General features: G+C 44.3%; 1 protein-coding gene across 2 annotated transcripts; it reads left to right on the top strand.

Moving 5' to 3' along the window:
• Window positions 1-15,404: 15,404 nt before the first annotated feature.
• Window positions 15,405-45,365, top strand: LOC141050966 (uncharacterized). Of its 2 annotated transcripts, none has more exons than XM_073547724.1 (7): window positions 15,405-15,535; window positions 32,467-32,616; window positions 32,746-32,925; window positions 33,008-33,131; window positions 33,215-33,312; window positions 35,595-35,685; window positions 43,450-45,365. In XM_073547724.1, exons 1-7 carry the CDS (start codon window positions 15,509-15,511, stop codon window positions 44,880-44,882), a joined length of 2,103 nt encoding a protein of 700 aa, XP_073403825.1. In that variant the 5' UTR covers window positions 15,405-15,508; the 3' UTR covers window positions 44,883-45,365. The 2 variants fall into 2 exon arrangements, with proteins under 2 accessions (XP_073403825.1, XP_073403826.1); XM_073547725.1 differs by lacking the exon at window positions 15,405-15,535 and adding an exon at window positions 15,559-15,849.
• The last annotated feature ends 21,747 nt before the right edge of the window (window positions 45,366-67,112 follow it).

Raw genomic sequence — 67,112 nt, 5'->3', positions numbered from 1 at the left:
GCGTTTTGATTTTTTTTCTCACTATGCCGTTTAGTGATCGGTTTAATACTTTTTTTTATTGATAGATTGAGCAATTAACGCGGCAATACCAAATATGTGTAGGTTTGATTTTTTTTTTATTGTTTTATTTTGATTGGAGCGAAAGGGGAGTGATTTAAACTTTTATTTTTTATATTTTTTTTAATTTTTAAACACTTTTTTTTACTTCTGGCATGCTTCAGTAGCCTCCATAGGGGGCTGGAAGCATGCCATTCTTGATCGGCTCTGCTACCTATAGGTGATGCTCAGATCGCCTATACGTAGCAGATTTACTGCATTGCTATGAGCGCCGACCACAGGGTGGCACTCATAGCAATCTGCCGGTAACAACCATAGAGCTCTATGAGACCTCTGGTTGTCATGGCAACACGTCGCTGATCCCTGATCACGTGACGGGGGTCGGTGATGCGCTCCTTTCTGGCCAGGCGCCGGAAGCGCTAGTTAAATGCTCGCTGTCATCATTTGAGCCGGAGCCCACCTCAAAGCAGGGGACACAGACCGCTGACGTACTATCCCATCAGCGGTCGGAAAGGGGTTAAACTTAGAAATCGATATATCCATTAAGGATCATAAAGCTAGATCCATTGAGGGTCAGATCTTAAGGACGGATAATCTGTTGTACAGTTCAAAAATTGCTAACCATAATTTCTTTATGGGCGGACAAGCCCACCAAATATGAGCATATGTACCTTTTTCCTTTTAAGCATCTCCAACAGGTGTCTGGAGTCGTTGGGAACATGGAGTGGATAGAGGAGTGGCACCTATACCACCTTGATAAGATCTTATGACTCCTCTTCGGTGACACCAAGCATAAAGTCAACCGAAATGTAAATAAAAGGATCTTTGATCGATCCTCGGGTGATAGAAGTCTCCCCAAGTCATTCTCCCACTTTGAGAAAATTGCTGGAAAGTTGTGTAAGGGAGTTTGTCCCTCTTGGTAAAGCTTGTATAAAAGGGAGCCAGTGTGGACTGGAGGGCTCATTGATATGCAAAGTGCTTCGAAGGGAGTAAGCGGTCTACTAATATCAGTTTTCTTGGCTATGGTAGTGATAAAGCTTTTCAGTTGTTCGTAGAAGAACCAAGTATCTGCGGGTGGTTCCTCACCTTCCTGGAGAGACTTTATTCTGGCTTGATTTAAATAGTCATATGTTATGAATGAGTCACCGAAGGAGGAAAAAACAAAAATACAAGCTAAGTCCAGAAAACCGGAGAGGTTGGTAGCTATCGGATTGCAGACCCCTGATCCTATCCACAACAACTAACAGTAGCCGTGGGGGGGTTCCTACGATGCCCTAGACCCCTCAATCACAGCCGAGAACTAAATAGGCCCAAAGAAAGAAAGGGGAAATCTAAACTGCCCCAGAGCAGACCCCAAAGCAATAGGCAGCCCCCAACATATAATGACGATGAAGCAAGATGAAAACACAAACACAGATAGAAAGATAGGTTGAGCAAACGATGGGACCCAAGCCAACTAAAAAGGACAGGACAGAAAAGCTGCTGTCTGCAATCCGCAAAAAACTGTACCAAAAAATGTCCCAACCGTCTGATAGGAAAAACTGGCCCTGAAGTCGCTAGGACTTAAAAATGACTATATCAGCACACAGGTAAATTCTGAAGACAGAGCAAAGAGACAAACTGATCAGAGACAAAAATGGAACTCAGCACACCCCCGACCGGGGATGGCTGAACTCCAAAAAACAAGGTAAACAAAGCAAAACTAATAAGTTCAATAGCAGAGCAAAAACTTATTTTTGGGAAGCAGGAATCAGACTGGTCTCCAAGAATCCAGCAGAGAAATCACCAGCAACTCAGAAGGGCGTCGGCTGCCTTATATCCAGTCAGCAGTTCCTGTTACCCAGTCATCATCTACCAGATCAGGTGTTTGGTAATCAGCCTCACTACCTTCCTTCACCAGAAGAGGGAGTTCATCAGACATCGACGGTGAAGGGGAAAATGAACTCACAACAGTCATATATAATGGGTCGTGAACTTCTGTGTTTGTTTAAATAATTCACCTTGCCTATCCCTGCAGGGAATAATAATAATAATCTTTATTTTTATAAAGCTGGGTTGTCGTATACTGGAGTCAAACTGGAGTGAAATTTTAAGACCCCTATTTCCTTGATTGAAGACTAATATAATGTTTCTACTAAGGAAGGGTAATGAAGCGCTTCTTCCTTCTCCTTTTGAAGACCAAAGGACTACTTGAGAATCACGACCGTTAAGGTCATTTTCTAGATTGACCACTTCTTATTATTCTTGTTATGGAATAAGTCTAGAATGCATGTGCTGAGTGAGGCATAGCTATATAAGGCTAAATCCAGAAGGCCAACTCCACCAGTTTGTTTGGGTCTACTAAATAAATATGAGATGCGTGCTCAATTGTGTGCCCAAACAAATCGAGTGATCGCTTTTTTGAGGTGAGAGAAGGAGGCAGGTAAATATAAAGGAATTGTTTGAAAACAATATAGAAGACGTGGAAGTAAATCCATTTTAATTACATTTACCCTGCCAAACCACAATAGCTGTAATTTGTGCCATTTCTGTAGGTCCAATTCAGTTTCATGTAAGGCCATCTTAAAATTCGCTTCTTATAACTGGGACACTTTAGCTCTTATTTTGACTCCAAGATAGGTGATTGAATAGAAGTGCCATTTGAAGGGGAAAGAGGTGGCTAGCTGGTCTGCCATGGTTGGCTGTAATTATATGTTTAACATCTTGGACTTATGAGAATTCATTTTGAAATTAATTTAAAGACCAAATTTATGCAACTCCGAGATGATATTTGGTAAACTAGTTGTAGGGGAGGTGATCTACAAGAGAATGTCATCTGCAAATAGTGCCAATTTGTGCTCCTCTGGAGTTTTATACCTTTAATGGAATGGGATTGACAGTGAGCCGTTGACCTTAACTTGAGTGCTAGAGGAGCTGTACAGGGCAGATATCCTGTGGAGCAAGCTTTCTTTTAAACCAATTCCTTCCAATGCCTGGAAAATGAATTCCCAGTGAAACCTGTTGAAGGCCTTTTCAGCATCGATCAACATAATACACATGGAGCCCCCCTCCCTACCTGCTCTGTCTATTAGTGAAATAGTCCTTATAGTATTATCTCTTGCCTCCCGTCCTAGAACGAAACCAACTTGATTTATCAGATTCGGAAGGAGAGGGCACAATCTTTGCAATTTGCAATCATCATTGCATATATTTTGATATCTAAATTTATCAGGGAGATTGAACGATAGCTACTGCATGTGGAAAGGTCCTTACCATGTTTAGGGAGCACAGCAATGTGGTCAGTTAAAGCCTGGGGGTAAGGAACCCCCGGATGATATGAAGTTACACACCTTTAGAAATAGTGGGCTTATTAGTGTAGGGAATTGCTTATAAGAGCCTGCTGAATACCCATCTGGGCCAGGGCTTTTTTCTTATTTAAGTCATGTATGTTTTCAGAGACTTCCTCCAGTGAGAACTCCCTTTCCATATCTAGCAATTTATCTTCTGGGAGTGTGGGTATTTTGTTCTGCTGTAGATATGTTTTAATTTTGTTGCAAAGTGACTGGATTGGCAAATCTTTATAGTGACCTGCTATGTTATATAGGGCACTGTAATAATCACTAAAACATGAAAGAATGTCTCTTGTGTTGTAAACTTTCTTCCCTTTATTTTTTGTAAGAAAAAGGATATATGTGTTTGGATTACGTGGAGGGATAGCTCTTGCCAATAATTTGCCGCTTTTGTTTCCATATTGATAAAAGCGGTTTCTGAGTTGTCTAAAGCATCGTGATTTCTGATCTATTATGGCGAGTAACTTTTGCCTTGCTGTAGAAAGGTGTGCGAAAGTATTAGCAGCGAGATCTTGCTTGTGTTGGCCTTCCAATGTATGAATTTGGTTTGATAATTTAGCTATTTCAGCCACTCTCTTTTTTCAAACGTGCTCCATGGGAAATGAGTACACCCCTCAAAACGCCTTTTAAAGCTTCCAATTAGATAGAGGGAGACATAGGGTCCCCTTCATGGTCCACCATAAAATTAGTTATTGTTTGTTCTACCTTGGACTTACGCAAGGAGTCCTGAAGTAAATTCTCGTTCAGGTGCCATGAGAAGCCTGATTTTACATTTGGGTTTAGTAAGATTGAGAAGTGTATGGGGGCGTGGTCTGACCATAATATTGACCCAACCTCAGCCTCTACTGGCAAATCTAGTAAATTATGTGAGATGAAGAAATCAATTCTGCTGTAGATGTTGGGAGTCCATGAGAAGAAATTGTAAAGCCTTAGTGTTGAGCTGGAGAACCCTCCAGACATCCAAGCCAAACATCTGCTTTCCTATTTGACTAATGGAAGATGAAGAATATGAGGACTTACCCAAGGAGACATCAATGGAGGGGTTCATGGGTATGTTGAAGTTACCCCCGAGTACCATAGGAGAGGAGCCAGCGAATTCCCCAAGGCGCCTTTTGCACTCTGCTCCAAATTTATGTTGTCCTTGGTTTTGAAAATATACGTTAGCTATAACAAGTGTACGAGCTGTCCACAAAATTTGCAGGAAGATATATCTGTGATCTGTGATGTGGACAGATTAGCGATCTGTCACATGACAGGTATGTCCCCCCTGGGACAATGTAATAAAGTTAAAAAAAAGTGTAAAAGTAATTTAAAAAAAAAATCGCTAAATAAATTAAAAAAAAAATATTCCCTAATTCATTTTTTGGAAATAAAAAAAACCAAAAACAATAAAAGTGCACATATTTGGCATCGCCGCGTCTGTAACGACCCGCCCTATAAAACTGTCCCATTAGTTAACCCCTTTAGCGAACCCCTTAAAAAATAAAAATAAAAAACTAAGCAAAAAATAATAATTTATTATCATACCGCCGAACAAAAAATGCAATAACGCGCGATCAAAAAGACGCATATAAATATCCATGGTACCGCTGAAAACGTCATCTTGTCCCACAAAAAACGAGCTGCCATACAGCATCATCAGCAAAAAAATAAAAAAGTTATAGCTCGCAGAATAAAGCGATGCAAAAATAATTATTTTTTATATAAAATTGTTTTCATTGCATAAAAGTGCCAAAACATAAAAAAAGACATAAATGAGGTATCGCTGTAACCATACCGCCCCGAAGAATAAAACCGTCTTATCAATTTCACCGCACGCGGAACGGTGTAAACGCACCCCCCAAAAGAAATTCATGAAACGCTGGTTTTTGTTCATTCTGCGTCCCAAAAATCAGAATAAAAAGCGATCAAAAGATGTCACGTGCCCAAAAATGATACCAATAGAAACGTCAACTTGTCCCGCAAAAAATAAGACCTCACATGACTCGGTGGGTCAAAATATGGAAAAATTATAGCTCTCAATATGTGGTGATGCAAAAACTATTTTTACAATAAAAAGCATCTTTTAGCGTGCGACAGCTGCCAAAAATAAAAACCGCCATAAATAGTAAATCAAACCCCTCATTATCACCCCCTTAGTTAGGGAAAAATAATAAAATTAAAAGAAAATGTATTTATTTCCATTTTCCCATTAGGATTAGGGCTAGGGTTAGGGTTAGGGCTGAGATTAGGGTTAGGGGTGTTTTGGGGTTAGGGTTGGAGTTATAATTGGGGGGTTTCCACTGTTTGGGCACATCATTTTCTCCTGATACCCTTGGGAAATTAAAAAAATTGGGGACTAAATGATCATGTTTGTGGAAAAAATGCAATTTATTTTCATGCCCGGGCATTATAAACTTCTGTGAAGCCCTTGGGGGTTCAAAGTGCTCACCACACATCTAGATAAGTTCCTTAGGGGCTCTAGTTTCCAAAATGGTGTCATTTGTGGGGGGGGGTTTCCACTGTTTAGGTACATTAGGGGCTCTCCAAAAGCAACATGACACCCGCAGAGCATTCCATCAAAGTCTGCATTCCAAAACGTCACTATTTCCCCTCCGAGCCCTGACGTGTGCCCATACAGTAGTTTTCTCCCACATATGGGGTATCAGCGTACTCAGGACAAATTGGACAACAACTTTTGGGGTCCAGTTTCTCCTGGTACCCTTGGGAAAATAAAAAAATTGGTGACTAAAAGATCATGTTTGTTGAAAAAACACGATTTTTTTATTTTCATGCCCGGGCGATATAAACTTCTGTGAAGCATTGAGGGTTCAAAGTGCTCACTACACATCTAGATAAGTTCCTTATGGGGTCTAGTTTCCAAAATGGGGTCACTTGTGGGGGGTTTCCACTGTTTAGGTACATCAGGGGCTCTTCAAAAGCAACATGACACCCGCAGACCATTCCATCAAAGTCTGCATTCCAAAACGTCACTACTTCCCTTCCGAGCCCTGACGTGTGCCCATACAGTAGTTTTCTCCCACATATGGGGTATCAGCGTACTCAGGACAAATTGGACAACAACTTTTGGGGTCCAGTTTCTCCTGGTACCCTTGGGAAAATAAAAAAATTGGTGACTAAAAGATCATGTTTGTTGAAAAAACACGATTTTTTTATTTTCATGCCCGGGCGATATAAACTTCTGTGAAGCATTGGGGGTTCAAAGTGCTCACTACACATCTAGATAAGTTCCTTGGGGGGTCTAGTTTCCAAAATGGTCATTTGTGGGGGGTTTCCACTGTTTTGGTACATCAGGGTTTTTCCAATCGCGACATGGTGTCCGATCTCAATTCCAGCAAAAAAAGTCAAATGGCGCTGCTTCCCTTCTAAGCTCTGCCATGCCCCCAAATAGTGGTTTACCCCCACATATGGGGTATCAGCGTACTCAGGACAAATTGCACAATAACTTTTAGGGTCCTGTTACCCTTGGGAAAGTAAAAATTGGGGGTGAAAAGATCATTTTTGTGGAACAAATATGATTTTTTTAATTGTACCGCTGTACGTTATAAACTTCTGTGAAGCCCTAGTGGGTTCAAAGTTCTCACTACATATCTAGATAAGTTCCTTGGGGGGTCTAGTTTCCAAAATGGGGTCACTTGTGGGGGGTTTCCACTGTTTAGGTACATCAGGGGATCTCCAAACGTGACATAACGTCCGATCTGAATTCCAGCCAATTTTGCATTGAAATAGTCAAACGGAAATACTTATGAGATAGTATCATTACCCTTCTAAACTACATGCAATATATCCAGCAGTTTCAGGGGTTTGTTGGAGGTGCGAGAGGGAGGTGGGCTCTATGATTCACATTTGCTGGGAATGCTCTAAGATCAAGCCATTCTGGGAGAAGGTTTTCTACAATTATCAACGAATCACGGGAAACCGTGTAGCAAGGTCCCCTCAAATAGCTCTTCTGTCAATTTTACCTTCTTCAATAGGGACTCAGAAGAGAGATATTCTTCGGTTTTGTCTAACAGCAGCACGAATGATAATCCCGCGGTTTTGGAAACTTACAAACCCCCCTGACATATTAGACTGGTATAAGGAAATGGTCAATCTGTGTAGAATGGAGGAGCTGTCTGCAGACTGCAATGGTACAAACAATAAATTTAGAAGGATTTGGAGTGGATGAATTTTGTTTCAGGAGTCACCTGATTTCCATAATTTGTTCTACTGAATTTTTCAGTTACATAGGAATTTGCACATTAATATATATATATATATATATATATGATTTTAAGGACCTCTTTATCCATAAACTTGTTTTTTTTTTTTTTCTCCTTTTTCCCCCTCTTCCCGTGTCTGTCTTTCCCGCTTTTTTTTATCCTATGTCATTCCTCTGCATAATATAGAGGATACTTCCTCTCTTGAATACCTGTTGGCGTTCGCCATATGGCTACTGTTATTGTCTACCATGGTATGATTGACTTACTGTTAGAAGGTTGTATTCTCATTTTTGAATACTAGATATTTTCTATGATTCTATATATTATCTGTTTGCATATAATATATTCTTTGTTTGTAAAATGCTCAATAAAATAGATTGAACATGAAAAAGTCAAGCGGCGCTCCTTCCCTTCTGAGCACTGCCATGCGCCGAAACAGTGGTTCCCCCCCACAAATCAGGTATCAGCGTACTCAGGACAAATTGCACAATAACTTTTCCAGTCCATTTTCTCCTATTACCCTTGGTAAAATAAAAAAAAATTGAACCTGAAGTATTTTTTTTGTGAAAAAAAAGTTAAATGCTCATTTTTTTTTAAATATTCAAAAAATTCCTGTGACGCACCTAAAGGGTTAATAAACTTCTTTAAAGTGGTTTTGAGCACCTTAAGGGGTGCAGATTTTAGAATGGTGTCACTTTTGGGTGTTTTCTATCATATAGACCCCTCAAAGTGGCTTCAAAGGTGATGTGGTCAGTAAAAATAAAATGGTGTTGCAAAAATGAGAAATCACTGGTCAACTTTTAACCCTTATAAGTTCCTAACAAAAAAATTTTGGTTCCAAAATTGTGCTGATGTAAAGTAAACATGTGAGAAATGTTACTTAAGTTTTTTGTGTACCGTATCTCTGTGATTTAAGGGCATAAAAATTCAAAGTTGGAAAATTGCAAAATTTTTAAAATTTTCGCCAAATTTCCCTTTTTTCACAAATAAATGCAAGTTATTTGAATGAAATTTTACCAAAACATGAAGTACAATATGTCACGAGAAAGCAATGTCAGAATCACCAGGATCCATGGAAGCGTTTCAGAGTTATTACCTCATAAAGGGACAATGGTCAGAATTGTAAAAATTGGCCCAGTCATGAACGTGCAAACCACCCTTGGTGGTTAAGGGGTTAATGGATGGTACTAGGGAGGCGATTTTGGTGTCATCAGATCCGGCTGAGTTCCTGCTATGTGTTGAGGCCAAACAAGGGTTTGCTACCTGGCTCCTTTCTACATACCTACCCAACCTGGGGTGCTAGAATAGATCCAGACCCTTTAAGGCATTTGCCCTGTTCTGGGAATCTTGGAAATATACCCAATATACAGCTAGGACATATAGTATCTTCATTACTCCTTATGGAATTGGGTTTCTAGAATGTTCTAGAAGGTTTATTTTGGTAGCTTCGATTCAGCATGACTCTATTACGAGCAAGCCCTTGTCCTGAGCCTAGCTGGCAAAAGGTGTGAGATCTGTCACTCTTAGCCTTTTGAGTCTTGACCACCAGCTGAGCTATGTGCCAGCTTTCTCTTTGAGAATGCTGGATAACTGACTGAAACTGCACTCCTCAAAGTAACCAACGACCTTCTGACAGCAAAATGTAACGGTGACCACTCTCTGCTAATTCTTCTCGACCTTTCTGCAGCTTTCGACACTGTTGTCCACTGTCTCCTACTCCCTAGGCTCCAGTCACTAGGCATTAAGGACACCGCTCTCTCCTGGTTCTCTTCCTATCTTTTTGACCATTCCTTCAGTGTTTTGTTCGCTGGCTCCACATCATCTCCTCTTCCTCTCACTGTCGGGGTACCTCAGGGCTCAGTCCTTGGCCCCCTTCTCTTCTCTCTCTACACGGCCCCAATTGGACAGACCATCAGCAGATTTGGCTTTCAGTGCCATCTTTATGCTGATGACACACGACTATACACGTCATCCCCCAACCTTACCCCCGCGGTACTACAGAACGCCAATGACTGTCTGTCTGCAGTCTCCAACATCATGTCCGCTCTCTATCTGAAACTCAACCTCTCCAAAACTGAACTTCTGCTCCCGCCGTCTACTAACCTCCCTAAATCTGATATTTCCCTCTCTGTGGGTGGCCCTATAATAACACCCTGGCAGCAGGCGCGCTGTCTGGGTGTTATGTTTGACACCAATCTCTCCTTCACATCCCATATACAATCTTTTGCCCGCTCTTGCCGCTTACACCTAAAGAACATCTCTAGAATCCACCCTTTTCTCATCATGGAAACAACAAAAACCCTGTCACATAGATTCACTCCCACCTGGACTACTGCAACGCTCTATTAATTGGCCTCCCCGTTACTCAACTTTTCCCTCTTCATTCCATACTTAATGCAGCGGCCAGGGTCGTCCATCTGGCTAATTGGTACGTGGACGCGTCCGCTGTTCGCCAATCGTTACACTGCCTGCCCATTCATTATAGGATCCAATTCAAAGTACTTGTTCTCACCCACAAAGGTCTCCACAGTGCGGCACCCCCCTACATAACCTCCCCTCATTTCTGTCTATTGGCCCAACCAACCGCTGCGCTCTGCAAACGACTTTCGACTAACCTCTGCACTAATCCGCACCTCCCACTCCCGACTCCATGATTTCTCCCGCGCTGCGCCAGTCCTCTGGAATGCTCTACCCCAGGAAATTAGGACTATCCACAATTTGCACAGTTTTAGGTGCTCTCTCAAAATGCATTTGTTCAGAGCGGCCTATCACGTTCAGTAATCAAAGTCATTTTATGTGTAAGCGTGCGTGTGTAGCCCATTCACTATCTCCATCTATCCCTCACTCCCTCAAGATGGCTGGACCATCATTGTAAATACACACCCGTACTTTGTATCTCCCCACCTCATTGTAGATTGTAAGCTCTCACGAGCAGGGTCGTCTTATTTTGCTTTAATTATTGTATTGTTAACGTTATTGCTTATGACTTGTTTTGAAACTGTTAAACTGTAAAGCGCTGCGGAATAAGTTGGCGCTATATAAATAAAGATTATTATTATAACCTGCTGATCCAGGTTTCCTATCCCTGCTGCACAAAGAAAGGTTGTTTTTTTTTAATTTGGCAAATAGGATACAAATGATTGACGTGAAATTATATCTCCAATATTCTTCACACCTGCCATCATTGCAGACGTCCAGTAAAGGATGATAAAAAATAGAGGAAGCCAGTGCGGAAATAATATGAGCAGACGCACAACAGTACAACACGTATACTGACATAATCGCACCTGAAGCTGCTGAAAGTCAGCAGTGCAAGGGTTAAAGGAGGGGAGAAACTGATGCGTGCAGTGTAATGTGTGTGGCTACGGGATGTGTTGTGAGCTCATTTTCGGGTTTGCTTCTGGTGAGGGTTATGGAGCTGGCTGTGCTGACAGAGGAGTAGCGAGTTCTCTATCTGGACTCCCTCTGTTGGTGAAGGGAGGTAATGAAGCTGATCTAAATGGCAGAGACCGGCCACCTGAGGTAGAGGACTGTGATTGGACATCAGGAATTTCTGATTGGATTTAAGGCAGCCGACTCCCTAGTTTCTTGCTGGTGATTTCTCCTGACTGTGGCTTCTGGTTTCCAGTTTGGTTCCTGCCTTCTTAAAGCTAAGTTTTCTCTGCTACTGTTCATATGAGTTTTCGTCTGGTTTACTTAGTTTTTGTGTTTAGCCAGCCCTGGCTGGGACTGGGCTGAATCCCCATTTTGTCTCTGATCAGTTGATCTCTTTTGCTCTGTCTTTAGAATATACCTGAGTGCTGATATAGGGAATTGAAGTCTAGCGACTTCAGGGCCTTTTTCTATCAGACGTGTTGGACATTTTTTGGCAGGGTTTTTTGCGTGATTGCAGACAGCAGCTTTTCTTTCCTGTCGTTTCTAGTTAGTGAGGGCCCCATCATTTGCTCTCAGCCTATCTTTCTATCTGTGTTTGGGTTTTCATCTTGTTTCACCGACAATACATGTTGGGGGCTGTCTATTGCTTTGGGGTCTGCTCTGGGGCAGTTTAGATTTTCCCTTTCTTTCTTTAGGCTTATTTAGTTCTCCGGCCGTGACGAGGCGTCTAGGACCACCGTAGGCATGCTCCACGGCTACTGCTAGTTGTGGGGATAGGATCAGGGCTCTGCAATCCGCTAGTTACCAACCTCTCCGGATTTCTGGGCTTAGCTTGCTTTTTGTTTTTTCCTCCTCGGTGACTTATTCATAACATAATCACCAGCCATACCGCAGACTCTAGGGTACTCAAAAGCAGGAGAGAATTGTAAAAAAAAAAAAAAAAAAAAAGTGTCGGAATTTTTTTTTTTTTTTATATGTATATTTTCTCCTCTTTTTCTGTGGGGCCGTAGGAGGATTCTTTTTTTTTTTTTTTTTCCTCTTTCTCCTTGATGGAGATTAAGCAATTGTGTGGAGCAACTTGCTGCTGAAGTGTGGGAATTTCCACCTATCTCACTCATTCACATGCTGTTGAACCAAAGATCCCTACTCCTGATGTGTTTTTTGGGGATCGGTCTAAATTTTTGAATTTTAAGAATAATTGTAAATTATTTCTTGCCTTGAAGCCTAACTCATCGGGGAGCTCTGCGCAGCAGGTTAAAATTGTCATCTCCTTGCTGCGCGGCGATCCCCAGGATTGGGCGTTTTCTTTGACACCTGAAGATCCTGTTTTGACTAATATGGATGCATTTTTTCAAGCCTTGGGGTTGTTATATGATGAACCTAATGCTATTGATCAAGCTGAGAGAGCCCTATTGGCATTGAACCAGGGTCAGGATCCTGCAGAGTTATACTGTCAGAAATTCCGAAAGTGGGTGGTCCTTACTACATGGAATGATAGTGCATTGGCAGGCCTCTCTCGGAAGGGTTTGTCTGAAACTTTAAAAGATACTATGGTGGGATTTCTTGTTCCCTCTGGTCTTGACGATTCTATGTCATTAGCCATTCAAGTTGATCGGCGTTTACGTGAACGCAAGACTACACGGGAGGCGCTGCCACCTTTTGAACAAATGTCTGAACCTATGCAATGTGATAGAGTTTTGTCTAGGATGCAACGTCAGGAGTTTAGAAGGTGTAATAAGCTGTGTTTTTTCTGTGGAGATGCCTCTCATGTTATTTCTGTCTGCCCTAAACGAGAGAAATGTTTTGCACACACATTTGCTGTGGGTGTTGTACAACCTAAGTTTCTTTTGGCAATTACTCTGATCTGCTCCTTATCCACATTTTCCGCGAAGGCTTTTGTGGATTCAGGAGCGGCCTTGAATCTGATGGACTTGGATTTTGATAAACGTTGTGGTTTTCCTATGACACCTCTGCAGATGCCTTTTCCTTTGAGGGGTATTGATGCTACTCCTTTGGCGAAGAATAAACCTCAGTTTTGGACCCAGGTGATAATGCAGGTCGCCCCAGACCACCAAGAAAATTGCAGATTTTTGGTGTTACATAATTTACATGATACCATTGTTCTGGGTTTTCCCTGGTTGCAAATCCATAAACCGGTTTTGGATTGGAAATCTGTGTCTGCGGTGAGTTGGGGTTGTCGGTGTGCTCTTGGCGACACTCCTGTTTTCTCCATCTCTCCCCAGTCGCATGATGTTCCTGACTATTTGGCTGATTTTTATGATGTATTTAGTGAGAGCAAGACTGCGTCTTTGCCTCCTCATAGGAGTTATGACTGTGCAATTGAGTTGAGACCTGGGTATAAATTTCCCAAGGGTCGACTTTTCAATTTATCTGTACCCGAACACGAGGCTATGTGATCTTATATTAAGGAGTCGTTGGAGAAGGGTCATATTAGACCATCCTCTTCGCCCTTAGGTGCTGTTTTTTTTTTCGTGGCCAAGAAAGATGGTTCATTAAGGCCTTGTATTGACTACCGTTCCCTCAACAAGATGACGGTTAAATATCAGTACCCGTTACCCCTGATTTCTGATTTATTCTCCAGAGTTAAAGTTGCTTGCTGTTTTACTAAGCTTGACCTCAGGGGGCGTATAATCTTATTCGCATCAAGCATGGGGATTAATGGAGGATGGCGTTTAATACTCCGGAGGGACATTTTGAGTACCTGGTAATGCCTTTTGGGCTCACTAATGCCCCTTCTGTCTTCCAATCCTTCATGAATGATATTTTCCGGGACTTTGTGGATACGTTTTTGATCATCTATTTGGATGGCACCGTACACAAATGACTCTGCTCTGTACAGAGACGTCTCTACTCCATACACGTCATACACGCATGGCTCTACTCCATATACATTGTACACACACCCTGCTCTGCTCCATAAGAGTCGTAGACATACAGCTTCACATCATACACATGGCTCTGCTCTGTACATGCCGTACAGACACAGCTCCGTTCTATACATGCTGTATAGACACGGGTCCGCACCGTACACAAATGACTCCGCTCCATACAGACACAGCTCTGCTCCATACATGTCATACACGCATGGTTCCACTCCATAAACATAGTACACACACCCTGCTCTGCACCGTAAGGGTCGTAAACATACAGCTCCACATCATACACATGACCCTGCTCTGTACACCTCGTACACACGCAGCTCCATTCTGTACACATTGTACACACGACTCCGCTCCGTACACCTCGTACACACACGGCTACACTCCGTACACCTCGTACACACACGGCTCCGCTCCGTACACCTCGTACACACACGGCTCCGCTCCGTACACCTCGTACACACACGGCTACCCTCCGTATACCTTGTACACACACTGCTCTGCTCCGTACACCTCGTACACACACTGCTCCGCTTCGTACACCTCGTACACACACGGCTCCGCTCCGTACACCTCGTACACACACGGCTCCGCTCCGTACACCTCGTACACACACGGCTCCGCTCTGTACACCTCGTACACACACGGCTCCGCTTCGTACGCCTCGTACACACATGGCTCCGCTTCGTACACACCCGGCACCACTCCGTACACCTCGTACACACACGGCTCCGCTTCATACATCTCGTACACACGCGGCTTCGCTCCGCACACCTCGTACACACACAGCTCCGCTCCGTACACCTCATACACACACGGCTCCGCTCCGTACATCTTGTACACACACGGCTCCGCTCCGTACACCTCATACACACACGGCTTCGCTCCGTACACCTCTCCGCTCCGTACACCTCGCACACACACGGCTCCGCTCCGTACACCTCATACACACACGGCTCTGCTCCGTACACGTCGTACACACATGGCTCCGCTCCGTACACCTCGTACACACGCGGCTCCGCTCCGTACACCTCGTACACACGCGGCTCCGCTCCGTACACCTCGTACACACGCGGCTCCGCTCCGTACACCTCGTACACACACGGCTCCGCTCCGTACACCTCGTACACACACGGCTCCGCTCCGTACACCTCGTACACACGCGGCTCTGCTCCGTACACCTCGTACACACGCGGCTCCGCTCCGTACACCTCGTACACTCGCGTCTCCGCTCCGTACACCTCGTACACACACGGCTCTGCTCCGTACACCTCGTACACACACGGCTCTGCTCCGTACACACACGGCTCCGCTCCGTACACCTCGTACACACGCGGTTCCGCTCCGTACACCTCGTACACACACGGCTCTGCTCCGTACACCTCGTACACACACGGCTCTGCTCCGTACACCTCGTACACACGCGGTTCCGCTCCGTACACCTCGTACACCTCGTACACACGCGGTTCTGCTACATCCCCCCTGTAAACCCCTCCTGACCCCACACAGAAACTTCCCCTCATCCAGCACCATGACAACCAGCACAGCAGAGTCCTGCATACACTGAGGCCCCTGATCATGTGACCCCTGACTCCTCCCCTCCTGTGACCTCATCCCAGGTCCTGTGCGCACAGAGCAGCCATATATGTGGAGTGCGGCTCTGCAGGTGGAGGTAGGTGCTGGAGATTCCCCATTACTGGGCGCAGGGGTCACATTCCGGGAGACAGAACATAACTTATTACTTTCCCCTGATGTGGCTGTATGAGGGGCCGGTATTTTTGCTAATGAGCTGTACATTCTGTAGATTACATTATCCGTGTAGATGACAGATTCTGGTGGACGGATGTCAGCAGGTTGTGGGATGCAGTGACAGACGGGAGACCGATCAAGGGTTATCGTATTTACTTGAGCAGGAATATGCCCCATGCAAGGAGTTAAGCAGTTTTGCAAGGTTATTACAGTAAAGGGGGAAAACAAAGAAATAAGGTGTGTGGAGCAACATCGGTAATCATGTGTAAATGAGTTTTGATGGCGATAGTTCGTCTCTGATACCCTACGCAGGGTTCTTAATCTGGGGATTGTGGTCACGGGTAAAGTGTGGACCGGCACACAGTTCAAGCCCACTGTGGCTCGGCAGATATGGACCGGAGAGTCAGGGCACAGTTCACGGTCACGTACCCGGTCTCTCTGAAGAAATACGTGCGCGGCACAAGCGGGCCCACAGTGTTCGCCACCCTGGCTTGGGAGAACCAGCGGAGGCACTCCAAGTCTCTATCCAAAGTCTGCGGGTGGCCGAGAGGATTGCTGGGCACAGGCCTGCACTGCTCTGGTGCTGCAGAGACGGAGCACACACTTCTCCCTGCCGCGCGCCGTCTGTTCCCGCCAAGTCTGATCGCTTTTGCGCACGCTCCTCTCTGCGTGAGTTAAACACTCCCCCAGCTGCTGAGTGCAAAGGTCGGTCCTGTTCCTTAAGCTTTCCCCCGGACAACAGAGGAGACAACCCCAACAGTTCCGTACCCCCAGCCCGGTCTTTCTGCTTGCATGGATATAAGCACGTGGCATTCGGCCGCGCTCCAACATTATGGCACGTATCCCACTTTCAGCGCCTCTCCGATATCGACATATAAGGAGGATTCCTGTCCCCAAATTCGACCCTTTCTCAGTGACACAGCACCAAGTGTCACCGACCTCCAGGTAATGCAGATACTATGTAGAAAGTCAATGGGGTGTTACACTATATGATCGGATTGCCCAGCGCTGACACCCCTGTAATTTCTTTAAGTCTCTGTTTACACCCATGCTGTTATGAATGGGTCACCGAGGAGGATAGCAGGCCCAGGCTAAGCAACAGAAAACCAGAGAGGTTGGAAACTAAGCGGATTGCAGACCCCTGAGACTGTCCAAACAACAACCAGTAGCCGTGGAGCGTACCTACGATGATCCTAGATGCCTCGGCACAGCCGGAGAGCTAACAGCCTAAAGCAAGAAAGGGGAAATCTAAACTGCCCCGGAGCAGACCCCAAAGGAATAGATAGCCCCCAAACATATATTGTCGGTGAGACAAGATGAAAACCCAAACGCAGGCAGAAAAATAGACTGAGCAAACGATGGGGCCCACACTGACTAGACAGGACAGGAAAGGAAAGACACTGTCTGGAATCACGCAAAAAAACCCTGCAAAAAGTCCAACACGTCTGATGCACAAAAACACTGAAGTCGCACGACTTCGCCCCCACTATATCAGCACTCTGGTATATTCTGAAAGCAAAGCAAAAAGAGACCAATATAACTGGGGACAAAACAAACTGGCACAAGCAGTAACATATGGGCGGTGATTCAGCATAGCCCCAGCCGGAGCTGGCTGACCCGCATAAAGCTGAGATAGACAAAACCAGATCAAATGCAAACAGAATAGCAAATGAACCACTTAGCTGAACAATGCAGGGAAAGAGCAGGAGATATCAGACCTCAGAAAAAACAGGAAGAAAATCACCAGCAGGGATAGAGGGAGTCAGCTGTCTTTAAATCCCAATCAGAAACCCCAGATCTCCAATCGTCTTCCTCATTATCAGGTGGCAAGCCTCTGTCAATCAGATCAGCTCCACTACCTCCAGTAACCACCAGAGGGAGCCAAGAAAGAGAACTCGCAACCCCTCTGTCAATCTGACCAGCTCCACTACCTTCAGTAAAGCCAGAGAGAGAATTCACAACACATGCAATGTTGATATTGGTTGCCGTGGTGATGTCTGTGATGTGACTGTTCTGCTCTCTGATGGTTTAAGGAGATCATATGTCCTTCGTGCTGCCATCACCGCTGCTGCCAGTGATCAGCTGTAATATTCAGGTGTGATGTCTCTTAGACCGCAGATATGAGAACAACCAGGATTATAAGAGAACCGTATGATGGTAAATGAAAATAATTTGTACACAACATTAACCTCTATAGATTGGATTTCAGATACATTTACAACTAATATCAGACTCTCAAAAACAGGGAATTGTGAAAACATGAATCCAGGAGGATCTCAATGAAGCATCAGAATCAATTGTATCTTGATTAGTGACGAGCGAGTATGCTCGTTGCTCGGGTTTTCCTGAGCATGCTTGGGTGGTCTCCGAGTATTTGGAAGTGCTCGGAGATTTAGTTTCTTTCACCGCAGCTGCACAATTTGCAGCTACTTGACAGCCCGAATACATGTGGGGATTGCCTGTTAGAGAATTCCCACATGTATTCAGGCTGTCTAGCAGTCGCAAATCATGCAGCTGTGGCAACAGAAAGTAAATCTCCAAGCACTTCCAAATACTCGGAGCTCACCCGAGCATGCTCGGGAAAATGCGAGCAATGAGCATACTCGCTCGTCACTAATCTTGATGTGGCTTGACGTTGATTTGTGAATACTGAACGTGCCTTAGGCTACGTTCACACAACCGTATCTTCTGTCCAAGAGGTGTCGATGAACAAAAACTGACCTCGCACTGACTGCACAACGGACCAATGTTGTTGAATTGATCTGATCAGTTAACCATTATTTTTTCACATGGACTGAACTTCCATTCACCTCTTCAAGTCGATGGTTAAAGGGAACCTGTCACCAGATTTGGCCGATATGAGATACGGCCATCACCTTTCAGGCCTGATATACAACATTCTATAATGCTGTATATCTGCCCCCATCCTGATCTATAAGAGAAGAAAAATAATTTTTATTATACTCACCTGTGGGGCGGTCCGGGCTGAAGGGTGTCACTGGTCTTGGTTCGGCGCCTCCCTTTTTCTTGCCATGCCGTCCTGCTTGCTTCATGTGGATGAAGTGTCCCTGCATCATCCACACAGTCTCCTCGGCATCGCGCGCCTCCGCAGGCGTACTTCTCTGTCCTGTTGAGGGCAGAGCAAAGTACTGCAGTGCACAGGTGACGGGAAAGGTCAAAGAGCCCCGGTGCTTGCGCACTGCAGTACTTTGCTCTGCCTTCAACAAGGCATATTGATACCACAGGTGTGTCACAGAGTTATATACCATTGGGTGGTCAAGAAAAAATAATTACATTTTAACCACAAAAAAATGCTTTTAGCTACAGAATTTACATTTTCACAAGGCGAATGGGTAAAAGTGGTATCAAAATGTGTCATGCAATTTCTGCTGAATGTGGCAATACCCAATATGTGTATGTCCAGTACTGCTTAGCCACAGGGCTAATGATAATCATATGTTCCTCTGCTTTTTATGAATCCTGCTCGTTCCTCTGGCAGCTCTTTGTCAAAGTAAGGCTGTAGCTGTTTTTCTAGGATCTTCAGTAGTATTTCGTTGTCTTGAGGTATGAGCACAATAGTTGGTATCATCTATCTTTCTTTAGAATAGGAATAAATATTGGCCTTGTCCATTCTTTAGGTCATTTACCAGTTGTTCATATCTGATGTCACAGGCGTATGATGACATCAACTGTTATTTTAGAAGACTTTATTAGCTCTATTGGAATATTGTCACATCCAGGCTCTTTGTTGTGTGACAGAAGCTTTATGATAACAACAACTTCATCTTACAGGTTTTTTTATGATTTCCCCTCTGTTTTTTCCCATATCACCGAGTCGTTCTTGAAGAGGTGCTCTGTGTTCTCTTTCCTCGATCTATTCTGGGTCAGTTAGTTTGTTCCCATTGGTGTCTTTCATCATCCACACTCTTGGGTGAACCTTTCATAGTTTGTCTTTGATCTTTAGGAATGTCTTTGTGGTCTTGCCATTTAGATATTCGCTTTCTATTCTATCTCTGTACATATCTTTTGGTTATAAAGTTCTTTGTCTGCTCAAGTTGCTCTCTTTAGTCTTTTACCGATGTTGTTTGCGTTCTGCTTGTTACTTTTAGCCTTTGTCATTTGTCTTCCTCTGATCTTTAGAGTATTTTATGTTAACAGTGGCTGCAGTTGTCTCTTCTTCCTCTTGTTTATTGCTTAATTGCTTATTCAGTAATAATAGTCTTTATACAGTGGGGAAAAAAGTATTTAGTTAGCCACCAATTATGCAAGCATTATTTAGGAAATTATGGTGGAAAATAAGTATTTGGTCTCCTAAAAAACATGTAAGATTTCTGGCTCCTCTGTCCTCCACTCATTGCCTGTAGTAATGACCTCTTTTTGAACATGTTTTCAGTATAAAAGACACCTGTCCACAACCTCAGTCATACTCCAAACTCCCCTATGGTGAAGACCAAAGAGCTGTCGAAGGACACCAGAAACAAAATTGCACCCCTGCACCAGGCTGGGAACACTGAATCTGCAATAGGCAAACAGCTTGGTGTGATGAAATCAACTGTGGGAGCAATAATAGAGAGTGGAAGACATACAAGACCACTGATAATCTCCCTCGATCTGGGGCTCCACGCAAGATCTCACCCCGTGGGGTCAAAATGATCACAAAAACGGTGAGCAAAAATCCCAGACCCACACAAGGAGACCTAGTGAATGACCTGCATAGAGCTGAGACCACCGTAACAAAGGCTACCATCAGTAACACACTACGCTGCCAGGGACTCAGATCCTGCAGTGCCAGACGTGTACCCCTGCTTAAGCCAGTACTTGTCTGGGCCCGTCTGAAGTTTGCTAAAGTGCATTTGGATTATCCAGAAAAGTATTGGGAGAAATGTCCTATGGTCTGATGAAACCAAAGTAGAACTGTTTGGTAGAAACAAAACTCGTCGTGTTTGGAGGAGATAGAATGCTGAGTTGCATCCAAAGAACACCATACCTACTATGAAGCATGGGGGTGGTAACATTATGCTTTGGGACTGTTTCTCTGCAAAGGGACCAGGATGACTGATCCGTGTACATGAAAGAATGAATAGGGCCATGTATCGTGAGATTTTGAGTGCAAACCTACTTCTATCAGCAAGGCCATTGAAGATGAAATGTGGATGGGTCTTTCAGCATGATAATGATCCCAAGCACACTGCCAGGGCAACGAAGAAGTGGCTTCGTAAGAAGCATATGAAGGTCCTGGAGTGGCGTAGCAAGTCTCCAGATTTCAACCCCATAGAAAACCTTTGGAGCTATTTGAAAGTCCGTGTTGCCCAGTGACAGGCCCAAAACATCACTGCTCTAGAGGAGATCTGCATGGATGAATGGGCCAACATACCACCAACAGTGTTTGCCAACCTTGTGAAGAATTACAGAAAACGTTTGACCTCTGTCATTGCCAACAAAGGATATATAACAAAATATTGAGATGAACTGTTGTTAATGACCAAATACTTATTTTCCACCATAATTTGCAAAACAAATCTTGCCAAATCAGACAAGGTGATTTTCTGGATTTGTTTTCTCATTTTTACTCTCATAGTTGTGGTCTACCTATGATGTCAATTACAGGCCTCTCTCATCTTTTTAAGTGGGAGAACTTGCACAAATGCTGGCTGACTAAATACTTTTTTCCCCACTGAATGTGTCCATAATTCCTCGGGATTTCCTTAATCAGTGAACAGGATGTAAATCGGTTGTGTAGACCATTCCAAAAAACTTGAGGTATGTTGGTTTTTGGTCAAATCAAAGTTGGTAGCGGACTGTTATCTAGTTGTCACGGGGCAGTTGGGGGAAAACAGGAGACGTGGAACCTGGGCGCCTGAACTGCCCCTCAGGCTAAGGGGTTGCCCTGACTCTCCTTAACCTGGGGGTACATTTGATGGTGGTGAGGCCCAAGTTCCTGACCTGTCCATATCTCCTGTTTAGCCCTGAACTAAACCCCCAACCCACTCCCCAGGAGGTGAAACAGGGAAAATGTGTACTGCACCAAATAACAAACAAGGAAAGATACGACAGACACCTAAGGGTAAAATAAACTAAAAAACAAGACTTAGCTTCTCTCTGCTGCTAATGCTGCCAGCAACAGAGTAAGGCACCAGAACAAGGGGATAGCTGGAGCTCCACTGCAACACAGCCTGCTCCTGAGTCCAGCTTGGTTGGTCTCCAAATGAATAATATCACCAACAGTGAGTGCAGCACCTGATGACCCTTTATAGGAAGGAGGGAGTGGTCACACCTGCTGACTGATTAAACATGTAGTAACACCAGCGGCCACCGGGGGGGAAAAAACCCAGCAGCAGATTCACTAAACTTGTAGTAACACCAGCGGCCACCGGGGGCAAAAACCCATATTAACCCCCGAGGGCCAGAAAGGAAAAAGGTTTATATAAGAGAGTCCAGACTCTGACAGATCCAAAAATGGATCGTGACAGTACCCCTCCTTCAATGAGGGGCCTCTGGACCCTCAACACTGCACCTCACCAGAAAAACACCTACAGTGAGGACGCCTAGGTCCACCAGAGTTCACCTCAGCGACCACCTGACTCTCTGGTTCATGGCAAACATGGGCTGATGGAGGTGGCAACTTATGCTCTGGAGGCACCACGAATCTCCAGAGCACCGACCTGGGGAATGAGTTGTGTAAGGGCATTACTGGGGGCAACTCCAGCTGGTAAGTCCCCTGGCTGGGAGTGGCCGACACCCGATACGGCCCGATCACCCGAGAACTCCAGACCCCTGCAGCACACTTCCACCGGATGTTTTTGGTGGACAACCATACGTACTCATTCACACACAGGTCCGGACCTGAACGTTTATTGCCACGCACACGTTTCCCACAAAATGGTGAACTCTTCACAGAACCGACAACAGAGGCGTCCCCCTGTGTTGTCACACTCACACCCCCACAATGCTCAGAAGGAGTCACCACCCTCCTCTGACCCCTCCTCCCAAGAGGACTAAGACACCCAGGGTTAGCATGTGGTGAGGGTAGAGACTTGCCCCTACTCCCTGGCAGCACCTCTGCTGCCCCCACTGGGGTAGAAGGTGATGGTTGTAGAATGATGGCAGAGACAGTAGCCCCCAGGCAGCAGCCCTCACACGACTTACCCCAGCCGACTACTTCCCTAGACCGCCAATCTATTACCGGGTTGTGTTTTTCCAACCACAGAAGACCTAAAATGATAGGTACTGCCATTCCCTCCAAGACATAGCATGACAGGGACTCCTCATGATAAGTCCCTATACGCAGATGTATGTTATCCACGACATGGGTCAACCTCCCCTGGCTAAGTAGGACAGAGTCAATGGTCTGTATGCTTAGGGGTTTGGCTAGCGTCCTACACCTCAGGCCATAGGTCCGGACAAAGTGAGCATCGACCAGATTGACTCCTGCTCCACTGTCCACAAGCACCAGTAGACCCTCAGTCTCCACGCCAAGCACCACCTCCGCAGGCAGGTTACACTGAGAGGAAGAGATGGAGGAAATATACACTCCCTGGTCGCCTCCCTCCACACGACCAGTGGGACGCGACTTCTTAGCTGGTACAGAAGATTTGGCGCGTATTGGGCAGACTCTGATGAAATGACCAGTCTGCCCACAGTAAATTCATGCCCCACCACCACGGCGAACAGCAGGTAACACCGTTTGGGCTCCTCCCACCTGCATGGGTTCATTCGTCAGCACTGATGTGTCCTCCTCCATAGCATGGACTACAGGGGGCACATTTGGTGTATGCCTCTCCCTGAGGCGTCTATCCACCTGGATGGCAAGGGACATGGCGGCCTCCAACGACCTGGAGGCGGCGTACTGCACCAGAGTATCCTGCAACTTTGGTGACAGACCCTGCACAAAATGACTCCTAAGGGCAGGGTCATTCCACTGTGTGTCAGTGGCACACCTCCTAAACTCTGAGCAGTACTCCTCAGCAGGCCAGCCCCCCTGTTTGATCTTACGTAGTCGGGTTTCCTCCAGGGAGACGCCATCAGGATCTCCATACACCAGCGCCAATGCCCCAAAAAACTTGTCCACTGATTGTAAAGATGGTGAATTGACCGGCAGGGAGAAGGCCCAGGATTGGGGATCACCCTTAAGAAGGGACATAATGATTCCCACCCATTGTTCCTCACTCCCCGATGAACGAGGACGGAGCCTGAAGTATAACTTACAGGCTTCCTGAAAAACCAAAAACTTATCTCTCCCTCCAGAAAACCTGTCAGAGAGAGATATTTTGGGTTCTGGTTGAGCCTGCACCTTTTATAAGGCCCCAAACCCCACCAACTGCTGCAGCTGCTGCACCACCTAACCACGCAGCACCCTTAGCTCATCAGTGAGGGACTGAAGCAGTGTGGCAAAGGCCTGCATTTAGGCCATTGCTCACCAGAAAAAAAGTGTAGGTTGGTGATAATGTCACGGGGCAGTTGGGGGATAACAGGAGACGTGGAACCTGGGCCTCTGAACTGCCCCTCAGGCTAAGGGGATGCCCTGACTCTCCTTAACCTGAGGGTACACTTGATGGTAGTGAGGCCCAAGTCCACATCTCATGTTTAGCCCTGAACTAAACCCCCAACCCCCTCCCCAGGAGGTGAGACAGGGAAAACGTGTACTGCGCCAAATAACAAACAAGGAAAGATACGACAGACACCTAAGAGTAAAATCAACTAAAAAACAAGACTTAGCTTCTCTCTGCTGCTAATTCTCTGAGCAGCAGAGTAAGAGACCAGAACAAGGGGATAGCTGGAGCTCCACTGCAACACAGCTTGCTCCTGAGTCCAGCTTGGTTGGTCTCCAAATGAATAATATCACCAACAGTGAGTGCAGCACCTGATGACCCTTTATAGGAAGGAGGGAGTGGTCACACCTGCTGACTGATTAAACATGTAGTGCCACCGGGGAAGGGGGAAACCCAGCAGCCGACTCACTAAACTTGTAGTAACACCAGCGGCCATCGGGGGCAAAAACCCATATTAACCCCCGAGGGCCAGAAGGGAAAAAGGTTTATATAAGAGAGTCCAGACTCTGACACAGATCCAAAAATGGATTGTGACACTAGCCCATTTGTGCAGCTTGACGTTACTCTTTGATGTCAAAAATTCATAATCAGTTCCAGAGTCAGCTCCTGGTCTTGTTTTCACGGTGATGATAGACGACCTTTATCTTTGGCGAACATATATGTAGTCAATCTGATTCTTATAGGCCACATTCAGTTATGTCCATGGGTAGAGTCTCTATTTGTGATTTTATAAGAAGGTGTGTATGATGGACAGTTCATTTGTATTACAAAATTCAATCAATCTACCTCCAGCCTCGTTTTAATCACCAAGTCCAAAGTTTCCAACAATTGGTCCATGTTGTGGCCCACTTTCACATTCAAGTCTCCCATGCTATAAAGTGAGTCTTGTTTTGGTGTTTTGTTGATCTCCTATTGAACTTGATCGTAGAATACAATAAACATAAAAGGTAAAAAAAGCAGAGCACTATGTGTAAAGGCATACAAATCTAAACAAAACCAAAAAAGAGGGCAGATGCTAAACAAGAAATACTGATAAATCCATATCCCTTATTGAAAATACCAATAAAATCCATAAAGGCCCAATGCTTAAAAAGATAAATGTACCGTATTTTTCGGACTATAAGACACACTTTTTTCCCAAAAAATTTTTGGGAAAAATGGGGGTGAGTCTTATATATAATATACTTGCAAAATACTGTGGCGGCAGTCCTGGTTCAGTGCTGCAGGGCGATACAGCCTCGCTTCCCAGGCTGGTGTGGCAGTTGTGTCTATGGTGCGAGGGGATCCACTGGCATTTTGTGAAAGTCCGGAGGCCCCTGCAGATCCATTGCTGCAATGCGGTGGCCTCAGAGAAAATGGACGCCGGGGGCGGCGCATGCTCAGATTGAGATGGTGGTTTCCAAAAGGAGCCACTCCTTAGCTGGGTCCTTCCCTGGAGGAAGATCTGGCTAGTCCCGTGTTTGAGACTCTTAAATGAGGCTCCACGGACTTTATTTGCATATTTGTATTTCCCAGGGAGCAATGCACCTAGGATTTCACTGATTGAGCGCCTTTGCCGGCTGCTGCAGTGTTTTCTTTGACTGGTCTCCCTGAGGTCAGTGATTGTTTCGTGATGTTGGTCTACTAGGCATTGCTCCCACCTAGCCAGAATCCTACTCTACACTGATGAGGGGCAACACCTATTTCCCTTGTCATATCTGTAAACTCGTAAAGAGCTGGATATTGACTTAAAGGGGAACTTAATATGGTGGTAATGTTGGTTTCCGAAAGGAGCCACTCCTTGGCTGGGTCCTTCCCTGGAGGAAGATCTGGCTAGTCCCGTGCTTGAGACTCTTAAATGAGGCTCCACAGACTTTATTTGCATATTCGTAAGATCTCAATCTGAGCATGCGCTGCCCCTGCGGCCATTTTCCCGGAGGCCACCGCATAGCTGCAGATTGAGATCTCATGAGATGAGCCAAGATCTCAATCTGAGAATGCGCCACCCCTGTGGCCATTTTCCCCGAGGCCACGGCATCGCAGCAATGGATCTGCGGGAGCCTCTGGGCTTTCACAAAATACAGGCGGATCCCTTACCGCACTACAGAGCATCACCGATGCACGTGTTGCTAAATACCGGCTGAACCACCGGGAACCCCAGAGCACCACCTCCGCACCAGCCTGGGATGGGATTTACTGGAGGCCACCGCACCAGCCTGGACCACCGAACAACCCCTGTGACCACACTTCCCCGTGACCACTCCTCCACCTGTGCCGATTTCCCCCCCCCCTTGGTAAGCTGAATTTGGACTGTAAGACGCACCCCAATTTGACACATTATTTTTTTGCCCTATTTTCCTTCTGAAAGTTTGGAGTGCCTCTTATAGTCTGCAAAATATGGTATTTATCAGGCAGAAATTACATTGACCAAACATGGATAATTGCGTACAAAAAGGATGGTTGTAATGTTGTGGTACAAAGCACAGAGTATAAGGATGCCGAGTTAGGTAGGACTCCATAGGAGAGACAAAAGTGCAAAGTTGCAGACAATATGTCAGTCCTTGTGGAGGACAAAGGGGTGCTAATAATTCTATTTAAATATATGTTAAAGCGAGCAGTAAAAAATGCAAAGCCCTAAATAGAATAAACTTTATGTAGTGATAGCTAACTCATCAACAGAAAAGTAAAAACATGGTCATATTAAGAAATACCGTAAACACCAAAATGCAGCCATCCAAAAAGCAATATAGATACCCATCGTAAGGGGGAATACACCCGACATGCACATCATTATGTAGCATCCTGCTGCCCACGCTGGGTAGTACGCTTAGTGTTGCACTTCAGTTGAAACCTATCCACCTGAGGTGTCCCTACTGAATGAAGAAAGTATAGTGTTTTTAGAGCTGCAATCCAAGTGACGTTGTGGTCTAACAAGAACACCTTCCTTAGACGGATTGCTAGACAATTGGTAAATGAAGCAGTGGGATGAAAAGTAGTGCCAAATAGAGAATGTGCATCAGCCCTGATGATAAGTGGTCATCATCAAGGCTGATGCTCCTTCTCTATTGCTGCTTTCCGTTCCACTGCTTTATTTACTAATTGCCAAGCAATCTGTCTGAGGAAGGTTTTTTTGTTAGACCACAGTGTCTCAACGTGGATTGCAGTTCTAATAAAGCTATACTTTCTTCATTGCACATTTGGAGTGTTGGATTTCTTTTTGTGCTCCCATTTTGTTATAGCATGACCAACACTAGAAACCAAAATAAAACACATAAGCTGTTCCTTCCCCTCCTGCCTCCGCCAGAACAGAATACTCACCTCGTTAGGTTAGAATTTTTGAACAAACATGTTGAAAACATATGTGAGGTGCAATCATGAAAATGAACACCCCTTATGAGTGATAAAAATGGAAGCTCACAATACCTGGTATAGAAATAGATTGGACGCTATATTTAACCCCTTCCCGACCTATGACGTCTACGTAGGCGCCATGACAAATCGTGCCATTACGAACTGTGACGCCTACGTAGGCGTCATGGTGGAAATCACGTTCCTGCGGGTCGGGTGAAAGGTCACCCGACCCGCAGGTACAGGAGGACTTGTACTTCACCCCAGGGGGGTGGCTTTGCCCACCCCATGGCTACGATCACTCTGATAGGCTGTTTCACTTTCAACAGCCAATCAGAGCAATTATAATATTTCACCAATGAAACTTGGTGAAATATTACAATCCAGCCATGGCCGATGCTGCAATATCATTGGCCATGGCTGGAAACTGTGATCTGCCCCCCCACGACTGACAGGGGCAATCTGTCCCCGCCACTGACTGACGACGGCGATCTGCCGCCGCCGTCAGTATTTGCTCCCCTCCGCTCCCCCCACCTTCCGATTCCCCCCTCCCCCGGTACCTCCTGAGTCCCGGTGTCCCTCCGTCTTCCACCATGGGCACCGCCATCTTCCAAAATGGCGGGCGCATGCGCAGTGTGCCCGCCGAACCTGCTAGCCGGCAGATTCATTCATTCCAGGTACATTTTGATCACTGTGACAGACCCTATCACAGTGATCGAAATAAAAAAATAGTAAATAAACCCCCCCTTTATCACCACCATAGGTACGGAAAAGTAATGAAATAAAGAAAATATATTTATTTTTATTTTTCCATTAGGGTTAGGGTTGGAATTAGGGATAGGGCTGGAATTAGGGTTAGGGTTGGAATTAGGGTTGGGATTAGAATTAGGGTTAGAGTTAGGGTTGAAATTGGGGGTTGGGGTTAGGGGTGTGTTGAGGTTAGGGTTGGGTTTAGGGTTAGGCTTGTGGTTAGGGTTGGGATTAGGGTTAGTGGTGTGTTGGGGTTAGGGTTGTGGTTAGGGTTGGAATAAGGGGTGTGTTGGGGTTAGGGGTGTGTTGGGGTTAGGGTTGGAGTTAGAATTGAGGGGTTTCCACTGTTTAGGCACATCAGGGGCTCTCCAAACACAACATGGCGCCACCATTGATTCCAGCCAATTTTGCGTTCAAAAAGTCAAACGGTGCTCCCTCCCTTCCAAGCCCCGATGTGTGCCCAAACAGTGGTTTACCTCAACATATGGGGTATCAGCGTACTCAGTAAAAATTGCACAACAACTTTGAGGATCTAATTTCTCCTGCTACCCTTGGGAAAATAAAAAATTGGGGGCAAAAAATTATTTTTATGCAAAAAAATGATTTTTTATTTTCAAAGCTCTGCGTTATAAACTTCTGTGAAGCACTTAGGGGTTCAAAGTGCTCACCACACATCTACATAAGTTCCTTGGGGAGTCTAGTTTCCAAAATGGGGTCACTTGTTGGGGATTTCTACTGTTTTGGCACATCAGAGGCTCTGCAAATGTAACATGACACCCGCAGACCATTCCATCAAAGTCTGCATTTCAAAAGTCACAACTTCCCTTCCGAGCCCTGACGTGTGCCCAAACAGTGGTTCCTCCCCCACATATGGGGTACCAGCGTACTCAGGACAAACTGGACAACAACTTTAGGGGGCCAATTTCTCCTGTTACCCTTGTGAAAATAAAAAATTGCGAGCTAAAAAATCATTTTTTGAGGAAAAAAAAGATTTTTTATTTTCACGGCTCTGCGTTATAAAGTTCTGTGAAGCACTTGGGAGTTCAAAGTGCTTACCACATATCTAGATAAGTTCCTTGGGGGGTCTAGTTTCCAAAATGTGGTCACTTGTGGGGGAGCTCCAATGTTTAGGAACACAGGGCTCTCCATACGTGACATGGTGTCCGCTAACGATTGGAGCTAATTTTCCATTCAAAAAGTCAAATGGTGCTCCTTCCCTTCCGGGCCCTGCCGTGCACCCAAACAGTGGTTTATGACCACATATGAGATATCGGTGTACTCAGGAGAAATTGCCCAACAAATTTTAGGATCCATTTTATCCTGTTGCCCATGTGAATATGAAAAAATTGAGGCTAAAAGAAAATTTTTGTGAAAAAAAAAAAAAGTACTTTTTCATTTTTACGGATTAATTGTTGAAGCACCTGGGGGTTCAAAGTGCTCACTATGCATCTAAATAAATTCCGTTGGGGGTCTAGATTCCAACATGAGGTCACTTGTGGGAGAGTGCCAAAGTTTAGGCACACAGGGGCTCTCCAAACGCGACATGGTGTCCACTAACGATTGGAGCTAATTTTCGATTCAAAAAGTCAAATGGCGCTCCTTCCCTTCTGAGCCCTGCCGTGCCCCCAAACAGTGGTTCGCCCTCACATGTGGGGTTTCAGCGTACGCAGGACAAATTGGACAACAACTTTTGGGGTCCACTTTCTCCTTTTACCCTTGGAAAAATAAAAAAATCGTTGCTAAAAGATCATTTTTGTGACTAAAAAGTTAAATGTTCATTTTTTCCTTCCATGTTGCTTCTGCTGCTGTGAAACACCTGAAGGGTTAATAAACTTCTTGAATGTGGTTTTGAGTAGCTTGAGGGCGCAGTTTTTAGAATGGTATCATTTTTGGGTATTTTCTGCCATATAAACCCCTCAAAGTGACTTCAAATGTGAGGTGGTCCCTAAAAAAATATTTTTGTAAATTTTGTTGTAAAAATGAGAAATCGCTGGTCAACTTTTAACCCTTAACACTTCCTAACAAAAAAATTTTGTTTACAAAATTGTGCTGATGTAATTTAGACATGTGGAAAATGTTATTTGTTACAGTAACTAGTTTGTGTCACATAACTCTCTGGTTTAACAGAATAAAAATTCAAAATTTGAAAACTGGAAAATTTTCAAAGTTTTGGCCAAATTTCCGATTTTTTTCAGAAATATGTGCAAAAATTATTGACCTAAATTTACCACTAACATGAAGCCCAATATGTCACGAAAAAACATTCTCAGAATCGCTAGGATCCGTTGGAGCGTTCCTGAGTTATTACTTCATAAAGGGATACTGGTCAGAATTACTAAAAATGGCCTGGTCATTAAGGTCAAAATAGGCTGGGTCATGAAGGGGTTAAAGGGATAAAGTGAGAAATTATTGATCAGTGAGTGTCTGACTGCTTGAACACCGACCAATCAGAACCTGGCACTTTTATCCAAAATTCCAAAATGTCATGGCATGTCGGATGCCCGAATCCAGCTGTATACATTCTTTATGGGGCTGCCAGAAAAAACTGAGCACAGATCTTGGCATCCTCATTGGGAATGAATAGAGCGTCAGTTGAGCGTGTGTGCTGCTGCTCTATTCTAACAAGTATAAAAGGGTCAAATGTTCCCCATTGTGATGATTGTTGCTGGACTCAGCGGTCAGAAACCCATCGATCAGTGGAAAGTCATTTATATTATGGTGTTATCTTGTTTTAACTGAAAAAACCCTTTAAATATGTTTATTCATACTACAACAACTTTTTGCTCACAATGAGAACAGAATTTATTCTTACGATTATTTGATGAATGACAAATACAAAGCAGTGTCATATAATAATAGATTTGGTACTTAATGCCTGTTGGAAAAGCTTTTCTTACAAATCCTTGTCAGGTTTATGTTGCTTTTATGTTCCCATTTATATTTACGGTATGTATTTCTGATACTGTATTTCTCTTTTTTAATATTTAATTATTTGTGGACTATACTCAAATCCTTACTTTTTGCCACTTTACCTCCCACATGGTTTCTTGAGGTGACAGTTATAATTTCAGTATTTAATGAATCCTGTAATCCCCTTTATGGCCGCTCTCTAAGTTTCAGCACTGTATTTATTTTTGCTGCTCTCCTCCATTTTTCTGGAATCCCTGTGACTTGAACAGTTCCTGTAGTGTTAATCTATAAACTGCTAACATTTCAAGTGGGTTCCTGTACCCAAATCCATCCCATTCACAATGAAACAACATAGAGTATTGTAAACCTTTAGACAATGTATCTACCTCGTTGAAAAATCAATGAAGTTTTACACTATTATTATTTATTATTATTATACATTTTTATAGTGCCATTTATTCCATGGCGCTCTACATGTGAAAAGAGGCAAATATAGACAAGTACAATAAACATAAGCAATACAAGACACACACAAGTGCAGAAGGAGAGAGGACCTTTCCCGTGAAGGCTCACCATCTACAGGGGATGGGAGAGGATACACTAGGAGAGGGTAGAGCTGGTCATGCGGCGGTTCAGTACACTGAGGATCACTGCAGGTTGTAGGCTTGTCGGAAGAGGTGGGTCTTCAGGTTCTTTTTGAAGGTTTCCATGGTAGGCGAGAGTCTGATGTGTTGGGGTAGAGAGTTCCAGAGTATAGGGGGAAGCACGGGAGAAGTCTTGTATGCGGTTGTGGGAAGAAGAGATAAGAGGGGGGTAGAGAAGGAGATCTTGAGAGGATCGAAGGTTGCGTTTGGGTAAGTACTGGGAGACCATGTCACAGATGTAGGGAGGAGACAGGTTGTGGATGGCTTTGTATGTCATAGTTAGGGTTTTGAACTGGAGCCACTATGTGAATGACTGTCCTCCACTCCAACACTGATGCCCCAGTGGTTTCTTTCATTATCTGTCTTTATCGCTGTAATGATATTAGTGGCTATGATGATGCCAGTATGTCTGTGATGTGACTGTTCTGCTCCATGATGATTTACAGAGATCTTGTGCCCAACATGCTGCCACCTGTGGTTAGCTGTAGAGTTCTTGTAAAGGTGTGCATGCTTTGACCTCAAGCATTGATAAAATATTAGATGTTCTAGTTCATACAAAGAGAGAATACGACATCTACAAGTTCTATTTCCTGGTATGTTTCCGCTTATTATCTCCAGTAATTTTATTATAAGATGGGATCTTTGTTATATCGGCTCATCTTCTCCCCATTCAGGTCCCTACAATATCAGATCCTCTCAGTGGAGATCTTCTATATAAGAGAATTCTCCTGAGTGACCCTACAAGGATGAAAAGGGACAGGGACAAGATGGAGGAGAGAATATTACACCTCACCCTAGAGATCGTATTCCGGCTTACTGGAGAGGTGAGAGGTTCTGATGACGTCACATTACATCATTCTTATCTATGGGAATAACAGATGGACAAAACTGGAGAGGTGAGGACTCTGGAAATGTCTGTAGTGAGATTTATTAATGTGTCTCTCTATAACCAGGATTACACAGTAGTGAAGAAGACCTCTAGTGAGCGCTGTCAGGCCCCTATGTCTGAGGGATGGGGAAGACCCCTGAGCCCAATCACGGGGCCTCCACCTCACCCCCTGATACATGAGGACATCAATGACCAGGAGATCCTAGAACTCACCTACAAGATGATTGAGCTGCTGACTGGAGAGGTGACACTGCTGGGAATGCTGGGATATTATACAGTAACGCTATAGAGGGATTGGGGGATGACGGTATCATTGTATGTGGCAGGTTCCTATAAGGTGTCAGGATGTCACCGTCTATTTCTCCATGGAGGAGTGGGAGTATTTAGAAGGACACAAAGATCTGTATAAGGACGTCATGATGGAGGTTCCCCAGCCCCTCACATCACCAGGTAATAGACATGACTAAATATACACGACCTATAATTATCTGTATGTAAAGAATGAATTCAGTCCCTGTATGTGTTTCCTCCAGTTCTATCCAGTGAGAGGACAACACCAGAGAGATGTCCCCGTCCTCTTCTTCCACAGGACTGTAACCAAGAAAATCTCAATGTTCCTCAGGATCATCAGGTAGATGGAGAGAAGGTGTCGTGAGATCTCCCCTATGAAGTGTAGATGGCTGTGAAGGTCTTGTGTTCAGTCTTATTTTATCCACCAGTATTATCATCTGAATGGCCAATTTATTAGAGACATTGGCTCTCTACCAAATGAAACTTCCTTGAATGGAAATTAAACCTTGGAGTGCAGCAGAAAAGTGATCAGTTTTCAGTAGTCTAAGAGGTAAAGTTTCTCCTTGTGGAGAGTGACATACCAGCTCTGGCTTGTCCAGGTAAGGAGGCTTATTCGCCGTGCAATGCTCCTCTGGGAAATTTAATATGCAAATTGCCTCTTCAGAGAGAAAGAGGACTTGAACACTATAGCACCACCTGTTGGCAAATAAGCCTCCTTACCTTGACAAGCCAGAGCTGGTATGTCACAATCCACAAGGAGAAACCTTACCCGTTAGACGTCAGTCCAGAGCCTCTCTCCTAGCCAAATCAGATCTCATACTTTGCACTGACGAGAGCCAATAGCCCGAAACACCGTGTCTGCAAATTGAGATTCTGATTTGGCTTTAATCCTAAGTCATATTACAAGACTCGTTAAAGGGTTGATTGTGACTTGTAGGATCGCTACTACCAACAGGTGGCGCTATAGAGTTCAAGTCCTCTTTCTCCTCTTTTCACATTAGAATGGGAAGACTGAACAATCTGAGTGACTTCTATGGGGAACAGCCATCAGAACTGTATTAGCCAGGGTCATTCCTTCAATAATAGCCAACCTCATGGGGTTTTTACGTGGAGTGGTGTCAGTAGTATGCTGAGAATGTTGCTATAAAGGAAAAACAACCAATGAAAGGGGATCCAGAGGGCTTAAATAAATCGTAAAGGTAGAATCATTTTGAGAAACAGGTGGTGTACAGACATGCAAAATGCACCTGAATACAGCGCGGATGTCTAATGTGTCCAAATACAGTTGTTGTTGCTTATTATTAATGGACTATAGTAGCAGATATTCAGTACCATTGGTGTCCAATAGAAATAGAAAAAAAATTCTTCACATTGTAAAACAGATCAAAAACTGATCTAGCTGAGCAGTGGAAAATATTGTCTAGTCAGAATCCAGATTTCTCTCTGACTATACTGAGGGGAAGGTCAGGTTTGGGCACAGACAGTATGAATCCATTGTGACAGGGTCACTGGCGCCGTACGTCAGGGGAGATATGTGTCGCAAGTGTTGCTTTCCTGCGTGATGTGAAAGCCATAAAGTTTTTCCTCCAGCATGATATGTGCTGAGAGCAATCCAGCTGCTATATGGGTATGGCTTTCATGGTGGGTGGGTCAGAAATGGTGGGATGCCTCTCCAGTTAAATGCCCAGCCACACTTTAACTTTGTGTGTAGTGTGGAGTAAGGAAGCCTTCAGACTGCTAGCTCCTGCGAGAGCTGCCATATATATTATCCCAGAAGTACTGGGAAGGACTTTATATGAACTTTTTACTTTCATTTGAGCCAGAAAGGCTGTTTTCTGTTACCAGTTTGAGTTTTTGGTTTATGACGCAATAAACCACCAAACATGTTCCTGTATCTACCTTGAGCAGCTAAGTGAACCGACCTTTCATACAATGTACTCTTACTGTCATGTGTTGTAATTTCAGGCAGGGCGATGTGGAGTAATGGTGGGGGATGTTTTCTTGGCTCATCCTAGGTTCTCTGATACCTGTGGCTGGATGTTTGAACACTACGACTTACCTAAGCACAAGGGTTGAGTAGTCATGGCTTTCTCTCAATCATTATAATGAGTTTTTCTTCCTTCAGCATTACAAGATCATAATCCTATAAAGCATTTCTTGAACAAGGTAGAACAATCTGTTCAGACTATGTAAGACCCTCCATCCAGTTTGTGTCACCCAGAAGAAGCTATCCTTTCAACTTGGTCCAAAATTCCTGCAGAACTATTTCAACGCTTAGTGGAATCTATAACGAAATGTATAGCTGAGGTTCTGAAGGTGAAAAGAGGTCCAACATGCTACTGGATGGGTTCACTAATAATGTGGCCATTCAATGTATGCTTGTTGGAGATGACTGGAAAAAGATGATCATAGATATTAGATTTCTGGATCTTCTCACATTTTTATGCTGGTCAGAGTTAGGAGTCGACATGTTGGATTTATACAGGAGACCTGCAGCTATGTGATAACTACTGCTATCTTGTAATTTTTTTTCATCATGTTGATTGAGGATCTTTTCTATACTTCGAAATCATCTCACACAACTTCTTCATCCCTCTGTGACTTTTATAATATTTGTTTCAGGGTAAAGATCTGCCCCATATTAATACTACAGAGACATATGTGAGGGGTGATGAGCGGTGTAAAGAGGAGATTCTTACAGATGACAACTCAGGTAAGTAGAAACCACTGAATGCAAAGAAGTCACAAATTCTACTACAAAAAAGATAGAGCACATACACCTTTAGTATTAAACTAGATTATGGCCCGATGCTATCGCATCGGGAGGATGCGATAGAATCACACCTCTTGCCATGTTAACCCTCAACACACACACTCCTCAACACACACTCCTCTCACCTTTCACCATCTCCACTCACGTCCACTCACTCCTTCACTCCACATACTACCCCTTCTCTCACTCCGTCTCTCATACTCACGCCGTCATCGCCACTGCTCCACGATCCCCGACATCTTCTTCCGCCGGCGCCATCCTGGATCCAGACGTCCTTCCACGCCGGCGACATGTTCTTGCAGCGACGCCATCTTGAGTATCGTGAAATCCCGCGATACTCAAGATGGCGTCGCCGGCGTGGACGACGTCAGGATCCAAAATGGCGTCGGCGAAATCTCGCGAGTTTTCGCCGACGCCATTTTGGATCCCGACGTCATCCTCGCCGGCGACATGTTCTTGCGGCGACGCCATCTTGAGTATCGCGGGATTTCGCCGATCCAAAATGGTGTCGCCGCAAGAACATGTCGCCGGCGTGGATGCCGTCTGGATCCAAAATGGCGACGGCGAAATCTCGCGAGATTTCGCCGACGCCATTTTGGATCCCGACGGCATCCACGCTGGTGACATGCTCTTGCGGCGACGCCATCTTGAGTATCGCGGGATTTCACGATACTCAAGATGGCATCGCCGCAAGAACATGTCGCCGGCGTGGAGGACGTCTGGATCCAGGATGGCGCCGGCGGAAGAAGATGTCGGGGATCGTGGATCAGCGGCGATGACGGCGTGAATATGAGAGACGGAGTGAGAGAAGGGGTCGTATGTGGAGTGAAAGAGTGAGTGGACGTGAGTGGAGATGGTGTGTTGAGGAGTGTGTGTGTTGAGGAAGAGTGGTGTGTTGAGGGTTAACATGGAAAGAGGTGTGCGGTGACGTCACCGGTTACAACTGGACGGAAGTTGTTACAACCGGAAGCTGCTTAGGGCATTTATTATTATAGAATAATCTGCAGGTGTACAAATACACTATGAGGCCAATATCTAAATATATACATACACGCAAGCCAACCATGTCAAGGTGTACCTTTTGTTATGGATGGTCCCTAACACTAATGTCCTGCCTCTCCATGTGTCAGACCAGGCCTTAACTGAATGGTAACTGACATAAAACCAGGTACACAGTTAGCAATTAAAACCTTATCTGGCAAGGATGTGTAGATAAGGTTGCTAAGCTGTGGATGGGGACACCTCCACCCCCAATGTAGTATACTACAACAAAGTAGGGTCTGCGGACCTTTAGCATTAAATTCATGTACATGTGCACAAAGATATTTTAATTGCGAGCTGTGTGACTGGTTTTCTTTGACGTTCCCATTCAGATGTGGCCTAGTTTGGCACATGGAGAGGTAGGGCACCTAGCAGTTAGGGATCATCCATATTTAGGTACACGTTGACGTAGTTGGATGGCTTTTGCACTCTATGATTAAAAAAATGCTAAGCACCTTATGTTTTTAACATTTATGGCAATAGAGGAGTTCATGTACTCCGTAATCGCATTGTGTTCTACTCTGTCACCGGCTTGTAGAATTATTTCTTGAATTTCTTAGGGTTTGTTCACACAGTTTCTTATTTCGATTTTACACTTAAAATATTGCACTTTAAAAAAAAAACCAAACATATTTGTACACCGTTTTATATGGATGTTTCTCCTCTGCAGCCATAGCACACTTCTGAGCTGCTGTAGAAATAGTCCTGGCTCAGTACTCCGTACCGGACATTGTGCTCAGTGGCCATCTCTAAATATACTTGTGAAGCATATTAGCGTCGTGGATCCTAATTCAGGACCAATGATATGGAAAGCAAGACATTATCAATAGTGATGAGCAAACCTGCTTCGATAAGGTGTTATCAGAGCATGCTCGTGTACTAACCGAGTATTTTCGGGTTGCTCAAAAAAAAAGTGTTCAAATCCCCACGGCTTCATGTTTCGCGGCTGTTCGAAAGCTCCAACACATGCAGGGATTGCCTGTTTGTTGCAGCCGCGGGGACTCAAACATGCTATTCGAGCACGTTGAAGTCGCTTGGTTAGAGTATGCTTGGATAAGACCTTATCTCAAAGCGTTTGTGCCTCGCTAATTACCAGTCAACCACTGTTGTGTTCAAGAATTACCATAGCCTAAAAACCTCAATAGCATTCTTCTTTGCAGGTATAATAAACTGTTATCTCTATATACCAGTACATAATAAGTGCTGAAAGCAAATTTCAGAGAATTTTTGTCTATTACTATCAAAAATATCTCCCAACTGATACAACACATATAACATATTATTATTAACCCCTTAAGGACCAAGTCACTTTGTAGATTAACCCCTTTACCCCCAAGGGTGGTTTGCACGTTCATGACCAGGCCAATTTTCACAATTCTGACCACTGTCCCTTTATGAGGTCATAACTCTGGAACGCTTCCATGGATCCCGGTGATTCTGACATTGTTTATCTCGTGACATATTGTACTTCATGGTAGTGGTAAAATTTCATTCATATAACTTAAGTTTATTTGAGAAAAAAAACAGAAATTTGGCGAAAATTTTGAAAATTTCACAATTTTCCAACTTTGAATTTTTATGCCCTTACATTACAAAGATGTGGCACAGAAAAAACTTAATAAATAACTCAATGAATAACATTTCTCACATGTTTACTTTACGTCAGCACAATTTTGGAACCCAAATTTTTTTTTGTTAGGAAGTTAGAAGGGTTAAAAGTTGACCAACAATTTCTCATTTTTACAACACCATTTTTTTTAGGGACCAGCCACTTTGAGGGGTCTATATGATATAAAATACCCAAAAGTGACACCATTCTAAAAACTGCACCCCTCAGGGTGCTCAAAACCACATTCAAGAAGTTTATTAACCCTTCAGATACTTCCGAGGAATTTTTTGAATGTTTAAAAAAAAAAATGAACATTTAACTTTTTTTTTTTCACAAAAAAATTACATCAGGTCAAATTTTTTTATTTTACCAAGGGTAACAGGAGAAATTAGACTTCAAAAGTTATTGTGCAATTTGTCCTGAGTACATTGATACCTGATATGTGGGGCGTAACCACTGTTTCAGTACATGGCAGGGCTCTGAGGGGAAGGAGCGCCGTTTGACTTTTTCAACGCGAAATTGGCTGGAATTGAGATCAGACGCCATGTCGCGTTTGGAGAGCCCCTGATGTGCCTAAACAGTGGAACCCCACCACAAGTGACCCCATTTTGTAAACTAGACCCCCCAAGGTAGATTTGTGATGAGAACCCAAGTGCTTCACAGAAGTTTATAACGCCCGGACCTGAAAATAAAATAATCATATTTTTTCCACAAACATGATCTTTTAGTCCCCAATTTTTTTATTTTCCGAACGGTAACAGGAGAAATTGGACCCCAAAAGTTGTTGTCCAAATTGTCCTGAGTACCCCGATACCCCATATGTGAGAGAAAACTACTGTATGGGCACACTTTGGGGCTTGGAAGGCAAGTAGTGACGTTTTGTTGTGCAAACTTTGATGGAATGGTCTGCGAGTGTTATGTCGCATTTGGAGAGCCCCTTATGTGCCTAAACAGTGGAAACCTCCCCACAAGTGACCCCATTTTGGAAACTAGACCCCCCAAGGAACTTATCTAGATGTGTGGTGAGCACTTTGAACCCCCAAGTGCTTCACAGAAGTTTATAATGTAGGGTCATAAAAATAAAAATAAAATTTTTTCCACAAAAATGATCTTTTTGCCCCCAATTTTTTTTTATTTTCCCAAGGGTAACAGGAGAAATTGGACCCCAAAAGTTGTTGTGCAATTTGTCCTGAGTAGGCTGCTACCCCATATGTGGGGGTAAACCACTGTTTGGGCGCATGACAGAGCTTGGAAGAGAAAGAGCACCGTTTGACTTTTTCAACACAGAATTGTTTTTAATTGAGATCGGACGCCATGTCACGTTTGGAGAGCCCCTGATGTGCCTGAACAGTGGAAACCCCCCAATTCTAACCCTAACCCCAACACACCCCTAGCCCTAACCCTATCCCTAATGGGAAAATGGAAATACATACTTTTTTTAAATTTTATTTTCCCTAACTAAGGGGGTGATAAAGGGGGGTTTGATTTACTGTTTATAGCGGGTTTTTATGTTTGGCAGCTGTTGCACGCTAAAAGACGCTTTTTATTGCAAAAAATAGTTTTTGCATCACCACATTTTGAGAGCTATAATTTTTCCATATTTTGATCCACAGAGTCATGTCAGGTCTTATTGTTTGCGGGACGAGTTGACGTTTTTATTGGTATCATTTTAGGGCACATGACATTTTTTGATCGCTTTTTATTCTGATTTTTGGGACGCAGAATGAACAAAAACCAGCAATTCATGAATTTCTTTTGGGGGGGTGCGTTTACACTGTTCCGCGTGTGGTAAAATTGATAAAGCGGTTTTATTCTTCGGGTTAGTACGATGACAGTGATACCTCATTTATATAATTTTTTTATGTTTTGGAGCTATTATATAAAAAATAATTATTTTTGCATCGCTTTATTCTGCGAGCAGTAACTTTTTTATTTTTTTGGCGGCTCGTTTTTTGTGGGACAAGATGACGTTTTCAGTGGTGCCAACATTTTTTTGTTAGGAAGGATTAAAATTTGACCAGCGATTACTCATTTTTTTTCAACAAAATTTACAAAACCATTTTTTTTGAGACCACATCACATCTGAAGTCACTTTGAGGAGTCAATATGACAAAAAATACCCCAAAGTGACACCATTCTAATTTTGTCAAGGGTATCAGTAGAAAACAAACCACAGTATTTATTGTGCAATTTCTCCCACGTACATCGATACTCCATGTGTGGAGGAAGACCACTCTTTAGGCGCACGGCAGGGCTTGGAAGAGAAGGAGCGCAGTTTGAGGTTTTGAACGTAAAATTGGATGGAATCGAGAGCGGTTGCCATGTTGCATTTGGAGATCCACTGATGTACCTAAACAGTGGAAACCCCCCCATAAGTGACCCCATTTTGCAAACTAAACCCCCCAAGGAACTTATCTGGCTTTGTGGTGAGCACTTTGAACCCCATAGTGTTTCACAGAAGTTAATAACGATATTTCAGCCTCTCCTGCGCGGTCATGCTGTGATCGGTCAGTCCAATGCGTCATGGTGTGATAAAAAAGTTCATACTTCAGAACGTTGTTTTCCCTTCTGAAGAATTGCACATAGATAACTGAATCCAAGTGGACCCCATAATAATCAGTGACAGAAAAAAGCAGGTAAGTATAGATTAAAAATCCACGATTTATCGAAGTACTACTGTAGTTAAAAACATTCAATGGCAGTTCCTCCAGTGGCCTGACAACCTACGCGTTTCAGGTTCAACGAGTCTTGTGGTTATAGAATGAATGTGGGAACACTTCTCTACATAAAATGAGGAAACAGACAAATGTTGGTTACACGCCTAGTCAGATTAGCATGTACTAATTACTCCACCTGTATGCGCGTAAGGAAAAGTGCAATTCATAGAAGAAAACCAAAGACAATCTTAAAACAGGCGAATGTTACACAGAAAAAAGAAGGTAATTTTCATGTATTGTAGGATTTAGTCTTGTCTAACATTCAAACCTGACTGAGATCCTACTCAACATGAAGATCCAATGGGATTCTCTGTTTTGGATTTTCCTCCTAAAGTTGCTGCCTCTCTCTAGTTTGTGAACCTTTTCTATGCCTTTGAAACTTAAAGTTGACAAATCCTCGTTGTGTACCTCAGAGAAATGGCGTGATACCGTGGAAATGTTGAGAGCAGTGGTGCTGACCGCATCTGATAAGTGTCTTCTGATGTATTTTGTCAATGGTTTGACGTACTGCACCATTTAAAAAATCCTTTAAAGGGAATCTGTCACCTCATTTTTGCCTTATGGGATGCGGCCACCGCCATCAGGGGCTTATCTACAGCATTACAAAATGCTGTAGATAAGCCCCCGATGAAACCTGAAAGATAAGAAAAACGAGTTATATTATACTCACCCGGGGGTCCGGTCCGATGTGTGTCGCGGTCCGGTCCAGCACCTCCCATCTTCTAGCGATGACGTCCTTCTTCTTACTTCTGCTGCGGCTCCTGCGCAGGTGTACTATATCTGCCCTATTGAGGGCAGAGTAAAGTACTGCAGTGCACAGGTGCCGGGAAAGGTCAGAGAGGTCCAGCGCCTGCGCACTGCAGTACTTTACTCTGCCCTCAACAGGACAGATGAAGTACGCCGGTGCAGGAGCCGCGGCAGAAGTAAGAAGGAGGATGTCATCGCTAGAAGATGGGAGGTGCCGGACCGGACCGCGACACCCATCAGACCGGACCGGACACCCGGGTGAGTATAATATAACTTGTTTTCCTTCTCTTTAAGGTTATGTCGGGGGCTTATCTACAGCATTACAAGTGCAATACTTTCTTAAAACGATAGTTAGGCAATCAAAAGCAATATGAAGGGATATAGAGGGATAAAGGCCCTTAACATCACTACTGAACCATTGATAATCAGAATACCACGAAAAATTCACAAAAATGTAGACTACCACTTTTGTATTTAATATACCCCAGAATGTTAATGACCAGTGGTTGCAAGTAATGGTCAACCCAGGTCCTCAATTTTTCAATCATGAATCCAATGCCTGATATTATAGGTGTGAGTAGGGGAGGAAAGATATTTTTGTTAGCTTAGTTTTTAACTATTACTTCAATAATTCGTGGATTTTTAATCTATACTTACCTGCTGCTTCGCCGGATTTTCCTCTTTTTCTATTGATGATTCAGCCTGATCAGTGCGAGACAATGGACTCATACTCACTTGCGAGAGATTCGCATGATTCTTGTGCGAGTCTCTCACATGAAAACCTGGTACTGCCGTCAGCACTCAGACCGGAGCGTGCGGCTACATGTATTTCTATGCCGCCGCATACTCCGGTCCAAGTGCCCTCTTTTCCCCTCCTTGCATTTGTCATAATAATCAGTGGGACCAATCTGCTTCCATCTCCTTCAGTTGAACAATGGATCAGTTTTGGACATGATTTCTGATTTTCTGTTTCTAAACATGAACAGACAAACAAAACTCCAGAATGTGAGTGTGAATACCGCCAATGGCTGTCAGCCACAAAAAAAGGAGACGTTTGTTTTCAATGATATCAAGTAAAAGGGTTTGTGAAAAAACAACACATAGCACCCGGATGCAATCCATATGTTATTGGTGTGCTGTCAATTTTCACCGAGCAGTTACTAATAAAACCATATTATATTTTTTTCATTTATGAGAGAAAAACAGATAATACAGATTGTAAAAATGACACATGGACCAAAAATGGATCCATCACACTGAAAAGTCAGTTTTCACCTTTAAGCAAAAAAAGATTGTTTGATTGAGGTCTGAGGTGTCCTTTATAAGACTTTTATGAACATATAAATGGCAATAATTGGCGACACGCACACTGAAGACCGCTTCAGAAGAGTAGAGAACAATTTAAACACCACAACTTGGTAGCTAAATGTCATAATCTAGTAGTACATGCTTTTTGGTCTGCTGTCTTAATCAATTGATAATTGAATTGCATTACAATTTGTAAGGCAATTTTATAAAATGTATCATTTATATTAATACAATTTTAAGGTGGTGTAGAAAAATAATACAATTGCTTTTTTTTCTTGGCAGATGAATGTACCAGGAAATCAGAACGACATCTGATATTTTCAGATTACACACCAGATAATCTTGGTATCACACCAAATACATGTGAAGAACATGTCATTATCCCATATAATTCTCCAGTCCTTCAAAGAAGAAATCTTTCATCTGATCCTTTTCAACGGGTCCTTTCTTCTGATTCATCAAAGGCTGACATGCAAAACAAAAGTCACAGAAAGGATGACTTGCTTCACACTGGGGAGAAACCATTTTCATGTTCAGAATCTGGGAAATGTCTTAATGAGCAATCACATATTTTTAAACATCAGAGAAATAACACCGGGGAGAATCCATTTTCATGTTTAGAATGTGGGAAATGTTTTAATCAGAAAAAAAATCTTGTTACACATCAGAGAATTCACACCGGGGAAAAGCCATTTTTATGTTCGGAATGTGGGAAATGTTTTAACTGGAAAGCAAATCTTGTTATACATCAAAGAACTCACACAGGGGAGAAGCCATATTCTTGTTCGGAATGTGGGAAACAGTATAGCGAGAAATACCGACTTGTAACACATCAGAGAAATCACACAGGGGATAAGCCATTTTCATGTGCAGAATGTGGGAAGAGTTTTAATCAGAAAAAAAATCTTGTTTCACATCAGAAAATTCACAGAGGGGATAAGCCATTTATATGTTCGGAATGTGGGAAATGTTTTAACTGGAAAACAAACCTTGTTATACATCAGAGAACTCACACAGGGGAGAAGCCATATTCTTGTTTAGAATGTGGGAAATGCTACAGCGAAAAATCTAAACTTAATACACATCTGAGAATTCACACTGGAGAAAAGCCATTTCTATGTCCAGAATGTGGGAAATGTTTTAACTGGAAAACAGATCTTATTAGACATAAGAGAAATCACACAGGGGAGAAACCATTTTCATGTTCAGAATGTGGGAAATGTTTTAAGTGGCAATCAGATTGTATTAGACATCAGAGAACTCACACAGGGGATAAGCCTTTTTCATGTTCAGAATGTGAGAAATGTTTTACCTGCAAAACAGATCTTATTAGACATCAAGGAACTCATACAGGGGATAAGCTATTTTCATGTTCGGACTGTGGGAAACATTATACCACAGAATCCAGACTTGTTAAACATCAGTGCATTCATGTAGTTGATAAGCTATTTTTATGTTCAGAATGTGGGAAAAGTTATAGCACGAAATACAAGCTTGTTGCACATCTGAGAACTCACACAGGGGAGAAGCCATTTTCCTGTTTGGAATGTGGGAAAGGTTTTACAGAGAAAACAAATCTTATTGCACATCAGAGAATTCACACAGGGGAGAAGCCGTTTTCATGTTCTCAATGTGGGAAATGTTTTAATCAAAAATCAAATCTTGTTACACATCAGAGAAATCACAAAGGGGAGGATTCATTTACATGCTTATAATGTGGAAAGTGTTTGTGTTGGGGGAGTGTTTGGACTAGGAGGCACAAGATACCTAGTCCTATAGTGATAATCTCCAGCTGATTAAACACTGATTGAGGTGAAACGACAAAAACGTCCCAGTAAGGGACACAGCACTGTAATTAGGCTGTCTTCCACTACATCATGGTGCTTTCAGGTTGCATAGCAATAATGTGGTGACAGATTCCCTTTAATAACCCACCTATTAGAATACCCCTTTGTTTGTTTCCACACAGTATGATGCCCTCACAATTCCCTTCCACACAGTATAATGACCCCAGACTGAATTCCACACATCTTTATCCTAAAGTACTCACCACACACACATTATGATGCCATTATCATACATTCCCCCACACACAACATGATGCACCCACAGCATATGGCTGATAAAGAAAATAATAACTCTACAGCTATTACACAGGTTGTCAATTTTGCTTAAGTTAATAAATTCCTTTATTTGTGTGTGTGTGTATATATATATATATATATATATATATATATATATATATATAGAATCGTAGAGTTGGAAGGGACCTCCCTGGCCATCTGGTCCAACCCCCTGCTCAAAGCAGGATTCGCTAAATCATCCCAGACAGATGTCTGTCCAGCCTCTGTTTGAAGACTTCCATTGAAGGAGAACTCACCACTTCTCGTGGCAGCCTGTTCCACTCATTGATCACTCTAACTGTCAAAAAGTTTTTTCTAATATCTAATCTGTGTCTCCTCCCATTCAGTTTCATCCCATTGCTTCTAGTCTTTCCTTGTGCAAATATGAATAAACATGATCCTTCTACAATGTGACAGCCCTTGAGATATTTGTAGACAGCTATTAAGTCTCCTCTCAGTCTTCTCTTTTGCAAGCTAAACATTCCCAAATCATGCAACCTTTCCTCATAAGACAGGGTTTGCAGACCGGTCACCATTCTGGTCACTCTTTTCTGAACTTGCTCCAGTTTGTTGATGTCTTTTTTAAAATGTAGCACCCAAAAACTGGACACAGTATTCCAGATGAGGTCTGACCAAAGAGGAGTAGAGGGCAATAATGACTTCACGTGATCTAGACTGTATGCTTCTGTTAATATATCCTAGAATTGCATTTGCCTTTTTTGCTGCTGCATCACACTGTTGACTCATATTCAGTCTGTGATCTATTAGTATACCCAAGTCTTTTTCACATGTGCTGTTGCTTAGCCCTATTCCTCCCATTCTGTATATGCTTTTTTGATTTTTATTGCCCAGATGTAGTACTTTGCATTTTGCCCTGTTAAAAATCATTCTGTTAGTTGCTGCCCACTGCTCCAGTTTATGTATATCTTTTTGAATCCTCTCTCTCTCTTCTCTAGTATTAGCTATCCCTCCTAGCTTTGTGTCATCAGTAAATTTAATCAGTTTACCCTCAATTCCTTTATCTAAATCGTTGATAAAGATGTTGGAACAATACAGGGCCCAGGACAGAGCCCTGTGGTACCCCACTTGAGACATTCTTCCAACTGGATGTGCAGCCATTTACGACCACTCTTTGGGTCCGATCACTAAGCCAGTTATGAATCCACCTAACAGTTGCCTTGTCCATTCCATACCTAGTCATTTTTTCAATAAGGATTGTGTGAGATACTGTCACGCGGGGCTTAGGTCAACTAAGGCAGAAATACCCGGGGCCCCTGTGGTGTCCCTTTCACTAGGGGAAACCCTGTCTGACCCTCAACTCAGGGTTTTTGCTGATGGTGCAAATGCCTGAGCCTCCACCCTTTCCTTATCTCCTGCTCAGCCCTAAGCTTAACCCTCCACCCAGTGAGGAGACAAACCACCAAAGCCCCACACAATAAAGACAGACAGGGAGAACTTAAACTGCACCGCGCCGCATACACACAGGACTATACAGTAATGTGAACAGGGCACAACAAAACACAAATATGGGAAGGCGAGAAGGTAACAATGGATCATACAACACCAGATATGAATCTCTCTCTCTCTCTCCAGCACCTCCACTCCAGACCGGAACCACTTGGTATGACACACAAGCTATAATCGGCGACGCCCATAGGCCAGCACGACTATGTAAAGACCGTGGGCGTGACCAAACATCCAACCTGATCTCCAGCTAGATTGACCCCCGATAGCCTGAGAAACTCAAGCTGGCGCCATCGAGGCTATAGTGGACGGAGGTGGAACTACCTCTGCCTGCCGGACGCTGTGGTGTGAATAGCGTCCGACATGACAGTACCCTGTCTTCTACGAGGGACCCCAGGGCCCTCAAGACTCATAGGACCCGGCTTGTCCGGATGACGGTGAAAAGAACTGACCAGCCGATCCGCATGTATGTCCGAGGCTGGTACCCAAGACCTCTCCTCCGGACCATACCCCCGCCAGTGTACCAAATACTGAAGAGTACGGCGCACTACTCGAGAGTCCACTACCTTGGAGACCTCAAACTCTAAATCGCCATCCACCATGACCGGAGGTGGCATCGGCGTCGTGTCCACCGAGCCTACTACCTTTTTCAATAAAGCCCTGTGAAACACGTGTATCTTGTATACTGCAGGAAGTTCCAACCAATAAGCAACTGGGTTAATGATGGCAGCAAACTTAAAAGGCCCAATAAACCTTGCACCCAATTTTAAAGATGGAATTTTGAGTTTTATGTTTTTAGTCGCTAACCACACCCAATCACCCACACACAGGTCCGGACCTGGCACGCCTCTACTGTCAGCCACCCGTTTGTACCTCATGCTCAACAATCGCTGTTTCACCCTCCTCCAGACCGATGATAATTGAGCTCCTAGCTGGTCCTCCTCCGGGACGCCCCCCGAGTCACCCTGATGTAAGGTACAAAATTGAGGATGTTGACCGTAAACACAAAAGAACGGAGACTCTCCCGATGACTCTTGGCGGTGATTATTTAACGCGAACTCGGCCAGAGGAAGGAAAGTAGACCACTCCTCTTGGTTGTCAGACACAAAGCATCGTAAATACTGCTCCAGATTTTGGTTCATGCGCTCCGTTTGACCATTTGACTGTGGAAGAAACGCCGATGAATGTGACAACTTGATCCCCAAACGTGAGCAAAAAGCTTTCCAAAACCTCGCAACAAATTGAGTTCCTCTATCAGATACTATGTCCGACGGAACTCCGTGGAGTCTGACCACCTCCTGCACAAACACCTGAGCCAACGTCTTCGCATTGGGCAAGGAAGGCAATGAGACAAAATGCGCCATCTTTGAAAATCGGTCAACCACCACCAGGATGACCGTGTTCCCCGCCGAGACTGGCAAGTCAGTGATGAAATCCATGGAGATTTCTGTCCATGGTCTATTAGGTACCCCCAGAGGCTGTAGCGTGCCAGCAGGACGGGCTCGGGGCGACTTGGCCCTAGCACACGTGATGCAAGCTGCCACGTACGAGACCACGTCCTGCCGGATTTTGGGCCACCAGAAACGACGCAATACCAGCTCCAAGGTGCCCTTAACCCCTGGATGACCAGCCAGTACTGAGTCGTGATGTTCCCTCAACACCTTAAGACGAAGATGAAGGGGTACAAATGATTTGTTGGTGGGAAGTCCTGGCGGTACCTCCTCTTGGGCCTCGGCAATCTCCGCCTCTACCTCAGTCGTGAGAGCCGAAACCACTACACCTTCCTGGAGGATGGGTACCGGCTCTTCCCGAGGTTCTCCCCCCGGAAAAAACCTGGACAAAGCATCCGCCTTGGTGTTTTTAGCCCCGGGACGGTAAGTCACCAGAAAATTGAAACGTGTAAAAAACAATGCCCAGCGAGCCTGCCTAGGAGACAGACGCTTGGCCGACTCCAGATAGAGCAGGTTCTTATGGTCGGTGATGACTGTGACCTGGTGAGCCGCCCCCTCCAAGAAGTGTCGCCATTCCTCAAAAGCCAATTTGATGGCCAACAACTCCCTGTTGCCGATATCATAATTCCGTTCGGCCGGCGACAGCTTCTTGGAGAAGTAGGCGCATGGATGCATATCGCTCAAAGATGAGCCCTGTGACAGTACTGCCCCCACTCCCACCTCAGACGCATCAACCTCCACCACAAAAGGTTTAGACACGTCCGGTTGCACCAGAATGGGGGCTGAAGTAAAACTGTTCTTCAGACGCTCAAATGCACGTATCGCCACCTCAGACCAGCTAGTCAGATCGGTACCTTTTTTTGTCATGTCCGTGGGCGGTTTGGCTATAGCAGAAAAGTGTTTTATAAATTTCCTATAATAATTAGCAAACCCAAGGAACCGCTGGAGCGCTTTCAGATTATCAGGCCTTTCCCATTGTAGCACCGCTTGCACCTTCGCGGTGTCCGTTTTAAACCCTGCGGCGGACACAATATATCCCAAAAAAGGCAACTCCTGAACAAAAAATAAGCATTTTTCCAGCTTAGCATAGAGCTTATTCTCACGGAGCAACTGTAACACCTGCCTGACATGCTCTAAATGAATGTCCCGGTCGCTCGAATAAATGAGGATATCATCCAGGTATACAATCACAAATTTCCCCAGGACATGAGCAAACACATCATTAATAAAATGTTGGAAAACAGCAGGCGCGGTTGTCAACCCAAATGGCATAACCAGGCTCTCAAAATGACCCTCAGGAGTGTTAAACGCCGTCTTCCACTCATCCCCCTGACGGACCCTTATGAGGTTATACGCCCCCCTGAGGTCAAGCTTGGAAGACCACTTTGCCCCCGCCACCTGATTGAACAAATCAGGGATCAAAGGCATCGCGTATGGATCACGGATCGTAATCTGGTTTAACTCCCGGAAATCCAGACACAGGCGTAACCCCCCATCTTTCTTCTTAATGAAGAAAAACCCCGCTGCTACAGGCGAGGACGAAGGCCAGATGTGTCCTTTGCTCAGACTCTCCGCGATGTAGTCTTTCAGAGCTTGTCTCTCTGGACCAGAAATATTAAACATCCTGGCCTTAGGTAATTTGGCCCCGGGTTTTAACCTAATCACACAGTCATAGGCTCGATGTGGAGGCAGTTCTGAGCAACCCCTCTCAGAGAATACATCCGCGAAATCCTGCAAAGCCTCCGGAAGGCTGGGCGTCACGGCGGACACACATGTGGCCAAGCAATTGTCCTGGCAGAAACCACTCCATTGGACTATGTCCTGAGTTTTCCAATCAATCACCGGGTTGTGCCTGGACAACCATGGAAAACCCAGGACCATTTATGCTGGGAGATTACGGAGGACCCTACATGTAACCCACTCAGAATGTAGGACCCCAATGTGGAGTTTCACCTCAGCCACAAACTCCGTAATCTCCCCTTGTGGGAGGGGAGCGACATTAATGGTAACCACCTGAATAGGATGAGGGAGTTTTTCGATCTTAAACCCGGCAGTGCGTGCAAACTCCTCATCTATGAGATTGGTGGCGGAACCGCTATCCACAAACACTGATATTGGTAGCTCTCTGCCCGCGATAATAACCTTGGCAGGGAGCACACATTGAGATACCATCATGGAGGATATGCATACGCTCAGTTGGGTCTCCTCCATATCCACTGAGCTTAGCAGTTTTCCGCCGGTGTGACCTTCGGTAGCACAGGACAAGCGTTAACATAATGATTCCTTTTACCACAGTAAAAACATGCTCCGGGCTTCCTGAACCCAGGAACGCGACGCTTAACCTGTGACACCCCCGCAATTTGCATAGGTTCAGTGGGCTCACCTGCAGCAACCCCACTTGCACCTCTGCTTTCCCCCAGGGGTAGCGTCTCCTGTGCCCCCTGACGCAAACGGCGATCAATACGTATAACCAAACTCATGGCAGACTCCAACGATGCCGGAGTCTCATACATCAGGAGGGCCTGTTTAACTCTTCCTGAAACCCCATGAATAAACTGACTCCGCAGCGCTGGGTCGTTCCACTGTGTGTCTACCGCCCAACGGCGAAATTCTGAGCAATAGTCTTCCGCCATACGTTCCCCCTGACGGAGGGCGCGGATTTTAGATTCCGCTAGAGCTAATCTGTCAGGATCATCATAAATGAGCCCAAGTGCAGAAAAAACATTATCGACAGAATGAAATGTAGCAGAGTCAGCTGGTAAGGAAAATGCCAATGCTTGGGGGTCCCCACTCAGTAATGATAACACCAGACCCACCCGCTGAGCCTCATTACCTGAGGAGACCGGGCGCATGCGGAAGTATAACTTGCAGGCCTCCCGAAATATGCAAATTTGCTGCGTTCCCCTGAGAATCGTTCTGGCAGCGGGATCTTCGGCTCTGCACCGATACCTGCAGATGCCGTTTGCACCTTCGCTACTACCAGGCCCTGCTGCTGAACTGCCCCTTTCAACTCGGAGACCTGTAAGGACAGTGCCGCCAGCTGGTGGGTTATGGGATCCATGGACTCCTGAAAAATGTTGGCCAATTATAATGTCATGCGGGGCTTAGGTCAACTAAGGCAGAAATACCCAGGGCCCCTGTGGTGTCCCTTTCACTAGGGGAAACCCTGTCTGACCCTCAACTCAGGGTTTTTGCTGATGGTGCAAATGCCTGAGCCTCCACCCTTTCCTTATCTCCTGCTCAGCCCTAAGCTTAACCCTCCACCCTCCACCCAGTGAGAAGACAAACCACCAAAGCCCCACACAATAAAGACAGACAGGGAGAACTTAAACTGCACCGCGCTGCATACACACAGGACTATACAGTAATGTGAACAGGGCACAACAAAACAAATATGGGAAGGCGAGAAGGTAACAATGGATCATACGACACCAGATATGAATCTCTCTCTCTCCAACACCTCCACTCCAGACCGGAACCACTTGGTATGACACACAAGCTATAATCGGTGACGCCCATAGGCCAGCACGACTATTTAAAGACCGTGGGCGTGACCAAACATCCAACCTGATCTCCAGCTAGATTAACCCCCGATAGCCTGAGAAACTCAAGCTGGCGCCATCGAGGCTATAGTGGATGGAGGTGGAACTACCTCTGCCTGCCGGACGCTGTGGTGTGAATAGCGTCCGACATGACAGATACTTTGTTAAATGCTTTGCTGAAGTCAAGATATACTATATCTACAGCATTTCCCTGATCCACCCAATCCGTGATTCCGTCATAGAAGGAAATTAAGTTAGTCTGACATGACTTATTAGTTACAAACCCATGCTGACTCTGTTTAATCACTTCATTCTTATCTAGGTACTTACATACATGTTGTTTAATAATTTGTTCAAAGATCTTTCCTGGTATAGAAGTCGGACACACCGGCCTATAGTTCCCTGGGTCCACCTTCTTGCCCTTTTTGAAGATAGGAACAACATTTGCTCTTCTCTAGTTTCCTAGGACTTCTCCTGCTCTCCAAGACTTTTCAAAGATTATGGAGAGGGGTTCAAAACTTTCTTCTGCTATCTCCTTCAGTACTCTGGGGTGTAATTCATCTGGACCTGGAGACTTGAATTCATTTAGGTTAGCTAAGTGTTTCCTCACTATCTTTCTGTTTATAGATATCCTGGATTATTCTATTCCCTTAATAGGACAGTGAAGAACAATTGATGTTACATTTCCTTTCTAAGAGAAAACAGATGAAGAATAGGAATTTAAAAGTTCGGCCTTCTCAACATCCTGACTTACCATTTCATCATTTTCATCCTGCAAAAATCCTATAGCATCTTTGTCTTTTCTTTTACTTTTGACATAACCCCAAAATCTTTTATTATTGCTTTTGACATCTCTTGCAAGCCTCAATTCATTGTCAGCTTTAGTAATTTGATTTGTGCCCTGCAGGTTCTGCAGACAGCATTATATTCTTTAGATATGCCTCCCTCTTTCCATTTTATAATCATTTCTTTCTTCCTTTTTAGCATGGCTTAAGTTCTGTGTTCATCCATCCTGGTTTCCTTAAATGCTTCCTATTCTTCCCTCTTTTCGGAATTGTTAACAATTGTGCTTTGAGAATTTCATTTTTCAAGATTTCCCATCCTTCCTGGACATTTTTGTCTTTAAGGATATCCAGCAATTGGATCCCTCCAATTCTCTTTCTGAATCCCTTAAAATCTGCCTTTCTGAAATCTAACCTTGATGTCTGAGTCTTCACTGTTCTTCCTCCTCTAGTTATCCAAAATTCTAAAATAGCATGGTCGCTACCTGCTAGGGTCCCAGCCACTTTTACCTCCTCAACCATTTCCTCCCTGTTTATAAGGATTAGATCCAAGGTAGCAGTTCCCCTTGTTTTCTCCCCTACCTTTTGGAAGATAAAGTTGTCAGCAAGAGAGGATAAAAATTTCCTTGACCTGTTAGTTTTACCTGAGAGAGATTTCCAACAAATGTCTGGATAGTTGATATCTCCCATGACAACTATGTCATATTTTTTGGAGAACTTGGCCATTTGATGCATAAAGAGTTCATCCATATCTTGCACAGGCGGCCTGTAGTAAATGCCTACAATGGTGTACTTTCCATTGTTCTGTCCTTGTATTCTTACCCAAACAGTTTCCACAGAACTCCCAGGCTCTGAAGCTTCAATCTCTGTGCAGATATACGCTTTTCTAACATACAATGCGACACCTCCTCCTCGTTTATCAAGTCTGTTTCTTGCAAATAAGTTGTATCCTTCTAGTCTTGTATTCCAATCATGTGTATTGTCCCACCAAGTCTCAGTGATTCCAATGACATCATATTTCTTTTCCTGTGTTAGTAGTTCCAATTCTCCTTGTTTGTTGCCCATGCTTTGTGCATTAGTAGAGAAACATTTTAGTTTGTGATTGGTTTCTCTTTCTACAATATTGTTATTATTTAGATTCTTTTGTCTTTTTTCTTCCTTTCCACTTCTAATAGCAGAGTTCTCAATAGCATTTGCCAGGTGTATGGCTTTTTCTGCCCTTTTGCTTCCCTTCCCACATTGTTCTAGTTTACAAGCACTCCTGATGAGTGTAGCAAGGCGACTTCAAAATACATGTTTTCCAGTCTCCGTAAGGTGCACCCCATCTCTAGCAAGTAGTCCATCGTATAGGTAATTCACTCCGTGATCCAGAAATCCAAATCCTTGCTGACGGCACCATCGACGTAGCCAGTTGTTCACCTGCAGAATCTTATTCCACCTCCTTGTTCCATGGCCATCCACTGGGAGGATGGAAGAGAAGACCACCTGCGCTCCCAGTTCTTTCACTTTCTTGCCTAAGTTTTCAAAGTCTCTGCAGATGGTTTCCAGGTCGTTTCTTGCAGTGTCATTTGTCCCCACATGTATTAGCAGGAATGGGTAGTCATCTGTAGGTCTGAAGAGTCCTGATATCCTGTCAGACACATCTTTAATTTTTGCACCTGGAAGACAGCACATTTCTCTTGAGGTTATATCCGGTCTGCAGATAGGGGCCTCTGTTCCTCTCAACAGGGAATCCCCCATGACCACCACTCTCCGTTTCTTCACAACATTTTTCTTTCTCCATCCAGGAGGATTCTGAAGGCGTACAAGGTTGCTGTTTGTGGGCAAAGTCTTATCCTGATGTATTTCTTCATCGTTCTCCTGCGTGAGAGCCTGGTACTGGTTCCTGAGCAGTATGGGTGCTGACTGCCTCCTGATCCTCCTGCTTCTCTGGGTCACATGTTTCCATTCCTCTGTTCCTTCAGGTGCACTTCAAATTTCTTCTCTTTCTGTAACATGAACAGATAATTTTGCTCTGTCTAAGAACTCTTCACCTTCCTTAATGATCTTCAACGTAGCTAACCTCTCTTTGAGATTTTGCAACTTTTCCTCCAACAGGGACACAAGCTTGCATTTGTGGCATGTAAAGTTTGGCTTTTACACTGGTAAGTCTGTGAACATGTAGCAAGAAATGCAGCTCACCAAATGGCTCCTGGCCTCTTCCATATTGTTATAGCTATAGAGACTTCAAAACGATGAAAAATGAGCCAAAATTTGCGCGCCGAATCGGTGTGTGTGTGTATATATATATATATATATATATATATATATATATATATGTGTGTGTGTATACATGTACATGCTACATACTGTACATCTCTTTGTTCAACTGTGAAATTGTCTTAATAAGAATGACTCAGGACTCCAGGAGACTTCTTGTCTGTAACTGAAGGACAATGTTGATTTGATTACCAGTATGAAACGAATCGTGAAAGCTTAAAACTGTTTATGCATTGATTGATTGTTTTGAATGTTTCTAATGTGCAAAATTATTTTGGTTTAGAAGTGTGCCGAAACCTCAAGACTGCGAGCTAGCGTATAGATTCTTTATTTTCAGTTAATGATATGCCCGAGCTCCGGGGTGTCCTGTGGGGGGGAGGTCTTCATGAGGTGCTCTGATTAGCTATTCTGTATGTAAGCACGAGAATCTCAATAACTGAAAACTACAAATAAACATTAAACAACAACCACAAGACTGGTTTCATCAACAGGTATCATTTTATTCTAAATACATTTTTCATTTTTTTTTACAAATCACCTGTGAAGATCGGGATCCTTAAGGGTATGTCTCGATATTCCGGATTGGCAACGCTTTGAATGCAGTTGATACCCGCCCCACCCCAAGCGCCGCCCCCTTTTGTACGCGCGGCGATTCCGCATGTGTTCATTGAACACATGCTGAATCACTGGATCGTATACATAGAACAGTGCTATTTATCTTGCGGAGACTGAGCGTCTCCGCAAGATAGACATGCTGCAGTCTATAAAGATGCGCCGCATGTGCATATACGCGGGTCTGCCACCTGCGTGTTTGTACGTATAGTGGAGACGGGATTTCATAAAATCCCCTCCACTATACTGTAATATCTGGACGCTGCGGATTGCACACTATGGTGCCCCACACAGTGCCACACAACAAAGTATGAGGCCATCACAGTAACACAGTACAGTATGAGACCACCTCTATTCTCCCCAATACCGTATGTTGCCCCTTATACAGTTAAGTTACTGCACAGTGAATTTCAATACAAATTGAGGTCACCACTGTGGTCGCTAATACAGAATGAAGCCCCTACATTGCTCAACAATTCAGTAGGGTGTACTCTCATCACTGAAAAAATGCACTGACACAAAAAGTACTTGTCTATCCTATCCTGTGTACTCTGACATAGGCTGCTGAATGGTGGAGCAAGAAGCTGATGGCTTCTGTTCACCATTGTTTTCAACTGTACCTGCAGTCTGAGGACGCCTAAACTTTTCAAATTGGAATGTTCAGGTAGTAGCCAGTGCCGTCCATGACCAGACTCCCCAGCTCATAGCAGCTGCCGGGGGCGCCACTCATTGCACCTTATTTTTTAAATTCTTGATTATCATTTTTCCTCTATGTATTTATCCTGGGCAAATTTATAGAATATTACATCAATGGTATTCTGTAAGCTTTGCGCTTCTTTGGGCATCATTAACCCGATATAGGATTTATGTTTTACTTTACAGATAATCATTGATCAGGGCTATTATTATTGTTCTAGATACTATTCTATATTTCTTTGGGCTGATACAATATTGTATGATTTGGAGCACCTTACTTCACGAGCATTGTATTTAAGGGTTTTGAGTGTATAAATGACTTAAAGAGGATCTTTTACTAGTTTGAGCATGTTAAAATGGCCGCATCATGTAATAATGGCTACAGAGCTTACTTTTTTTTTTTTAGATAACGTTTTTATTCTTTTTTCTTCTTTACGTTGGGGGATATCAGCTTGTAAGGTTTAAGTTATAATTTAAATCATGTCGGAGGGGACGTTACCAGCAGGGCTGTGGAATCAGAGCCCATTTTGGTGGAGTCGGAGTCGGTGTCATGGAAATTGATGAGTTGGAGTCAGAGGTTTGGCTTACCGACTCCACAGCCATGGTATGAGGGTGTCAGAGTCGTGGAGTCGAAGTCATGGAAATTGAGGAGTCAGAGTTGGAGGTTTGGCTTACCGACTCCACAGCCCTGGTATGAGGGTGTCGGAGTCGTGGAGTCGAAGTCATGGAAATTGAGGAGTCAGAGTTGGAGGTTTGGCTTACCGACTCCACAGCCCTGGTATGAGGGTGTCGGAGTCGTGGGGTCGAAGTCATGGAAATTGAGGAGTCAGAGTTGGAGGTTTGGCTTACCAACTCCACAGCCCTGGTTACCAGAGATTTGTCTTTGGCGGCATGCATCGTGTTGACCAATCATGAGTAGGAGGCATCATTCTAGACAAAGAATGCGTCCTCAAAAAAAGCTTAGAACAAGTTTTCTCTGGTGACATGTAATGATAGTTAGCCCTGCTCTCAGCCCTAATGTCTGAAGCTAAGGTGTAAGTACAACAGAGCACAATATGATTCCACACATTTAGCTTCCATCTCACAGTAGCCAGTGTAGGGAGATGGGAAAGACATCAGAGCTGAGTGCGATGACAATTTCAGCTGCAATAGATGTTTGTAATCACACTCAGCTCTGCTCTACATTACTCACTAACCTGCACCGATCAGGGTTGAAAGCAGTGCGGTCTTTGATTACATCTTGCATGAGAAGGCCTATTCTTCTGACCTTGGGAGTATGTTGTTCTTCCCACTGCATGTCAGCTTATGATGCTTATGATTGGTAAACATTCTGCAGGGAAAGAAGTACTCATCCCCCCAGAGATAAAGCACTGGTAACGCTCCCCTTGGATTTATGAAAAATTATAAACTTTACAATATCTCCGCAAGACAAAGAAAAAGACATCACATTCATCTCTGCAACCGAAATTCCATGATGTGACCAGTTTAACATCCTAACTCTGGTGAAAAGTCCTTGTTAAATAATGGTTGTTATAAGCCAAGTTGTGTATGATGGTTTGTTATTGGTTATTTTAAACACTTTTAATTATGGAGTGTTCACTTTCCAAATTAAATAAATAGGATTAATTATTTTCAGGTGTGTACACTTTCTAAGTCTTGTCTAGCTTTTTTCTTTTAATTACATAGGCATTATCTAGTGACAATATTGCAACATTGGAAATCAGAAACACAGGAAGATCCACCATTGTTTCTAACTGGATCACGATATGAGAATGTAGTATAGTCACTCAGCAGTGGTTAGCACAGATTGTTGCCTTGCAGCGCTGAGGTCCTGGGTTCAAATGCCACCAAGGACAACATCTGCAAGGAGTTTGTATGTTCTCCCCGTGATTGTGTGGGTTTCCTCCGGGTTCTCCGGTTTCCTCCCACACTCCAAAGACAAGCTGATAGGGAATTTAGATTGTGAGCCCCAATGGGGACAGTGATAATGTTTATAAAAAGCTGTGGTAGGGCTATTTGATGCTGGGCTTTATCTCACCCGAGCTCTCAGGCTTCATAGTAACCGCATGGTCTACCGTCATTGCCACTGGATGAGAGTAGATGAGAATCAAATAATTTTTTGGTGACTGCCCCAATCACTTAACCCCTTTCCGGCATCAGGCGTAATAGTACGCTGATGTCGGACTCACTCCCTTTGATGTGGGCTCCAGTGCTGAACCCACATCTTTCCCAGCTCATAGCAGCTGTTTTGAACAGCTGACATGTGCTTCTAACATCCGCAGGTGGAATCGCGATCCATCCGCGGCTATTAACCCGTTAAATGCCACTGTCAAACTCTGACAGCGGCATTTAACATGTGCTTCCGGCAATTGCGCCAGAAATCTGCCCATCAGTGACCCCGTCACATGATCGTGGGTCACCAGTGGGTTGGCATGACAACCAGAGGTCTCCTGGAGACCTCTGTGGTTGTCACTGCTGGCTTTGTGTGAGCGCCGCCCAGTGGTCGGCGCTCATAGCTAGTGAGTAATTCAGCTACATATAGGCGAACTGATCGAGTTATGGCAGCTTTTAGTCTCCCATGGAGACCATTGAAGCATGCCAAAAGTAAAAAAGAAATGTTTTTAAAAATATAAAAGTTCAAATCATCCCCCTTTTGCCCCTTTCAAAATAAAACAATAAAAAAATCAAACATACACAAAAAAAAAGGACTTGGTGATTTGTCCTCATGATCCCTATAAACATTTCTTCTCTTTTCTCTTCTCCTTCTTGTTATTTAGTTTAACAGGTTGTCAATTGTCTTTTGTAAATTACTGTTGATACAGTGTGGAGCTGTTTGTTTTCATCTAACTAAACAATTCTCTATTTCAGTAGTTACTATGCCATATGGTGTATTCTTTTGAACCTGTTGATGTTTGTTTTTGTTGTGTATTATAAAACAATAAAATTTTGAATAAGAAAAAAAAAAGATTAACCTGATCGCTAAATGGCGTAGTGAGAAAAGAAGTCAAAACACCAGAATTACGTTTTTTTGGTCGCCGTGACATTGCATTAAAATGCAATAACGGGTGATCAAAAGATCGCATCTGCACCAAAATGGTATCATTAAAGCTGGCAGCTTGGCGCTCAAAAAATAAGCCCTCACCCAACCCGAGATGAAAAACGGAGACGCTACGGGTATCAGAAAATGGCGCAAGTTTTTTTTTAAACAAAGTTTGGAATTTTATTTCACCACTTAGATAAAAAAGAACCTAGACATGTTTGGTGTCTGTGAACTCGTAACAACCTGGAGAATCATAATGGCAGGTCAGTTTTAGCATTTAGTGAACCTAGCAAAAAAGCCAAGCAAAAAATAACTGTGGGATTGCACTTTTTTGCAATTTCACCGCACTGGGAATATTTTCCCCGTTTTCTAGCACACGACATGGTAAAACCAATTGTGTCGTTCAAAAGTACAACTCGTCCCGCAAAAAAAAAAAAAGCCCTCACATGGCCATATTTACCAAAAAATAAAGTTATGACTCTGGGAAGAAGGGGAGCAAAAAAACTAAAACGGAAAAACGAAAATACCTCCAGGGTTAAGGGGGTTAAAGTAGCATCTCTCCCCACTTGACGTCAGATCAAATGGAAGAGAGAGGTGGTGGACAATACTTTTAAAACGATTAAACATCAGATCATAAAGCTTCTCTTTGCATTTAGATCTATAGCTCTTATTTCTTTAGGTGTTAAAGAGGAGCAATCACCTTCACATATACTATGGTACATTACAGTAAAGAGTGTATATGTGTGAGTGTACAGTATATTATATGTATATGAAAGACATTGACTCACCACGTATTCCGCTTTGCTTCACCCAATACCTAGTGGTTCCCTGAAAAATGGCCACAGGAAAATTGCCAATTTCAGCCTCACAAAGTTTCAGATCTATGATATTTGAGGTGTGAGGTGAGGATGTTCACGTGATATGTGATTAATTTGTGATTTACAGTTGACCTAGTGCAAAACTGCAAAAATGACGAAGATCTCTGGTTTATAGCAGTCTGTCATTATCTGCTATAGATAGATCTAGACTGCTCTCATCTCTCACTGATTCTGCCTTACTCCTCCCACCAGCCCAAAACAGCAGCACATGCAGAACCAGAAGCAGTGTGATCCAGAGGAGCCACAAAAGTATCACTGTATTATCTGTGGTCTTACATGGGACTGCAGGTCACATCTAATGCATTGTCATTTCCGTGGGAGCCCACCAAAAGCAGGGAGCTGCTGGCAGAGATAGATGGTCCTGGAAGCCCAGAAGGCCCAGCAGAAAGGTGAGATTCTGCCACTTGTACCACCTTGCGTACTTGATGAGAATGTATGATGTTTTTGCAGTGGTGTAACTGGAGTCCGATGGGCCCCAGTGCGAAATTTGGACCTGCCCTCCCCCCACACACACGTTGGTCAGGTGTATGGGCCCCTGTATTGTTCTAAATTCTATAAAGACTTATGGCTTATGAATTGCGCCGCTCTCCCATTGATTTCAGTGGCAGTGAATCTGGCGCCTGCACTTCCTTCCCTGCCCACTTATGACTACCAAGAGTAAGAGTGACCAGATCCTACGTAGTTATGTATCACACACATATACTGCAGGTGTAGGCAGGCATAGGATGAAAGAAAATGCAGAATGGATTTGATTTAGGCTATGTGCCCACGTTGCATTTTAAAACGCACACTGAAAACCGGACTCCTTCCCAGAAATCGCGCGGCTTTTTCCGCGCGATTTCACCGCGATTTTATCGCGATTATGTTCGCGATTTTGCCGCGATTTTCTCAAGCACTTTCCAAGCGATTTGAAGCATCTCTTGGAAAGTGATTGACAGGTTGGTCACACTCGTCAAACATAGTGTTTGACAAGTGTGACCAGGTTTTTACTATTGAGGCCGCCTATGCAGCATCAATAGTAAAAGATAGAATGATAAAAAAATAAAAAATCGGGGTATATTTACCTTCCGACGTCCTGCGCTGCCATCCCGGGCCTCAGCGTTCCCAGCAATGCCTTGCGAGACCTGTGATGACGTTGGTCTCGCGTTACTATAGCGATCTCGTGAGACTACGTCATCACAGGACCTTGCCGCAAGGCATTACTGGGAACACTGAGGCCCGGGATGGCAGCGCGGGACGCCGGAAGGTAAATATACCCCGATTTTTTATTTTTTATTCTTTTTTATACAGGGGTATGGTACCTAGGGCCTGGAGGACAGTCTCCTCTCCTCCACACCGTGGGTACCAACCGCACATGAGACGCTTAACTTCCCGCATGGTGGGCATAGCCACATGCGGGAAGTAAGTGATTCTCATGCATTCCTATGGGTGCGGAATTGCGGCAATTCTTTGCGATTCCGCACAAAAGAATGATCATGCTGCGATTTTTTCCGCGATGTGATTCCGCCGCGGAAAAAAGCGCAGCATTAGCACAGCATGTGTGGAATGCCATAGGAATGCATGGGGGGCGTTCTGTACACGATTTTTAAACGTTTTCGCAGCGTTTTCGCGCCGAAAATTGCAGCAAAAACGCTTAAAAATCGCATCGTGGGCACACAGCCTAAGGGTCTCTAGGCCCATACACACCACACTGAGAGTGGAAATATTTTTAGCACAGTGGACTGACAGCTCGTGAGACCAAAATCTGTCCTCTGGGACTAGGTATGAGTGACCCGAACCTGGAGAAGTAAACTGGGCTCAGAGACCTTCGTTGAACTCCAATTTAATGACATTAAGAATCTCAGGGCTTAATACCAGCTGTCAATACAAAGCTGGTATTAACCTCTTACTATCCAGCGTGCCGCCGCCACCAGGGCCGCTGGAAGAGCCTGGTAAGGCACCTGGAAATGGCGCTTCTTACAAATGTGCCATTTTCAGGGGTGGCTGCTATTCTTTAGCATGTGGGGCCCCAAAACAATGGGCCCTCACCCCACTGAGAATACCAGACCTCAGCTGCCTAGTCTTACCTTGACTGTCAATTAAAAACAGGGCAGAGCCCACGCATTTTTTTTGCCAGCCAAGGTAAAATTAGGCAGCTGAGGGTGGCAGCTCGCAGCTGTCAGTTTTGATTGGGCTAGACTTAAAAATACTGCAAATCCCATGTTCACAGAGGCTCTGACATTGTGACTGGTAAGATGATCTAGATATTCCTACCATCTATCTATCCTATCTGTCTATTCTATTATAACTTTTTTCAGCATGGGTAACACCATGCTGCAAACGCTGTCTGTGTGCGATTTTTTATCACACCCATTGACTTGCATTGGCCACCCACATGCGATATATGTATGCAATCGCAGCATGCTGTGATTTTGCATGCAGTCCGAGATCAGTGGATGAATAAGTTACCAATCTGACCTAACTGATTGCTAACATTGGTCTGAGTGCAATGCGAGTTTGACGCTAGTGTGGCTGTATACTGTACCCCGTCCTGCAGACCATTTAACCTATAATTCTATATTATTCTCCTGCCCTGCAGAGTATCTCACCTATACCTGTATACTATCCCCCTGTCCTGCAGAGCATTTAACCTATAATTCTATACTATTCTTTGTCCTTCAGAGCATCTCACCTATAATTCTATATTATTTTTCTGCCCTGCAGAGTATCTCACCTATACCTGTATACTATCCACCTGTCCTGCAGAACATCTCACCTATAATTCTATATTATTCTGCCCTGCAGAGCATCTCACGCAGGGCCGGTCTGACCATCGGGTACTTCTGGCAAATGCCAGAAGGGCCGGTGCCTGTAGTGGGCCGCTCGATCCGTTCCTGCTTCCAGGGCACTGCACACAAATGCTGGGTCCCCCTCCTGCAATGATGGGATGAGACGCTGCACGGCACTTCTGACCCCCCTCCCCGCAGGCAGCTCTGTTCTCAGGCTGCAATTGGCTGCTCTGTGCGCACCAGACCTGTGATGAGGTCACAGGTCACATGATCAGGAGCCTCCGTGTGTATGCAGGACTCTGCCATGCTGGTAGTCATGGTACAGTACACTGCTGGATGCGGGTAAGTTTCTGTGTGGGGTCAGGAGGGGTTTACAGGGTGGATGTAGCAGAGCCATGTGTGTACGAGGTGAATGTGAGTGGAGCCGTGCGTGTACGAGGTGTACGGAGCGGAGCCGCGCGTGTATGAGGTGTACGGAGTGGATCCGCAAGTGTACGAGGTGTACTGAGCGGAGTCGTGTGTGTACTTGATGTATAGAGCGGAGCCGCGTGTGTATGGGGTATGCGGAGCCGTGTGTGTACGGAGTGGAGCCATTTGTGTACGGGGCGGAGCCAAGTGTGTACGAGGCATACAAAGCGGGCTTTTCCCACGGACATGAGTACACGGCGGAGCCCTAAGGAGCATTTTAAAACTCGCACATGACGTTCCACCAGAAGTAATGTGCTGGAAGCTGACTAGAAATGAGATAATTTCATGAAGAGATTGTGACGGAACTAGGAATGCTTCAGATCCATCACCATGTCCTCTGACAGCGCAGACAGCAGGATCGCCTTGGAATCGGGGATGCCGGCCATGTGAGCAGATCATGATATGTCCTGCACCGGGAGGCTCAGGTGGGCACTGAGAATCTTTCTTTATTTCTTTCTCTCTGTTTCTTTCTTTCTCTGTTCTTTCTTTCTTATTCTCTGTTCTGTCTTTCCCTTATTTTCTTTCTCTCTCTGTTCTTTCTTTCACCTTTCTTTTTCTTTCTTCTTTCTCTCTGATCTTTCTTTCTTTACTTCTTTCTCTCTCTCTCTCTCGCTGTTCTTTCTCTGTCTCTCTCTGTTCTTTCTTTCCCCTCTTTCTTTCTCTCTCTGTTCTTTCTTCTTTCTCTCTCTGTTCTTTCTCTCTCTCGCTCTCCTTTCTTTTTTCTCTGTTTTCTCTCTTCCTTAGTACCGGTCAGTGTGCCCACAGTACCAGCAAATGTGCCCATAATGCCAGCCACTGTGCCCTCAGTACCAGTCAGTGTGATCAGCAGTGCTAAATGGGTGCGGTTGGGCGTGGACATGGGTGTGACTAGTTGCAAAATGGGTGTGACCGGGGCATGGCCTAAAATTTGCGCCACGCTCTTTGTCCCTCTTTCCCTTCAAAAGTTGGGAGGTATGATAGGGGCAGCTATGACCAGGGGGTCTGGTTGCCCAATGGATAGCAGTTCTGCCAGGAATTCTGTCACCGTGCGTACAAAAGGGAACAGAGCTTTGGGAGGAGTACTGCAACTAAAAGCAATAAATAGGACTGAGCTGAAATACTGGGCACAGCTGTGACTACATGTTATATAGTCGTGTGAATAATAATAATATTTTATTTCTATAGCGCCGACATATTCAGCAGCACTTTAAATTTCAGAGGGGACATGTACAGACGATAGACATTACAGCATAACAATAATCACATAGATCATAACAGATACCAAGAGCCATGAGGGCCCTGCTCGCAAGCTTACAATCTATGAGGAAAAGGTAGACACGAAAGGTGGGTGGTAACAATTACCCTGATTGTATGGACCAGCCATAATGTTAAGTGTGTAACAGTACAGACACAGGGCTAATGGATGCATAAAGCATGTGGGAACATGATGCAGGGAACCTGGTTATGGTCAAACTTTTGGCTGTGCCACACAGGGATAGATTAGTTTAATGTGTTGAGGCGGTAGGCCAGTCTGAATAAATGCGTTTTCAGGGCATGCTTAAAATTGTGTGGATTGGGGATTAATCGTATTGACCTGGGAAGTGCATTCCAAAGAATTGGCGCAGCACGTGTAAAGTCTTGGAGACGGGAGTGGGAGGTTCTGATTATTGAGGATGCTAACCTCAGGTCATCAGCAGAACGGAGGGTGCGGGTAGGGTGGTATACTGAAACAAGGGAGGAGATGTAGGGTGGTGCTGAGCCATGGAGGGCTTTGTGGGTGAGGGTAATAAGTTTATACTGAATTCTGGAGTGGATGGGTAGCCAGTGTAATGACTGGCACAAGGTAGAGGCATCGGTGTAACGATTGGTGGGGAATATGATCCTGGGTGCAGCATTCAAGACAGATTGGAGAGGGGAGAGTTTGGTAAGAGGGAGACCGATTAGAAGAGAGTTACAATAGTCGAGACGAGAATGAATAAGAGAAACAGTAAGAGTTTTTGCGGAGTCAAAAGTAAGAAAAGGTCGAATTCTAGAAATGTTTTTGAGGTGCAGATAAGAGCGAGCCAGTGATCGGATGTGGGGGGCAAAGGAAAGCTCGGAGTCAAGAGTGACCCCAAGACAGCGGGCATGTTGCTGTGGAGTAATAGTGGAACCACATGTGGAAATGGCAATGTCGGGTATAGGTACATTAGTAGCGGGAGGAAACACAAGGAGTTTAGTCTTTGACAGGTTCAGTTTCAGATATAGTGAGGACATGATGTTAGACACAGCGTTTAGACTATCGCCGGTGTTTTCTAGAAAGGCTGGCGTGATGTCAGGAGAAGAAGCGTATAATTGGGTGTCATCAGCATAGAGATGGTACTGGAAAGCAAATCTACTGATTGTTTGACCAATAGGGGCAGTGTACAAAGAGAACAGGAGGGGGCCTAGGACTGATCCTTGAGGAACCCCAACAGTATGGGGAAGATGAGAGGAGGATGAACCAGCAAAAGATACAGTAAAGGAGCGGTCAGAGAGATAGGAGGAGAACCAGGAGAGAATGGTGTCCTTGGGGCCAATGTAATGGAGCATAGTGAGGAGGAGCTGATGATCCACAGTGTCGAATGCTGCAGAGAGATCCAAGAGAATTAGCATGGAGTAATGACCATTTGATATAGCTGTTAGTAGATCATTAGAGACTTTAGTGAGGGCAGTTTCAGTAGAGTGTAAAGAGCGGAAACCGGATTGGAGAGGGTCGAGAAGAGAGTTATCAAAAAGATAGCTGATAAGACGGGAGTGGACCAGGCGTTCTGTTTCTTACATGCTGCCTGCACACCAGTTAATATCCCAGTTCATACCTGTTTTTTTTCCAGTTCCGAGCAGTGTTTTAGGTACCAGGCTGCACCTCCTCAGCCACCCCGACCCTGTTAATCCTGAGGTGAGGCACAGATGCTGTGGCACAGTATGCTGTATGCTTCTGTACCCTGGGTGCTAGCCTGCAATGAAGACACGTTGGTGGGAATCTTATGGCAGGGACTCTCTGGTTGAATTAACGAAGAATTGGCACGCATGGAGCTACCATCCTCCCTGGATGTTCTTATACATCTGGCTTCTAAGATTGGCCTTCGCTTTGATGAGCATACTCAGGAAAAAGCCCAAGTATCTTCCTGTGCCCAAAGACCCACCAGGCTGGCCCCAATCTTCCAGTGTCCCTTGCTGCTGCAAGCCACATCTCCTGCAGCTGAGTCAAAGATAGTGAAGACGATCAAACTTTCTGTACAGGAGCATCAGTGAAGGTATATTGAGAACAAATGCTTGCATGCAAAGGGCATTATGTTCACCAGTGCCCACTGAAGTCAGGAAACTAGGGCTGGTCGGAGAGATGACCTTTGGTGAGAAAGATTGCTCTCGGAAACTAGTGACTGAAGACACACTGCTCTGGGGTGAGACGTTTCTCTCTATGGCAGCCCATATTCCGGTTCCGCTGCTAGCTTCATCCAGCAGGGCCTGGCTTTTGAAATTCAGCTTCTAACACAATGGCTTGATCGGACCCTGGCTATTGCTTCCATAGACGGACAATTCATGGCTGAGCCTATCTGATTCATCACACTGTCACATTGCGGATTGAGGCCCTGCATTCTGAAAGGATTTTGTTCTATTTGCTTTCAAAATCGGTGAAGTTTGTCCTTCTGGGTCTTCCATGGTTGCATTCACATACGCAGGTTGTCATTTGGTCCTTCGGTCAAGTGCTTCAGTGGGGATTGTCGCGCGCTACCACCTGCTTTTCTAAGGTATCATCCAAGTCTCCACCTTCCATGCCTACAAACTATTTTTCTCTGCCTACCTTTTGTCAAGTCCTTGCAGACTGTAATGGGAGTGGTGGAACCTCTGTACTGTGTTCCAA

Source organism: Dendrobates tinctorius, unplaced genomic scaffold, assembly GCF_039654945.1.
Source record: "Dendrobates tinctorius isolate UK_male_01 unplaced genomic scaffold, ASM3965494v1 ptg000155l, whole genome shotgun sequence".
NCBI lineage: Eukaryota > Metazoa > Chordata > Amphibia > Anura > Dendrobatidae > Dendrobates > Dendrobates tinctorius.
Note: the sequence above shows the minus strand (reverse complement) of the source record. Positions and strands in the feature narration are given on the sequence as shown.

Excerpts from the sequence above, each read along its gene's own strand:
- LOC141050966 (XM_073547724.1), top strand. The coding sequence starts at position 15,509 with ATGTGGAGTGCGGCTCTGCAGGTGGAG. Across the intron at positions 32,617-32,745 it reads TATTCCGGCTTACTGGAGAG|GATTACACAGTAGTGAAGAA; the intron begins GTGAGAGGTTCT and ends CTCTATAACCAG. Across the intron at positions 33,132-33,214 it reads CCAGCCCCTCACATCACCAG|TTCTATCCAGTGAGAGGACA; the intron begins GTAATAGACATG and ends TGTTTCCTCCAG.